Source organism: Prunus persica, chromosome G2 (genome assembly GCF_000346465.2).
Source record: "Prunus persica cultivar Lovell chromosome G2, Prunus_persica_NCBIv2, whole genome shotgun sequence".
NCBI classification, from domain to species: Eukaryota; Viridiplantae; Streptophyta; class Magnoliopsida; order Rosales; family Rosaceae; genus Prunus; species Prunus persica.
In genome coordinates this window covers 19,690,019-19,760,143 of record NC_034010.1, presented here as the reverse complement: position 1 = coordinate 19,760,143, position 70,125 = coordinate 19,690,019, and the positions used below count along the sequence as shown (strand labels likewise).

General features: G+C 35.4%; 10 protein-coding genes across 13 annotated transcripts in view; 4 read left to right on the top strand and 6 right to left on the bottom strand.

Moving 5' to 3' along the window:
• Nucleotides 1–2,062, bottom strand: part of LOC18785604 (methionine aminopeptidase 1A) — a 5,799-nt gene extending 3,737 nt beyond the window's left edge. Inside the window, exons 1-6 of the mRNA XM_007218050.2 lie at nt 1,712–2,062; nt 1,371–1,421; nt 967–1,131; nt 609–684; nt 422–469; nt 242–286 (exon numbers count right to left, since the gene is read on the bottom strand). Of these exons, the coding sequence (XP_007218112.1) occupies nt 242–286; nt 422–469; nt 609–684; nt 967–1,131; nt 1,371–1,421; nt 1,712–1,785 (459 nt within the window). The 5' untranslated portion in view covers nt 1,786–2,062. The remainder of the gene's footprint in view (nt 1–241; nt 287–421; nt 470–608; nt 685–966; nt 1,132–1,370; nt 1,422–1,711) is intronic.
• On the bottom strand, nt 2,774–5,618 carry LOC18785197 (probable pectinesterase/pectinesterase inhibitor 36). Of its 3 annotated transcripts, none has more exons than XM_020556207.1 (3): nt 5,031–5,618; nt 3,791–4,129; nt 2,774–3,660 (listed from the first exon to the last, which is right to left on the bottom strand). In XM_020556207.1, exons 1-3 carry the CDS (start codon nt 5,470–5,472, stop codon nt 2,969–2,971), a joined length of 1,473 nt encoding a protein of 490 aa, XP_020411796.1. In that variant the 5' UTR covers nt 5,473–5,618; the 3' UTR covers nt 2,774–2,968. The 3 variants fall into 3 exon arrangements, with proteins under 3 accessions (XP_020411796.1, XP_007219055.1, XP_020411797.1); XM_007218993.2 differs by having other exon boundaries at nt 5,025–5,509; XM_020556208.1 differs by having other exon boundaries at nt 5,043–5,509.
• On the bottom strand, nt 6,998–8,098 carry LOC18785954 (50S ribosomal protein L18). Its single transcript, XM_007218562.2, has 2 exons — nt 7,892–8,098; nt 6,998–7,570 (listed from the first exon to the last, which is right to left on the bottom strand). The coding sequence occupies exon 2, from the start codon at nt 7,562–7,564 to the stop codon at nt 7,223–7,225; it is 342 nt and encodes a 113-aa protein (XP_007218624.1). The 5' UTR covers nt 7,565–7,570; nt 7,892–8,098; the 3' UTR covers nt 6,998–7,222.
• LOC18785350 (pectinesterase 2) lies at nt 15,702–18,707 on the top strand. Its single transcript, XM_007220599.2, has 2 exons — nt 15,702–16,663; nt 17,823–18,707. Exons 1-2 carry the CDS (start codon nt 15,811–15,813, stop codon nt 18,503–18,505), a joined length of 1,536 nt encoding a protein of 511 aa, XP_007220661.1. The 5' UTR covers nt 15,702–15,810; the 3' UTR covers nt 18,506–18,707.
• Nucleotides 20,052–22,312, bottom strand: LOC18785409 (cysteine-rich repeat secretory protein 15). Its single transcript, XM_020556427.1, has 3 exons — nt 21,296–22,312; nt 20,525–20,632; nt 20,052–20,430 (listed from the first exon to the last, which is right to left on the bottom strand). The coding sequence occupies exons 1-3, from the start codon at nt 22,062–22,064 to the stop codon at nt 20,426–20,428; spliced, it is 882 nt and encodes a 293-aa protein (XP_020412016.1). The 5' UTR covers nt 22,065–22,312; the 3' UTR covers nt 20,052–20,425.
• On the top strand, nt 23,488–25,874 carry LOC18785081. Its single transcript, XM_007218789.2, has 3 exons — nt 23,488–23,652; nt 24,673–25,030; nt 25,102–25,874. The coding sequence occupies exons 2-3, from the start codon at nt 24,743–24,745 to the stop codon at nt 25,567–25,569; spliced, it is 756 nt and encodes a 251-aa protein (XP_007218851.1). The 5' UTR covers nt 23,488–23,652; nt 24,673–24,742; the 3' UTR covers nt 25,570–25,874.
• On the bottom strand, nt 29,807–31,167 carry LOC18787544 (auxin-responsive protein SAUR36). The gene has a single exon (XM_007218439.2). It carries the CDS (start codon nt 30,685–30,687, stop codon nt 30,169–30,171), a length of 519 nt encoding a protein of 172 aa, XP_007218501.1. The 5' UTR covers nt 30,688–31,167; the 3' UTR covers nt 29,807–30,168.
• On the top strand, nt 37,798–42,409 carry LOC18784907 (Golgi SNAP receptor complex member 1-2). The gene is made up of 6 exons (XM_007220947.2): nt 37,798–38,190; nt 39,299–39,495; nt 40,945–41,034; nt 41,142–41,213; nt 41,941–42,070; nt 42,148–42,409. The coding sequence occupies exons 1-6, from the start codon at nt 38,055–38,057 to the stop codon at nt 42,243–42,245; spliced, it is 723 nt and encodes a 240-aa protein (XP_007221009.1). The 5' UTR covers nt 37,798–38,054; the 3' UTR covers nt 42,246–42,409.
• Nucleotides 49,753–52,506, top strand: LOC18785859 (axial regulator YABBY 1). Of its 2 annotated transcripts, none has more exons than XM_020556382.1 (7): nt 49,753–50,223; nt 50,356–50,511; nt 50,752–50,893; nt 51,515–51,563; nt 51,671–51,746; nt 52,013–52,087; nt 52,186–52,506. In XM_020556382.1, exons 1-7 carry the CDS (start codon nt 50,095–50,097, stop codon nt 52,255–52,257), a joined length of 699 nt encoding a protein of 232 aa, XP_020411971.1. In that variant the 5' UTR covers nt 49,753–50,094; the 3' UTR covers nt 52,258–52,506. The 2 variants fall into 2 exon arrangements, with proteins under 2 accessions (XP_020411971.1, XP_007218311.1); XM_007218249.2 differs by having other exon boundaries at nt 49,756–50,223; nt 50,755–50,893.
• Nucleotides 64,324–66,743, bottom strand: LOC18787473. Its single transcript, XM_007219432.2, has one exon. The coding sequence runs from the start codon at nt 66,515–66,517 to the stop codon at nt 64,778–64,780; it is 1,740 nt and encodes a 579-aa protein (XP_007219494.2). The 5' UTR covers nt 66,518–66,743; the 3' UTR covers nt 64,324–64,777.

The following is a 70,125-nucleotide window of genomic DNA, read 5'->3' as shown; positions in this document are numbered from 1 at the left end:
CAAACAGAGAAAATCCTTCTTGAAAGAGTCAAATGGTATTATAACTTCGTCTAGCATTCAGTACTTGTATAGCAACACATTAACAAGTTTTTCAGTTTAAAGGCATACAACAGATGTTTGAAGTGAAAAGATGCCTGCAGCACGTTATGAAAAGAAGTATATATATGATGCAGCAAGCTAATACTGTTTCATTAAAACAAAACTTTAGGGGAACAAAAGGAAATAATTAACTGGCACTTACTAGACAAGTTTCTCGCATTCTCTCAATTTGTTCCGGTTTCTTGATCTGCAAAAAGAATATATCATTCATCATTTAGAAAGAAAGAAAAATGAATAAAATATAAAGGAAAAGGAAAACCAAGAAAGGAAAAAGTCTGACTCATTATGTATGACTTAATGAGGTTTTCAAGTAAATGCTTACCTCGACAACATGCTGCAGATCACTATTGGGCTCAACTTTTGGAGTTCCCTGCAATAGATTTCTTTAATAAGGTCAACAATATAATGACAGGTAGAAATGGCAACAAAATGCAGCACTTCATTTCCATTTAGATCACCAATGAAGCACTATATCTACTCAAATTTTGGTCGTTTGAACTACAACTTACATCAGCTGCCCAATCAGGTAGATCAATATGAGCAGGTACCATACGCTTACTAGATATAGGATACGGCCTCAGTGTCCTGCATAAGACATAGCAACTTCCATGAAGAAATTCAAATGCGCATGTACAAGACATGAAATGAGGTAAAAGGAGTAAACTGATAGCACTTGTGGTTTGTTATAAATAAAAAATTATTAGTTCCATCCAACGCTATCAGCTAGCAATAGCCTAGCTGACACCATATCCATGATACATAAATTTCGAAATATTAAACAAACAATTCCAAGCATCAGAACCATCAAACTTAAATCTCTGACAAAAATTAATATGAAATAAAAGGGAGAAAAACACATAGAAATACCCAGTCCAATCAAAATAGGGAAGCTTTGGTGTTCGAGCCTGTCCTTTCTTCAAGCAATATAGCCAACCTTCATTATCTGGGGTACCTGTCCCAGGTTCGGACGGCTTGGCCTTTAGATGCACTGACTTATGAGAGCTCCAAGAAGCCTTAAAACAATCCTGAGTGCTGTTAAGAGATGCAAAGTTTCATCAACACGAAAAACAAATAAATCACTTTCAAGCTTCTATTAACACATCTAAGGTACATTGTCAAACTCAAGTGCCAATGTGTGAAAACTCCTGAATGAAGTTAAACACTTGAAATGCTCAACTCACTGACAATCACTACACACCACCAAGTTTTGCCAATAAAACTATATGACACTAGAATTTAGCATTAGTACAAAGAAGGAAATTGTTACAAACCAGAAAGCAGCCGTTTCACGAGGAAGCTTCAATTGCACACATTTGGGACACCTGCAAATAAAAGTCAAAGTAACAAAACTAAGTAAAACTAAGAATCGAGCATTTTACAATTAGTAGCACAAAGATTGAAGTTTTAGTAATTGAAATGGGAACCCTCTGCTCCAAAAGGTTTCCAAATGTTTTGAAACAACATATTCACTTTTTCCAAACACAAATAGCTATGAGTCTTCGACCCACCAAAAAAAAAAGTACATAAATTTATCATAATTTTTTTACAGAAATTATCAGATAGAAGGAGAGGCTTGCTGAAATTGAAAAAGCGAAAGTGAAATTTTACATACTGAAGCTGGGCAGGTTTGCCGCAGCTAGCACAGGACAAGCTAGCTGGTTCAGCCACATCTGAACCACCGGCCATAATCGCATTCGATGGTTTTAGCAATGACCTCACGAGAGCCGCCTGATGTGATTACCGGAGAGGTCAATTGCTGGTTATTCAGGATCAGAGTGGTCACAGAGAGGGGCTAGGGTTTGAGTTGAGAGGGAAATAAGTTGGAGTTTTTTGTATTTATACAATTTTTTATCAACTCCTTTTTTTAAGTCTTCTTTTTTTCTTTTAAATATACTAGCAGGATATTTAAACTTGAAATTTATTCTAATATTGTCAGGAAAAATATCACTACATAAAAATTAACTTGTGTATTTATAATTTTATTAGCCTCTCTGCACGCGCTTCCGCGCATGCAAGAGGTTTTTTTTAAAAAAAATTTTAAATTTATTTTAGAATTAAAAAAGATAATGGATATTTGTGTTCCATAAAAATAGGATCCATTATCTGAATTTTCTTTTAATTTTAATTTTTTTAATACGAAAAATTGTGAATTTACCATATTATCCTCATTTAATTAATAATTTCAATTCTTAATGTTTGCATTAACCAAGGGCATTTTCTGGTATTTTGAATGTTTCACCATTCTCTACCTTTTGCTTTATATATATAGATAGATACATTGGTTATTTCTTTAAAACTTTTATCTCGGAAGATAAATTACGGTCTAAAAATAATATGATACTCATTAAAATTAACATAATATTTAAACATGAGTAAATATTCCTAAACACTTGAGCTACAAGTCCCTTACCTTTAAAAAGTATATTTTTGTTATGATACTCGTCAAAATTAACACAATATTTAAATATGAGTAATTATCCTTGAATCCTTGACCTACAAATCCCTTACCTTTAAAAAGTACATTTTTGTGTTGAATACTATGGTTGTGATGATGTGCTTGTGAGGTCTACCAACAAATTGTCCAAAAAAATTCTTAAATAAGAAGGCAAAAAGATAAGAGTTTTAGAAAATAGTTTCTTACTTTTAGCATATTTTTGGCTTTTCAATCCTTTTGTTTTTGTTTTTGTTTTTGCCAAGGCTTTTCAATCCATATTATCTTCATATCATTTTACATCAGAAGTTAAAAAGTTTATTAAGAGTTGATGGAAAATAAACCACATAAATTCTCTTACAAGATCAAACAGCTACTACTCATATATTTTGGCTTGAATATTGTAGGCATACATATATTTTGGTTGTGGTCCTTTAATTATATTCCAGGCCAGAATGGCACACCAGTGGCTGGAAGCCAAAACTGTCCCTGAATGAATTTATTAACTGTGAAAGGGCTAGCCTCCTGAGGACTATTGAGCACATGAAATCCCGGCCACTTAACCCTCTGTTCAGTTGATGCCCCAGTCCCTGTATTCATGTACTCCCCATAGAACAATGTTGAAAGTCCATAGCTGCCCCTCCATTCTGTCCACCCCTTTGGATCAATCAAGCCATCCAGGTCAGTTTTCATAAACACAGTCCTTGAAAACCTCTTCCATGGCCTGCCCAAATAGCTCCTAAATGAGCCCTTGACCCTTGCAAACTCTGGTGCAGGTCTAACGCGACAACCATGGATTACAATCCCTGTGGTCTCCGATTCCTTGTCGCGGCCTTGCGCGGTGATCATGTTCGATTGGGAGTTCATTGGCCTCCTCACAAAAATGTCACAATTTTGTAACACCGCAATGGCGTTACCGAATATGAAATCAATCGTGCCGTATATTTGACAGTCGCGATAAAATTGCCTATTCGCGTGGACATAAAGTGTGTCTTGGTACCCTTTGATGCTGCATCGGTAGAACACTGTGATGTCTGAGCTCACCCTCAGTGCCACTGCCTGGTGCATTTCGGGACCTGCCGTGTTCTCAAATGTTATGTCCCTTGCCCAAAATCCATCCCCTGATACACCTGCCAAATGTATTCATAGCCAACCAAATAATCAAAACTCTTAAACTTATTTATTTGCATTATTGTCCATGAAATTCATGGTCACCAGGATCAAAATCTAACGCCAGCCGTAAACCTCTAAATTACTTACCGAATGTAGCTGAGTTTCGAGTTGTTAAACCTCCGCGATAGCTGTGACTACCGGTGATGATAGTTTTGTCAATGCCAGCACCAACAAGCATTACATTTACTATATTTCTATGAAGCTCCACCTTCTCTTGATACACACCGGGTTTCACATAGATTATGACTCTTGGGGGTCGCCTGTGACCCATGCGAACAAGTGCAGCTACAGCCTCATTGATTGTTCTATGTGTTCCTGAACCATCTTTTGCCACCACAAAATCAGCCCTGGATGTTCCTAGACTCCATGATACTAAAAGACCTTCATTTTGTTTGGGCTTGGGTTCTTGTTCCCTTGGTGGTACTCCTGTAAAGACATCACAAATTATCATCCCTAGCCCAACTTTTTTGCTCTTCAATTCATCATTTATTTATGAAAACCTAGAATTTAATTCAATATGCACAGGTGGAGGAAGCCTAATCAAATTATGTGGAGCTAAATCAAGAACATGGAGTATAAACTAAACTTCTAAGTTCTAACTACAAAATTAAAGATAAACTTACAAAAACCCTGTTGCAAACAACTGTTTTCACCTATTTTAGCAAGCTTTACCTGAAAGTATTAGCCTAAAAGATGGATTTATATAGAGGAATTCCTATTAGATCGATGCAATCAAGATGATACATGATTAATTATGTTTTTTTATCCTCGGAAAATATATATTCATGTTAGACTATATGCTCTAACTCAAATCACATTAATCAGGGTGTCAAAGGATAGAAGTTTTATTCTAATAGTTAAAAATTCTCATCTCTCCACCTATTGTATATTGGTTTTGAGCTAATAATCACATTGTAATATGGTATGAAATATCACATTTTTCACATTTTAGGCTTAATGATTACACGTGCTCAACTTCATTAAATAATATATGTTATTTAAGTATTAGTAAATTTAGGTTTTCACTTTTGAAAAAAGCCAAAACTTTTTCAAAAAAAACAGAAAAACCCCTCAACTTTCAAACCAAAAACATATAAATATAAAAGATTTCTTAAAAAATCTAAAAATAAATAAAGGCATTTTTATCCATTTTAATTTCTTTTAAAAATATTTCTCTCTTCTTTGACTATTTTGGCTTGAGTGACGCTACACATAAAGGACACATTAAATCATGAAAGTGTTGCCTTAGTCTTTATAATATTTCAAGCCGCCATTAGAAAATGGTTATCATTGCCAAATATATTAATTTGATGATACTTACTCCTACCCTCATGCATACCCTTCCCATAGAAAGCAAGAGCTTCACCAAGCACCATAGTCAAGTTTTCTGCCACCACACGATGCTCATCAGTCTTATTGAAACCCTTCTCATCCAAGCCATCCAAACAAGTCCTCTGGTTGGCAAGCAACCCACTGAGCCATGTTCGTGCGTCATCACCACTATAACTCTCATTGTTGGACAGTAACACCATGAGCCTAGCCGCACTCTCATCATATAGTTGAGCACAGTCTCTCAGAGCCACACCACCATCATTTGAAGTATCATCGCTGCCCAATTCATGTAATTTAATTGAACTCTGGACCCAATTTGTGGCTTGAAGAACCCTATCTAGGGCAACCTGAATTGGGTTTGGCTGTTGGAGGCAGAAGGTGGAGGCAGCCATGGCTAATAAGAGGAAGAAGGTGGTGATGACTACAGAAGTGGACATTTTTGCTCAATAGAAAATTACAGAAATTGATTGAAGAAGGGTGATGAAATGCATGAGCTTATTGTTCTGTTGATTAATTTATAGATGGATGAGGAAGCAACCACATGGACTTTTGTAGACAAGTGTCTTTGTGCTGAGGTGAGGTGGACTTTGAGAATAGAGTTTACTCAGTGACTTTGAGGTGTCCTGGAAGAGAGCAGTGACAGTTGTACAAAAGGCCAGAGAAACTAGCTTGAAATGCACTTTCATCCCGAATTTTATGCGATTGTTCACCATCTTATTATAATTATAATTATATATGTCACTAAATGATTTTTTCACAATTTATCAAACGAATTGAGCTTCTTAAAATTTTAAAAAAATTATTTATTATTTTAAATAAACAATGTCAAACAGGCACAAAGTATATTGCCACTTTTTCATATTATGTAATTGGAATAACATACTACGAGATATCTTAAATGCAATCGTTCACACTCGTAAGAGTGTTTAGAAAGCATTAATTGATGTAGGTTTTTATATACTAAGGAATACTACTGTGAGTCATTAATGCATGATCCACGTGCGTAAATACTTTGTATATCATCGACATGCACATATCAATCCTTCGTGCGCATTTTCGTTCAAAAACAAATCCTTTGTTCGCATTGACGACGAATGTAAATATATATTCTTTTTAAATACCATTAGAAGTGTATCGATTGTCAATCATCTAGATGTGCGCGAATCAACAACTATAATTAACATAAAATCTTAATCCATGCCTTTAATCAAAGATAGACTTAGGTTGGGCATTTATGAATCATGATGCTCCTCCTTCTCGGATTCATTTTCTTAGGAAGTTGAGTCGTGTTCGATAGCGAAGAGAAGGAGCCTGAAACGACGTGGTGAGGAAACAAGTGAGTAGAGGTTGATTTGGCAATGTCAGAGAAGAGCTACGTGCCATGCGATAATTAAGTAACGTTTCCATTCATGTTCATGAGTTGCATGCAAAGTTTTATTTCATCCTCTGGTAAATTTGCTGCCTTCTGCTGACGGCAGTTTTAGGTAGAAAACAAATTTCAATCAAAGCAATGAAAGTGATGGATTCATTACACCTTAATTTGGGTTTTCTGAGAACATGCATTCTGGATCAAGCTTGGAAATGTGACTATATATGTAAATATAGAAAATTACAAAAGCGAACGAAAGTACAAGAATGCCCTCAACGGTCAACTTCATCCGGATCTAAATTAAAAGGGCCTTCGGTTTGGACAAAATTACAAAGCTTTTGGGCCTGCTCTGTGGTCCTGTATGGATTCTATTTCTCATTTTTGGCCCGGCCTTCTTATACTATTCAAAATTTACTCCCATTTTTGACAGAAAAAGTCATAGACAATGATCAATGATGTAACTGGATACATAATTGGGACCTCTGTAACTATTTTTGGAGTTACGGGTATTGGAAATTCAAATTGAGGCACCATTGCTACAATTAAGTCAAAAATATAATTCAATCTCTTCAAACATGTTGAGGCTTTCAGCATAAGCATATCAAACCAAGCTGATTATAAATCAATTTTTTGACCATGTTTTATAAAGTGCATTGGCATGGCATGAATGAACAATAACATTCAAATCAAAACCAAAATCCAACCAGAAGATTTCTAAAAGTAGTCTCTAATGCATCAACAATCATAATTTGAATTTCCAATGGTGTTCATGATCACAATTAGAAAAACTAAAACTGAACTGATACTCGCAGTCGAAATCAGAGGAGTTTGACACCGGCTTCCACCACACTGTCAACGACAGCTTTAACCTTACCATGATATTTCTGTTCTTTCTTCAACTGGACGGATACAGCAGGGATGTTCTTGAGCAGGAGGCGCTCCCCTAATATCTTCCCTATCTTTGCAGCAGCAGCAACGTCGCGGCGTATCTCCATGCTTTCTCTCAAGGCCTTTTCCTGGGAGCTTGCAGAAGAGGCTACTGTGGCAGTTGGTGTGTGGATTACTTGGGCAGTTACGAATTTGTTTGTAAAGTGCATTTTCAGAACATAAGGCTTTAGATACTTTATAATGCGCGGTGGCCTCACCGGAGGAATGCCCATCTCTCTCTGCAAATAAGTCACAAGTTTAACCATTAAAAAAAATTAAACAGGGAAGCCCCTAAAAAACTAAAGAAGAAACCAATTATAAAAAAAACAGATTAAGAACAAAATCAATATCAAACAATGTAATTCGATGTGAAAAACACAACAATATAAACAAATCAACAGCAGCTCGAAAACCCAGGTATTAAAATTTCTCAGAAAATAACATCAAAACGGACAGACCCATACACAACAAGAAAGCAAGAATACAGAAACACAAAAATATGACAGATAAGCCGAAACCAGTGCAGCACAACAAGAGGATATTACAGGGGGAGAAATTACCTCAGATTTGGATTTGGATTTTGATGGGGATTTGATTGGCTTGGGTTTGGCGGTGCGGAGAAGATGCTAGGAGGATCGGGAGAGAAGCGCCGGCTCGATAGTGGATAATCGGCGAGAATAGAGGAAGAGGTGGAAATGCAGAGAAGAAAAAGCTATGGAAGTTCAAAAATTATTATTATTATATGAGAGAGGGTGATGATGGACGCCGCACCGAAAAAGAAAGCGTAGGTTTTTCGAAATCTCCTGGATCTTTTAATAACGTACGTTTAAAATTCATATTTATGGAGTCTAGCCGGGCGGCTATACTTGTAAAATTTCTATTTACGGCGTATAGCCAAGCGGCTACAAGTTTAAAATTCTTATTTATGACGTATAGCCGTTCGGCTATACCTGTAAAATTTCTATTTAAAGAGTATAGCCACTCGGCTATACAGTTAAAATTCCTATTTATGGAGTATAGCCGTTCGGCTATACCCAGAGTATAGCCGCGCGGCTATACTGTTAAAATTCCTATTTATGGAGTATAGCCGTGTGGCGATACTTGTAAAATTTATATTTAAAGAGTATAGCCGCGCTGCTATACTGTTAAAATTCCTATTTATGGAGTATAGCCACCGGCTATACCTGTAAAATTTCTATTTAAAGAGTAAAGCCGTCCGGCTACACGTCTAAAATTTCTATTCAAATAGTATAGCCGAGCGGCTATACTGTTAAAGGTTTTATTTATTAAAAAAATTAATATAAACTTAATATCTTTAGGTCAATAATTTTTTTTATTTTTTATTTTTTGTAATTAAATAATGTCTTAGCCTTATTTAATCACTTTTATTTAGTAATTATATTTTAATTAATATTTTTTGGTTAATAATTAATATTAAATATTTCAATTAACTTTATAAATTACATTACTTGATAAATAGGTGGTAACACTCTTTTTATTGCTAATTGAATTTACTTTACCATGTATTGGATGATGCCCGACTGTAGTAGTACAACGGGAACCTAAACGCAGTATGTACACAACGCGATGGGCTATAGATTACGAATTGCAAGCTCGATATAACAAAATATTTAATTGAAAAATATAGTTGCTTCAGAGAGTTCCAAAAAGAGATTGACAAAACTTTGAATGGCAAAACTTCACACACAAAAAACCCTCATAAAAACAAATAATATAAAGACAAAAAACTAAAATCTAAAATCTAAAAGTTTGATGTGCCAGTGTTTTTATCTTTGGTTTAAATTTTGATATACCTGCTAAAATATGAATATGGTTTGAATATCTTAGGTTATTCTTTATTCTTTTCCATAAGGAGATATATATAGGAGTTTACATATGAAGGTTTTACAAGGAATTAGATATAGTAAAGAATTAGGAAAGTATCTCCTAATTGTACAATGATTTATCACTTATATAAAAAAATAGGAAAGTAAATCCCTTAATTAATCAAGGAAGTAAATCTCCTTGATTAATTAGGAGACTCACATCAACACTCCTCCTCAAGTTGGTGCATATATGTCACGAATGCCCAACTTGGTAAATGAGTCATGAAATACTCTTCCACACTCACAGCATATGCAATATCTAATCTTGGAGGACGTATGAAGAGTAGAACCTTTGGTGGTGGTGATAGAAGAAGCAGTCTGGGTTGACCGCATGCTTCTGTGAGTCTGCAATAAGATGGAGAATCGTATGGGTTCTTAACATCGCAGCGGAAGTTAGATGTGATATGAGAAGGTGAGGAAGGTGATGTGAGAAATTTGATGTATGAATTTGATGTAGGAATTGGATTTAAGAGGTATGTGTATAAGATTTGATGGTATGTGTTTAGGAATTTGGATAAGAGGATTTGAGGACTTTAGATTTGAGGGATTTGGATTTGGGGAAAAAAAACGAGGAATTTGATTTAGGGTTTTGGATTTGAATATGAGAAATTTGAGATAAGGGTTTAGAAACAAAACAACTTCTCTTCACTCCCTTCTCCCCTTAAATAGAAGAGGTCGTCAGAGTCAAGAAATAAGCAACATCTTCTTGGGATAAGTCAATAAACATAGCCCTTTCACTTTTTTTTTTGTTGGGTAAAGTTTGCCCCTCCTAGTACCACAACTAATCGTCTTGCTGCTGAGGATGTCCTGTTGTGGCTACAGAGGCAGAGGCAGGAGCTGGTGCCATTGGAACTGCAGGACTAACAGAAGCTGAGTCAGAAGATGTGTCGAGTGATTTGCCCCTATTCTTGCGCGGAGCTTTGGAGTGGTCCCACCAATCCCGGTAACCAATCAATTCGTAACAGTCATCACGAGTATGTTTGCTTCCACCACAGTGAGTGCATTTGAGTTCCGGACGAGAGCTTGTGATTTGAGTTTGAGAAGCACCAGTGGTAGAAGTCGGAGGACCCTGTGGACGTTGGGTGGCTAGGACAGCAGTTTTTGGAGTACTGGTCATGGTCAGTCGTTGTTGAGCTTCGCGACGGACATATGCAAAGGTTTGGTCAAGGTCTAATTTAGGTTCTTTCCGCAAGATTTTTCCCCGGACTTGATCAAACTGAGGGTCGAGCCCGGCAAGAAACAGGTGAACACGAAGACGATCCAGTTCGATTTTATGTTCAGTCACGTCAGCGTCGCAGTGCATGCGATTTGAAGTGCGGTGATCAATCTCTTGGAAGATGGTCTGAAGCTGGCTGTAGTATTTGTGGACAGGTGCACCTGTTTAATGGAGAACGTCCGTTTGTTGAGATCAAAGAGGTAAGTTTCGTCCCCACCATTAAAGTAGGTTTTCTTCACGGCATCCCAGATTTCTTTAGCGGTACTTAAACAAATGAAACGACTCATCAAGTCGGGTGACATGGAGTCGATGAGCCACTTGACCCAAAAGTTCTCCATACACCATTTGGCTTAGGTGGAGGAGAGCTTAGAAGGTTGCGGGGTGTCGCCGGTGAGGTACCCCAATTTTTCGCTGGCAGCAATACGCATCTCCATGACTTGAGACCATAAGGCATAATTGGTTTCAGTCAAGATGACGCTATTTGGGAAAGGAGCGTTGTCACTGTGGATAGTAACAATTTGGGAGGATGGTGGAGTGGTGTCGGTGGTGTTGGAAGAAGAGATGACATCCATGGCAGCGAAAGAATTTTAAGGGTAAAAAAATATGTGTTTTGGAATTTGAAGAAATGAGGGATGTGGATGAAGATCTGAATTTGGTAAAGAGAAATATGAGTTTGGAGAAATATGAGAAATTTGAGGAATATGATTTTAGGGTTTGTGTTTGAAGAAGTTTGATATGAGGATTTAGGGTTTGTGTTTGTGTTTGAAGAAATTTGATATGAGGATTTAGAGACAACTGAGGATCGATTGCTCTGATACCATGCTAAAATATGAATATGGTTTGAATATCTTAGGTTGTTCTTTATTCTTCTCCATAAAGAGGTATATATAAGAGTTTACATATGAAGGTTTTACAAGGAATTAGATATAGTAAAGAATTAGGAAAGTATCTCCTAATTGTACAATGATTTATCACTTATATAAAAAATAAGAAAGTAAATCTCTTAATTAATCAAGGAAGTAAATCTCCTTGATTAATTAGGAGACTCACGTCAACAATACCAGCATACCAATGTGCCATAAAAGTTGCCCAACTTTAGATGCAATACAAAGTCAACAACTTGCAAGGCCAACGTCAATTTAATTAGTTATTTAATATCAAACTATTATGTTCTTATGCAGTTTAAGAAATCATAATGCTATTTGTAGCATACTTACGGACTATATTATTTACTACCTCTCTAAGAGCAAGTTCAGCGCCATAGTCTGGCCCTAGCAAAAGTTCCCCCCAGGCCCGATTTCCACCTCCAGTGCGGAAAACCTAGTCCGGGCAAGGCATGAGACCCACTAGCCCGGGCAAGCTTACAGGCAAAAATGGATAAGGCTGTTGCTCTAAAGCTGCTGACGTTAGCAGCTGATTTTCAAATTTTATAATAAATATTGACACGTGACAACCGAAAATCTTATCCGAAAAGCTTATCAAAATTAATGGTTTAAGTATAAAAAATAGAAAATAAATTAAAGTGAATAGTAATTGCTATTACCCTTGTCTTTTGAGGGTGGAACAAAAAAAAGTAAGGCTGCCACTATTCACGTGAATAGTGGCAGCCATAGCAAAAGGTTGTGGTGTTTCCACCCATTGTCATGGTAATCAATATTCACATGAGATATGAAGAGAGTAATTTGTATAGAGTTTTGGTGTGGGAAGTGAAGAATATGACTAAGTTTTTATTTTAAAAATATTCTAAAATATTTGTAATTTTTTTTGTTGCTGATGTCATCGATGACGTCAACAAACCCAGACTAGAGGTCGGGCTGGTTTGGCTTGCTAGCTGGCCTAGTTGCATGAGTCCCACAGCGGGCAAGCATGGCCCACTAGAAGCACTTCTCTGGACTTGGGCTCTATCCTGCCCGGGCTGCAGTCCATCGTTGGAACTGCTCTAATAAAAATGGGATCCATCCGTGTATATAGGACTCGCTTATAAATTATATTAGAGAAATAGTCAATAATAAGATCCGTAAGCGTGGTCAAAATTGGAACACCGATTGAGAAATGGGAGGAAGTCAAATCCCAATTTGATTACCAGGTTTTAGACAATAGTTCGTTATGGTTCTATCTAATCCAAACCAACGTGAAGAAACTTCATGACCGGGCCAACCAACTATAGAATTATGCCGGCCGTCTCTCATTTATTCCTTTTTATTATTATTGGGGGTCAAAGTCAAGAAATCCGATGTTCGTGATATTCCGTCTGTCCATTGATTTGAGCCTAAAGAGCAACCATTGTTTGAATGACCAAATTCCAAAGCAACTTCTGATGGCAGTAAGTCAAACCTTGGTAACATAGTAAAACAGGAGACTGGAAAATATAAATAAAATATCTATGTATATTCTTTGACAAAATTTTCAAAATATGCTGTGAATATAATATCGACGGATATCTTTCTGTATCTCTGAGAAGTGAACGGAAAACAAAAATATTATTGACAATTTAACTTAATATCATTTATATATATATATATATGATGGCAGTAATGACGATTACATAATAATTTTCATTAACATACAATGTACGATCAAAAATTCCAGTCAAGTTGAAATTAATGACATATATAATCTATGTTTATATATATTTTTTTAATTTCAACTTGACTTGAAGTTTGGTATACAACAAGGTAAGCTTATTTTAATTTATATATAGGATATTAGTCATGATCACCCAATAAACCAACACTAACCGGATAGACACGAATATAATTGATATTAGAGAATTATAGCTTCCAATACAATAATTTCATTTATAATTTGATTGCATTAATTCAAATTAGACCGTAATATTTGTCAATGGGGGGTTGTTTTTCTTGAAAGAATGCATGACGGACTATTATTCTTCAATGAATTAAGCAGGTTGAATTGATATTTGCATGTATATTTTGACTAACTATTTAATATATATATATATATATACATAGGTATCGATAACTGCCTCTACATATTACTAATGATTTTAATATGTAATTGCATTCTAAATTCAGTTTTTCTATGTCAAAATTGGATAAATTGAAGACCAAGACAATTTAACTTAATTATTAATCAATATGAGAGAAGGGCCAACAGAATCTTATCCAGTGAAAAAGAATTTTAACGTACAAACTAATGGTCTTAAATTCGAACTCCCATGACACTTTGATTGTGTGTGTGTCTGGAAATTCCCCCTCATCTTGTAGTTTAGACTATCGCTTATACTCAAAACTAATAACCCAAATGAGCGAGATAGTTATACAGTGTTTATTAAATCTGGACAATTATTCAACAATTTCATTGGGTCCTTGAAAAATTGGCAAAAACCTCATACTATATCACTTTAACATTGTTAACGACCAGCTTGTATCCATCAAGGTAGTTGGACCAACCGTGAACTCCTAGACTCTATCCGTGTGCTTTTAGAATATAGGCTCTTGCAATTGCGTGTGGAACAATATAATACATTCTTAATTGAGTTCAACTATATATAAACAAGAGCAAAGGTAGGACAAAAACTATTTCTTCTTCTTCTTCTTCTTCTTCTTCTTCTTTTTTTTTTTTTTGCCTTTTCGGTAGGAAGAAATCTCATTACTTAAGCAGAAAAATGTTACATCTTCATTTAAAAAGAAAAAGAAAAAAAGAGAGGCATGAAGAGAGCCAAATGTGGTTGATATATTAATGTGAAGTCTACAATGTTTAGTATAAGCTACCTAAACGAAAATTCAAAGTCTCCCTTAACTAGTTTACTAGCCGCTAGGCCCTGCCCTGATCTGACCAATGGCTCAAAGTTATCTTATAATGTTTATATTAAGTTTGTAATTATAAATAAATAAGGGACGCTTGGTCATGTTTTATGTATTTTTTCTATTTTCTTTTAATAAACTATAGAGAAGGACATGACGTTGGGAGCTATATTATTAGCAGTCTCAAACCGTCATCATGTACTTCTTCGTTATAAAAACATAATCGAGAAATAGTAATTGAATGAGTATGTGATGACTTTTTCAAAGTGTCAATAACAGTTTTCATATTAAAAATAATTTCTTTTGACAGGTAATTAATATAGACCCCATTAATATTAATGAAAACATTTTTTTTTTTTTCACATTCAAGAATATGAATGTTGGAAAAAGAATACTCATAAAATAATCACTTCTGGGGTGATCTTATCTTATGCAGGTAAGGGTTTCTAAAAACGAGTATTTTAATTAACTAATTTTGGCTGTCGGAAAAGAATACGAATAATCCTTCTAATATCAACCCACAGATAATTAAGCCAAAGACAGATTGTGAATTTGTGAGCCAAGCACGTTGATATATATATATATATATATATATATATATATATATTCCTATTTTTTACTATCTCTCTCTCTACTTTTTTATTTATTTACAATAAATCTGAATTTCTTTCAAGATTTCCTATATATACACGTGCTATAATCAATATTTGATCAAAGTCTTAAAAAGAAGTTGTGTACGAAAAAGATATCTTTTCCCTGTCAAATCTCAGCCGACTCATTTCATCTTTATTTCCTCCTTCATGCGTAATTGCATGCATGATGCTTATTAGACATATTTCAATAACGCGTTTTTTTCTTGCCTCTGTAAAGAAAAATCCAACAAACTTTTAACTTATCGAGTGGCCTAGCTATTACCAACCATTGTTTTTTTTGTTTTTTGTTTTTCCTCAAAGGACAATTTATTGGTAAAAGGGACAAAAATCATATTTTGAACTCGGAACGTGTCCTGCTGAAGATAAGAATCGACTTCGAGTGCAAACGGACAAACACAATATAATGACCAACTAGCTTAACTTATATTTGCTATATGACAAAATTGATGTTCAATATACAATAATACTAAAGATACCAAATAATTTCCAAACTTATTACTACCAGCTAATCTCATATGACATGGAAGCTCATGTCACTTCAATTTTTAATTCCTCGAACAACCCATATCATTTGCCATGTCATATCGTATATATAAATGGATTTTAATTGGTTGGTGCTCTAAAATTATTGCCACTACTAATTGTAGTGCCGTGTAATACTATTAAGTTCCTCGGCTACCAATTATTGCATTTGTATTCTAATATATCAGTCATCAAAAAATTCCAAAATGATAAACAAATATGTTGGATATTAAATATTCAGAGAAAATAACAACAAAGTTGTTCGCCTTGTAACACGCTTTACATCGACAACCCCCTCGACCGTTTCCCTTCTATATATAGAACCCAATTAAGCTAAGCCATGCACACCATATTCAAACACAAAAGCTCGTATAGCTCTAGTCTCCCAAATCGCCCATATTTCATACACATTTCTTGATCAAAAGCCATCCAAAAATGCCAATTCGATTTCACTCAACACTTTTCTTGGTGCTTTATCTCTCTCAAATCATATTTGGTTACTCTCCAAATGATGTGAAAACATGGTGTAGCCAAACTCCTCACCCAAAACTATGTGAGGATTTTCTGAGCCATAACCCAACTACAACCCCCATCAAAGAAAAATCCCAATTCTTCAAGATATCAACCCAACTAGCCCTAGACCGTGCCATCCATGCTCAAACCAACATGCACTCACTTGGCTCAAAGTTCCAAAATGCACACGAAAAAACTGCATGGGCTGATTGCCTTGAGCTCTTTGATTTCACAATCCAAAAGCTCAACAGAACCGTAAATCCCAGCACCAAGTGCACCCAATATGACAAACAAACATGGCTGAGCACAGCTCTCACAAACCTAGAGACATGTCGAGAAGGGTTTGCAGACCTTGGGGTCTCAAATAATTATATCTTCCCTTCAGTGTCAAATAATGTTTCTAATTTGATTAGCAACACTTTGGCCATAAACAAAGCTCCATATACTCCTCAGCCAAACCACAAAAATGGTTTCCCAACTTGGGTGAAGCCGGGCGATCGAAAGCTCTTGCAGTCGTCTTCGCCGACGGCTGATGTTGTGGTGGCCAAAGATGGGTCTGGGAATTACAAGACCATAAGTGAGGCAGTAAGTGCAGCGTCAAAGAGAAAAGGTAGTGCAAGGTATGTGATATATGTGAAGGCAGGGACATATAAGGAAAATGTTCAAATAAAGTCGAAGAATATTATGTTGAGGGGAGATGGCATAGGGAAGACTATTATCACGGGAAGCAAAAGTGTTGGTGGGGGTTCTACAACCTTCAATTCAGCTACAGTTGGTAAGTAAAATTAGCTATTTTCCAAGTGTTTATTTATTTTTAATCTCTCATTTATATATACATGCTTTAATCTGAAAATATGTATAGCTTAGTTATCTCTCATTAAAGTTGATATTTATATAGCTTTATTCCATTCACTTTTTATATGAATAAATTGTATTGTTCGATCGTAAATTCTATTATGGAGCTGTTATTGGCACGTACTTTAGAAAAATCATCATGCTTTCCTTCGAGTCAAAATTTACCCTACATTTATTCATACATAATATACTAAACTATTTATAACTTTGTTTCGATTTATGAGTCGCACGTAATATGTTGTTTATAATTTTTTTTTTTTTAAAATGCCTATGAGATAAGTTAAAGAATGATTAGAAGCTTTATTACTAGTTAGGCAGGCTTTAAAATCCAGGCGACTTATTAAGTTCATTGACTTGTACACAATCTGTTTGCTTTCACTGGTGTTCGAAAATGATTGACCATGCCATTAGATAATGACAAGGCAAAGTCGACTAATTTAAACGTGTTCATTAATCATTTTGGGACCGAACTGTCTTTATCTAGTTTCTACCAAACTTGGATTGAAGGTCTCTGTTTCTTATAGAGCTGGTCCACTTTGAGAAAGTGGCTAGATTACCTTTTCTTTTTTTGTCATTCGATTAGGCAGGGGGACGAAGGAGTGCTATATTGGGTTGCTTTAAGATTGTCTTTCACATATTCGTAGATATACTTTTCGGGGAGAGGGAGAGTACTGTGGTGCCACCCCATGTGTGGCTAGATTACTTTATTATGTGGAAAATGTTATTCATATAAACACTAATTTTATGAAAATTGTTGAAAATATAAATTGATATAGGGGTTAAGTCATAATGCTGACAATTATTTTGGTCTTAAACTAAGACTTGTGAACCTCAAGTTGCCCACAATATCACTTAATTGTCCACAGTCTAGTGTCCATTGATTTGAACAAACTAATTGTGCCTGAAAATATATTTTGTTTTCCTTTGTTTTCATAATATTGGTCAAAGAATATTTGCAAAGTCAGCAATGCCTCAAATTTAATGTAATTTTAATGTTGTTAATTGTCAACTTGTCTTACAAAGTTAACTCTCTAAATTAAAATTCATGGCATTCTTTTCTTTGTTTTGATTCATTTTAGCTGTGGTTGGAGATGGGTTCATTGCCCAGGACATTACATTCCAAAACACTGCCGGTCCAACAAGTGGCCAAGCCGTGGCACTCCGGTCCGGTTCAGATCTCTCTGTTTTTTACAAATGTGGCTTTGAGGGGAACCAAGACACCCTCTATGTGTACTCTGACAGACAATTCTATAGGGAATGTGACATCTATGGAACTGTTGACTTTATTTTTGGCAATGCTGCTGTGGTTTTCCAAAACTGTAACATTTATGTTCACAACCACAAAACCAACACCATCACTGCCCAGGGTCGGTCTGATCCAAACCAAAATACAGGAATTTCTATTCATAATTGTAGGGTTACAGCTGCTTCGGATTTAAAATCGGTTCAAAGTTCAGTTAAGACATACCTAGGGAGGCCATGGAGAGAGTATTCTCGAACCGTGTTCATGAAGACATACCTTGATAGCTTAATTGACCCAGCTGGTTGGATGGAATGGAGTGGTAACTTTGCCTTGAAGACTTTGTATTATGGTGAGTACATGAACACAGGCCCTGGTTCATCCACTTCAAATAGGGTGAAATGGGCAGGTTACCATGTCATTACAAGTGCCTCGGAGGCTTCCAAATTTACTGTTGGGAACTTCATTGCGGGTAATTCTTGGTTGCCAGCCACCAATGTGCCTTTCACCTCTGGTCTGTGATTATACTGTTATTTTTTGAAACATAAATAAATTGATTGTTGGCCCCCAAAAAATGAGGAATTAATTTAGGGCATTCAATGATTAGGTTACGATTGTGCTTTCTAATTTAATTATTAATATGGAATTGTATCAATCACTCAATTGTCATTCTTTGTGAATTTGTTTTATAAGAATTTATAATTGTTAAGGTTCTTCTCATGCCTGTGCTTCTGCAATTTGGATAATATTGTACATTATGTTGCTTCTTGTTTGGGTGTTATTTTATGGTTATATTATTAGTGACTTAATTGACCAAAAACATATATTTATTAGTGACTTAATTAGTAATCAACAACATCATCAACATATAGAATAATTGTACCCTTAATGCTTGTTTGATCAATTGCCAAATGGAAGGGAAAAAAAACTCCTCGCTTAAAATATTGTACAACTTGCTCAAGGAAACCTAGGGGGAAAGAGATGTTTAACTTTTTTTTAATACAAGTGATGGTCTAAACTACATGGGAGGGGATTTCTCACACACAAACAACCAGGATGACATAGGAATTCGAACTTGAGACCTCTCTAATATGCAAATTAAGACTCTTTTCCACTGAGTTAGACCCCGTTGGCGAGATATTTAACTTAATAAATAACGGAGAGGACATATATCAAACCATACTAAAACAATTTGTCAAACTGATTGAATAAGTTGCTCACTGAGGTGACATCAAAATGACAAGAAGACTTGGTCAAATTGCTTCGATTCAATGCCTGAATCTTTTTCTTATGAAGCTTCTATCTAATGAATAAACTCTGCCTGTTCTAACAGAGAGAAAAGCGACTGAATCTTTTCTTAAATATTTTGTACGAACTCAATTTGAAACAAATGGATCACCACAGATGCTCGTTAATTATACTATCTTAATTATTGAATCAAATTAGTTAGTTTGATTCAACGATCAAGAAATAAGAACTCATTTAAGGATCTTAGATAAAACCCTCACTATTGGTTTGTCATCCATCGTGTTTATAGAGAGATTTGCAGTTAGAGGCATTCTATTTGCTTTGGGTTTGCATTTAGTAGCTAGTTAGTTTCTTCTTCCTTTTTTGGGCTATGGCCTCTATTGTATAGAGAAAAAAGGCCTATTGGACTGTTTCTAGTGGTGCAACTTGTAAAGGAAACCCATGCATATGCTTAGGCAAACCAAAAAGAAAAACACCAACAAAACTATAAAATAAAACAGCATTCAGCTTTGTCCAATCAATTCCCAATAAGGTAATGCTGATAAAAGGTGAGTTTCTTCAGATTCATTCATGTATTAAATCAAGAGTGGTATCACTTTTTAAAGGAGGATTTTGGAATTGATGCCTTGTAGAGAGAGATAATTGAATGGTAATGTAAAAGGGTTCAGATGCTTTGCTTATATATATATTTTTGTGATGATACAGTTTCATGGACACAAGTATTGTTTGAGATTTTCATTTAATTCTCTTTAAATTTTGAATTGAAGCATAAATTGAGGTTAGTCAAAAATAAAAAAGAAAAAGGAAAAGAGAAGAGACATACATAGAGAACTTGACCTCAAAAAGAGAAAAAGCATAGAGATGGGTTTACCAAACAAAGGTTGGTTAACCCAAAGAATGAAGTTGAAAAAGAGATGGGTTTTTGTTGGACAGCATGAAGCTAAGAGAATCAGCAGCCCTTTTGAAGTTGATGGAGATTAGAGTGCTACTTTATGCTATAGGATAACACCACCTTCTATTGTAAAAGAACAAAAAAAAACCCAATTGGTATTAAAATAGACAAAAAGTAGAAAACATAGAGCTTTCACTAGAATATTGAAGCCAACATCAATTTGTGGACTTCTGTCATGATTATGTATCCTCCATATCTTTCAAGAAAGTAGTCTCTCTCTCTCTCTCTCTCTCCACATCTCCTTAACCTGTAAGCATGATTAATTATATCATTTCATCAATAATTGGTTAATTATGTAATATTTATTGAAGTGGAAGGAGGGTATATATTTATTTACTTACCCATGGTTTTCCTGCAAACTGAGAGAATAACAATCAGAATAGCTAGCCCTGCTACTGTCCCAACAATAATGGCCACTGTCTTCCCCACTTGGTCTTGGTTAGAGGAATCTATACAAACACATAAAAGCAAAAGTGAGGGGAATTAGTACTATATTATAATGCATAATTCACAAGCATTTGATTGTGTAGAATTTAAAGATGAAAGTGTAGAATTTTTCAAAGTATGGAGGTTCCCAAAAGTAAGAAGCTAAAGTTACTGGTGCCCTTTATGCTTTGGCCTTTACTTTGTTGACCTTGGGTTTGATGAATTTTAATCCCTTTCTCTTCCAAGAATGGAAGTGTGCATATGTTATTTTAATTCAACAGCACCATTTTGACCCTCAGCTTAGAAATATTTTACTCTTACAAACCACATAACAAAGTTACATAAAAGTTTAGCTCTCTAGGTTAAGTCAAGTGGCGAGAGTGATTAGGGAAATAGGTTCAGATTAGGTTAGGTCTAGGATTCGATTCCTTGCATTTAAAAAAACATTACGCAAAATGTCTTTTAATTAAGAAAATGATGATCTACTCTGTGGATTTCGACCCTCTACGTCTTATTTAACAGTTAAAGACATAATTAATGGCTATAATTTATGGTGAAATGGCCAAATAAAGTCTCTGTTTTGGTGTTGATTAATGCAAAAGCAGAGTAAAAATCTATGTTTTGTGTTGTGGTGTTTCTTTTAAGATGTTAGGATTATATGCAGGGAAATGAGTAGAAATTTTCACCTGAGATATCATAGTAGCCAGATGCCCAATACCGAGCATAACACTGAGCCAAGAACACATCAACAGCTGCTGCTGATCCACACAAACTCTTCAACTTTCCCACAGCATCAGCAATGCAAGAAGAGCAGTCATTTTGGCTCATATCCCCCAAACACTGAGCAAAACCTTCAACCAAACCAGAGCTACTAACCCTAAAGCCATTTGTTCCTTGCAATTCAGCAAGCACATCATCTCTGCGCCTAAAGAATTCAACATCTTCACTCACACTACTTTTACTACATTTTCTGTACCTAAGACTTGTGTCAAGCCTCCCCAAGAAATTAACATGCTCATATCTTATGAGACAACCCTCAAGCTGCAAAGAAGCCCCATAAGAGTAGGGACAAACCAAAGTAATTTGATTTACTGCACTCTCTACGCATTTTGCGCAGTCGAAAATCTTTAAGTCACCTCTGCACTGGTATAAGCCATATATGGTGCCTTCTAGTGTTGTTGAGCTTCCATTTCCAACTCCAAAATTGTTGTAAGAGACTTGAGAGGATGAGCTAACAACTGATGTTAGAAAAGAGTTGAGGTTGGCTTCAAAGGGTGAGCTTGGTTGGTACTTTTCTTGAGAGCAGCCTGCATAGATGAAGATATGGGCTTGGATTGGGTAGCCATGAATGCTAAGTGAAGAAAAGAGAAGGAAAAGCAGAGAAGAGATTATGATTCTCGGGGCTAAGATTGTTTTCTGAGTAGAGTAGTCTAGCTGAAGGTTGCTCATGACCATTTCTTTTTTTCTTCTTGTTTTTTCAACTCGGCATCACTTTCCTTTGTATTGTGGTTTGGTGATGGTAGTGCGAGAAAGGAGAGAGACTGATTGCTTTTTGGTCGTTCTTGAATTCTCATGTGGACTAGGTTCCTATTAGGAAAGTGCCTCTATGTGTTGTTCATGGGCCTACCTGTGTGTTCTTAGTTTAAGCATCTGCTCAAAAATTATACTTTTGACCCCAATAGATAGTCATAAAGATAATTAACCTAAAAAAAGATAATCATAAAGATGGTAGAATTCTGTAGGAAGATGCCCTATTTTTAACCGTTAGATTAAATTGGTAGTTTGATTCAACAGTTACGAAATAGCAACTTAGATAAAACCCTCACTACAGAGTGACTCTATAAAGATGAGCAAGCAAAGCAGACTGCTTCTTTTATTAGTGGACTCACCTTGAGATGGCCTTATATAAAATGACTTGTAACATTGCAGCTACATTTCCTTTATGCATTATGTCTTGTTGGATTGTTTGATTTTTATGATTACGGAGCAAATTTATTCTCCTTTTTTTTAATTATTAAAAAGTACATTTCATGTGAATTACATGACGAAAAAGTGACAAGAAAAAGTATGAACCTTGGTTACAAAATCCAATCCCCGTTGTTTTGCACCAACATGTTCATTATGGCATCATACTCTACGGTTTTATTTTACTATACTTTTTTGATTTGGGGTATTGGAGTAAACTAAGTCTATATTTTTTAAATAAATTCAAATAGATTACCTTGCCTAATCAATTAATTGTAACTCCATTACAGATGCGTTAACTCATATTAGGACAACATGAGTCACAAACATTATCATTCTTTACACCAAATGCATTTAATTATTGGTGGTCATTTATTTGGTGATTTAATGTTAAGCTTTTAAGGTCCCAATAGCAAAGTCTTTCTCATGCCAAGCTATGTGATTGGAAGATTTCGACTATTAAATTCTTTAAGCTACTTTACAATCTCAATAGAAAAATCATCTCTAGGTTACAATCTTCAGTTGTACTAATGTTTCATTGTAAATCAGACTTATTTATCAACAATGTTATATAAGAAGACTTTGTAAGGTTTCAATCATATTTATCAGTAAAAACAATACCGTAATCACTCATTCTTGGAGTGATTTTGTATGTTTCGAGTATACAATATACATAGAACATGTTATATACGAAAATATTTTATTTTAATTTTAAAAAGAAGTGCAGTAAATTGAATACTCCAAACCACATTGTTTAATGTAAATTCACAGAACATACAAAAATTTCTCCCATTATGAAAAGTAAAATGATTGTCTTATTATAAAATACATATAAAAAAGTTATTAATAGCATCGTGCACACTTGATGTAAAAGATTTATAACGGCCATAATTGTCAAAATTCATTAGCTTAGAGAAAAATCTGAATTTTAAGTAATTTGACTCCAAAAATACCCTTGTACTGCTGCTCCTCATTTTCCCACACCCCTCCCTGCCTCTGAAAGACTGGATCTTTTTCTCCCTAACACAACGCCCAGCACTCCCTCTCTCATTTTTCCTGTGGCGCCACCTCTCCTCAGGTCAGTCCGTGAATTATGTCTTAATTTTTTGGAATAAATATCTTAATTCAATTTACTGTTTGGAAATTATATAATTTGGATCAGATTTAGGCATTTCTTTGGTTGTTCGTGGGGCCTGAGATTGATGATGGCTTCCAGTTCTTAGAACATTCACAAATTTCTATTCTTTTTTCAATGTCTATTGAGATGGTATTGGTTTTATTTACTGGGTAATGGCAATTCTTTCTTGTTTTAGATAAATTGGGGAAAATATCATTTGTTGCTTGGATGTGTTTATTGGGCATGCCGTGGATGTGTTTGTTCATTTGCTTCTATGTTCATTTTATGTAGTATATTGTTATGTTTTTATCTTCTTGAACTTGTTGATTTGGTATGCTGCCATATTCCAACAATTTATCAATTTTGGGTAGCACACAGACTTAAACAGTAGTTTTGTCTTCTGAGGATTTCCATTTTTTGCGTCTCTATTCGCTTTATTCGCTTAATGATTCGTGGTCAGTGCTGCCTATAGAAATAGAAAATCTGAAGGAACGCTTCAGTTTTCAAGAATAGTCTGGTTTGTCTATGAATTTATGATTTTTTTTTTTCCTTAGATTTTTGTGTTCTATGATTCTTCTTGGTTGGTATTTCAGATTGTTTATTTTATTTTGTTGTTTGGGGTCAATTTCTGATATCTAATTTAGGGGTAAAGATGACGGTTTAAGTGTGATCAAGCTTTGATGTAAATGACAGTGGCTTTAAATATTTCGTTTTCTTCCTTCTCATGTGCTCATCTTTCTTCCAAGAATACGCACTGGTATGTACTGACTGTAGTTCAAAGATGAAAGGAGAAGAATGTACATTGATCCCGTGTAATGCGTTATTTTAGCTCAGACCAGTCTTCTTCTATGTGGAAGAATTTAGCCCTTGTTATAATTTATCCATATCCTGTTTGCTTTCTTTTTGCATTTCTTATGATTTAAATCACAGTGATGAGTTGAATTTAGTAATGCCACTGACTAAAATGACCCGAATGTGCAGAAAGCCCAATGACAGTGATGGCTTATGAGTAATAAAGTAAGGGGTTGTGCTGTTGAATATCAAATTTTCAATGGAAGAAGAAGAGCCTAAATCACAGAGCTTGAAAGAAGAAGACAATGAATCACAGAGCTTTAAAGAACAGCCTAAATCACAGAGTTTGAAAGAAGAGCCTAAATCACAGAGCTTGGACGAAGAAGACGCTAAGTCACAGAGCTTGAAAGAAGACCTTCAATCACTGAGCTTAGAAGGACGAGATGGTTTTGCATTCCCTGGAATCAATGAAAATTCGTTGCAGTTCCTGGATTCAATAGACGGGTATTTAACCCTATTGGATTCACTGTCTTGGACACTCCGACAGGTAAAATTCGACTATATATTTCTTTTGGTTATATTCTTACACTAACAGGGAATAGGATAACACTAAAACAGGGGTGGCTGCAATTAGCAAGTGCTCGACATTCAATGGGTGAGTCACGTGTGAGCAGTGCTGTGTTGGACCTGAAATCCCACCCTGCAAGCACATTTTTGGAAGTAACCCAGCAATCCAATCCAGGAGTTGGGCAAATTCATCATTTTACATTGCACAAATGGGCATCCTCTGACAATGACAATGGAGCTCCACTTATGGATACGAGTCCACAGATACGACAACGAAAGGATAAGGATGGAGCTCCACCTCCAGTTAAAGCTGAAGCTGATCACCAACATCAACTTCAAAAGGAGCGGTCTAAGTCACTGTTGATGTTTGGCGGTTTGGTTTCGCCAAAGCTACGGGCAGCACAACTCTCATTCGAATCTGCACTTGATGCCCTTGTAGAGATTGCCAACATGCGTTCTTTGATGCTTTCCACTTTCCATAAGGTCAGGGAAGAAGTGGAGGCTGCCAAAGCCAAATGATGGATGCTATTTCCATGGCACGATAGACGACGTATTTTTACACCCATAGAGTATGAGCACCACTTGCGTGTATTTCAATCCATCGAATTTTATTTCCATTCTATTTTGCTATAATTGCCTGATTTTGATCTTTACTACAGTTTAAGTGTATTCTCATGGTTATCCAGTTAAGTGTGTGTCGGATTTGGAGGTAGTTAACTAAAGCCCTTAATTTTCTTTCATTCATGAACTTGAAATTTTCCCCTTTATACAAAATTAAATAAAATTCGGTTTGGTAAGGTACCGGCCGAATTATTTTGTGTGGATGGTTTGTTTTCACCAACGCGACCACAACCATGTTCAAAGCTTTGATGCTTAGCTATCTTTCTATGTTTCTAAATCCAACGGCTCTAATTTGTGTTTAAATTTGAATGGCTTTATTAAATGGACGGCCCATTAAATATCAAACAACTCAGTTCAAATCAAATGCAACCTAAACAATGAAGTAAAAACGAGGCACACCTACCGTTCGATCAAATAACGTGTAGTTTGAACGGTTGGATGGAATTTAGAAATTTTAAGTTGATTTGCTTTTATAAAATTGGGCTAATTGGACTGGTTCTGTAGTGCAATTCCAAATTGGGCTCCTCTTATACATGGGCTGGTTTCTTCTTTCACGCTTTCTTGGTTCGCCCCAATTCCTACTTCAATTCCATTCAGAAAAGAAAATATTCATAGCTAAAAGAATTGAAAGCGCCAATCTTTAATTGTTATAAACATTTGAGCTTTTATCTATTATTAATTGAATAAAATATTAATTAATGATTCACTGGAAAATGAAGAGAAAATCACTAATCAGCAATTTAGAATTAACATGTTTTACATTTCAACTCATGAGATTGAGATGATGTTAACTCATGATTCATGTTTTACCCACTCCCTGTCCATTTTTTTTTGTTGAAGGTAACATCTCTCATGTGAATTACATGTTAAAGAAGTCATCCAATCTTTCCAGGTTTTACAATTTAAATGGTTGCTAGTCTCCATTAACATATATAAGTTTGTTATGTTTTACAGTTTTATTTCATCATTTCCTTGATTTTATTTGTGGGATATTGGGGTAAACTAATCATGATTTGCTTAATGATGGTCTTGGTGGTAGTGGATGGTATTAAATTAATCCGGTCTTAAAATTTAATATTGTTTGTCAGTTTAGAAGCTTATGGTTGTTTTGGTCGATATAATTAGTCTGGTATAAATACCAGTATCCATTGTAGTGGCAAGTAATGCAATTCATTTCAATAAATAACAAATCTTCTTTGTTCTTCCTTAGCTCGTGTTTTCTTGCCTATGTATGAATTAGATCACTTTTATTGTCATATGACATCTTTATAATAGATTGGTAATAATTCAACCCCACATCATCTTTGATTCGATTGAGTGAAAGTCAAGAGAAATAATTGTCTAAGTGTGCGCCTTGAGTGGCTTTGAGAGAAGGCAGATATTCCCAAGCTGACCTGCTCTAGTAGTCGCGAGCCGCGCCATCTGGTCTCCCAAGGACTACTAAAGATGTTATTTGATCGCTTTTAAATTTCCACCAGCATGTAGTATTTTCTATTACAAACATTTGATTTATTGGTAAGGAAAAATAAGAGAAACATTTGTAAATGATTTATCTCAAAATATTTGCAATTTTCAATAATATGATGGATTAGATTTGTAAATCGTTCTGAAGAATACTTTATACATTGACCAAAGAAAAAAGAAAGAAAACACCTCTGAACCACCTTATGTTCTTGTTTTGATGGCTTGTTGCGCAATTCCTTATAATTAGTTTTTTTTTTTTCGCTTTATAAAAAGAAAAAACAAACAACTGCGAATGGATGTGTTTTCCATTTAGTTCGGTATGCATTTACATCTAAGGTGTCCCATATTTGTTTCTTTCTTAGTTTGTTCTTAATCTGTCGCTTTCTTCCTTTCTCATTCTTACTTCAATTCAATTGAGAAAATAAAATATAAATATGTTGGCTGGAGAAAAGGAAAAACCACCAAAAGCACGAATTTGTATGATGACGAAACTTTGAGCTTTGATCATGGATTGGGAAAAAAAAAAATTACTGAATTCACTGTGCAAAGAAAATGAACCATGCTATATATTGAATTTGAACATGAATGTGATCATTCATTTCCAGTAAGATGATGAATGTGTTCTGTAAATTGTTACGCGTAGGATATCGATGAGTCTTGTACAAATAAATGGATTTGAAAATTTTATGACAAAATAACATTTATAATTATGATCACAAACCCAAGGAATATAACAGAAATAAAAATTTGACTAGGAGAAAGAAATTATGTATAATTTCGTGATGAACATGACAATACGTATAAAATAAAAAATCCTAACAAGCTAGGCAGCAGTAGGAGAACCCATGCATCGCCCAAAGAAAGAAGCAAGAAAACACCTTTGAGCCACCTTATTTTCTTGCTTAGAAGGTGAAGGTGAACCTCGTGCGTAATTTGAATCAACAAACTCTCGTTCCTGAAATTTTTTGTCGAAATTTGGATGGTGTTCTAAACTTTTGACGCCAGAGAAGGGAGGGCGAATTGGACCAGAGAAGGTAGGGCAAATGGGACCAGAAAAGGAAGTCGGCTTTTGATCGAATACTGGAACCCTATCCTCCCAAATGCGGCCGGAGGAGCCTTGCCTCCTAAATGACATAGATGATCTTTGCAATGAACCCATAGTTCATCAATTTCTTATTTTCTGTCTCTGTCTTTGTCTTTGTCTCTCCCTCACGTTTAGTATGATAGGTCAAAACCCTTTCCCTTAAACTAACATAACCGTTTTTGGTTTTTTTGGGTTATTTTGATATTTTAGGTTGTGGTAATTTCCTTATCAATTATGCCACGACTTTGTTGGGGAGCTATTGTTAAATCCCATCTAGGCCATATAAATTTAGGGTCATTTGACAGATAATGGTTTCTCAAGTGGTTAAAATGATTCTAGAAAAAGTTCCCGTTACAAATAAGTCAATACATTTGTTTTGAGCGTTTATTGGTTACATACCACAAAAGCCTACAAAGATAATAGTCGGATGTTGGTAAAATTAATTATCCATAAAATAAATAAAAAATTTGACTTGTCTTAAGATGACAACAAATATTATGGTATACTTTTATAAAAGAAACCACCATAATTTTACTTAATAATTACTACTACCATAAATAAGGACCTCTTTTTAGGTAATTGTGAGCGACAACTTATCACAACCATCAAGTTGATCAAACAATTGAAATCTCAATAACTTATTCTAACTCATTAAACCCCTTTTTTCATTACAAAATCTATATTATAAATGTCATTTTATTGAGTTATAAAATCCACACACACCATTTAACCAGAACAGTGAGTGCGCCCCATCAAATTCGAGTCCCACAAAGACAATTCACCATGCCATGCCTCCAGCAAATCCGATACATATTCATGATCTTTCTCAACGACAACAAAATGGGATACAGAGCAACATGGACTGGAACCTTGAAGGTGCCTTGCCTGCATTCAAATGCTTCATAGACCTTTTGGGGCTTCTGTGTGGCACATAATAAATCAACAATAATAAAAATAAAGGATAATTGCACTGGCCATATAGCAAAATGGAATAAAAAGACCAACGTATGGTGGTGGAGCTGCGGGAGGTGGGAAACTGCCTTCATCAATTGATTCTAATTTCATTAGATTCCCCACTATGCCACTAGGACCATGCTTGACTAGGACACGTCTATGGTGTCAAACAAAGATGATTTTTTTTCTTCTAGAAAACTCTAGTGCTGCGACCGACCAAAAGCCTTTTTAGGGGAAATTGGATTCTCTAACATTTTCCAATCAAATTGGACATTAATAATTAATTCATTAAGCAAAACCTGTGATATATGGAAGTGGATTGAGAAAATTGGACAAAATTCCCTAAGCATAAAATCTCACAACTAATCTTCAAACATTAGTTCTATTAGCTTTAGCTTAACCACTTGTTTGTGGCTATTATTATTGAAAATCTTATAAAAATCGTTCTCTGGATAAGTACTTGCTAAAAACACTCAACCGTTTAATAAAAAATTCGAGCATTAATACCAAGTCAACTTCATCAATTGCCCCTCAACAACGCATTTCTCCTAACTTTCTTACGTTTCCAATTAAGAACCAATAACAACAACAACAAAAGAAACAAAAAAGAAACTCCCCACAACAAAATATTGAAGTAGTCAAAGTCTTGACATCATTATCATTTTTATTACCATTTGATGCATTTCACATCAAAACCCAAGAAATAATCACTGTCATTATCACCTCATGATCATTATCAACCACATTAAATCCCCACTTGCAAGAATTAAAAGAGAAAAAGTTCATCCATATTCTTTGTATAAATATACATCTAAAAAGCTACCACACATGTACCAAAAAGTACAAAAAGAAAATTCCAAAAATTTAAAAAGGGTAAAAAAGTAAAAACAAAGTGAGACCACTAAACTCCACAAAAATTTCTAACGACATCACTATCAATTTGGAATATTATCGTCATCATCATCATCATCATCATCATCCTTCATTGTCCTGCCTTAATGGGAGGCGCTGCGCTTCCACGTCAGCCTGCGCTGAGTCGACCCGGCGGCGATCCGGGTCTTGACGCTCTCGAAGTCCGAGATCGGGCAGGGTATGGTGATCCCTCCCTCGTGCTGAAACCCGTACTCTTTTTCGGCCTCTCTCAGAAGCCGGCTGAAGAGGGGATGGTTAAAGTAAATGACGGGCACCAAAACTCGGTGAAAGTCGCCGTCGTTTTGGCCCACGTACAGAGCCAGGTGTCCCTTTGGAACCGTCACAGGCTTGCTTGTCTCAACCGGGTTCTGACCCAACTGTTTGTAGCCCGACCCAGATTTGCGGCAGCACAGAGATTTGGCTCCGGCGGACAACTTCCGGCCCCAAGTGAGCAGCTTGCACATGGGTTTGTTGCTGCAAGGAGGGGGAGAAGCCGGGTTGAGCATGGAGTATCCAGTTCGGGTTCGGGTATTACGGAATAAGAACCACCGGGTGACCCGGCAAAGGCGCTTTCCGAGCTTGAATCCTCTAATCTTAGCCATTGATTGGCAAAAAAAAGAGGGAAATTGGCTTGTGGGTTTTGAAGTTTGGGTTGAGATTTGATTTGGGTTTTTTGCTAGAGAGAGAGAGAGAGAGCTGGGTTCAGGAAAAAGGCCAAGGGTCTGGCTCAGACATGGTGAGCCGAGAAAGAGTTAAGCAGATTTCAGAGAGAGAGGTGGGTATATTGGACATGGCCTGGATTTGAAGTCCGAGAATAGCAGTGAGGGTATTTCATCAAAGATCTGAAATACCCAAAGTGTTAATTTAGCTAAATTTTCAGTCTTTGGTGTTGAATTGAATTCGATATGGGTTTTGTTGGTGGGTTCAAGACTATCTGGTGGTGGTAGAGGGAGGTGGGTGATGAAAAAGAATTAAGTGTTTGGGAGGTGAAGAGAGGGCTATATATATAAAGGGGAAACTGAGGACAGGTGTATTTTTATAAAAGTCAAAATTGTACGAAGGGAAGGAAGAGCGCAAGTGCAAGTGGAGAAAGGAGTTTGATTTGGTCGGCACGCGAATATGGGAAGAATAAAATGTAGTTAAATGGGGGCACTGGGATGAGATGGGAAGTCAAAAGTCAGATGAAAGAAGGGTCCGATGAGAAGTGGCTGCGGCGAAAGTTGCACGGCGATTGTGATTAAAATGGGGGCGTACAAGTCAGCGAGTTTTTATCAAGTATTTACGGTCATATCTTTTTATACAAGATGTTTGAAAATGGAAAAAGAAACGAAGAAAAGAAATAAGAATATAATCAATGATATACATCATCAGGGGGTGGGTAGGAGATGTAAATGTAACTTCTTTTGCATAATTCTAATCTGTCAATGTCTCGCAAAGTGAAATATCCATACATATACGAGCAACTTTAAATGTAATAAGTGAAAAAACTGAAAATGATCACATTTTTAAATCATACGACACAAAAAATGTTATTTCGAAGAAAAGTCATAAAACATTCACTTCATCGGTAAGTGAATATGAAAGAGCGTAGGAAGTACCGTATAGTCTTCGTAATAGACTCGGATGTTTCCTGTGAAATTGGTGTTTTAAGTGAAGCAACGTGTAATCTCTCATAATTTACGTAGGTCTCACTTTGATGAAGGATTGTCAATCACCAGCTACGCGTGAGTAGAGTAGTACAATATGAAGACTTGACCCTGAAGCGTCGCGTTTCGATTGGGCAGCTACACAAGATATTTATGAAGTTGAGTAAAAACAAAATATATATTTAAAAAATAAAAAAGAATTTAAGATCAACACGTTGGTTTCCAAGAAACTGTTGTATTTGACACGTGGCTCCCTTGACAAAACGGCACGCTCCTAGAAAAGCAGACCAAGTCAGTCCTCTAGTACCTCAAGGTACAGCCTGCACTGCACGGTTTCAAATTTCAATTTAATATTCTGTGCCCTAGTGGTATGAGACTAAACCAAACTAAATCAAAATTTCAATTTGTTATTAAGAGTACGTGGTTCTATTAGAATGGAATTTCTTGCTTAATGAATTTAAATTGGAAAGTGATTTGATAAGGGATTTTTTTTAAAGGTTAATACTTTTCACTAACATGAGAACTGGGATTGTTTTGCAATCATATTGAAAAAATTACGTGTGGCTTGATTCATTGTTAAGGATATGTAGGCAACCTAGAGTTATTAGGTGCAGCCGTGAGACCAAATGATTGAAAAGCTGTTCAGTTAAGTTATTTTGAAATTTGTTAACGTACTTATGTTGTTTTAAAGGTTGGGATCAATTTCAGTTGGTAGAACGATTTATCTGGTTTAAAGAGGCCTGATGTCATGATAGGGTTGCAAAGTTCGTTTCACGCCAATGAGATTATGAAATTTATATATTTATTATTTCAAAATTTATATTAGTAACTGAGGTCTTTCTTTTATGCTCGAAATCTTGTTTAGGTTGTTAGTGTTTGATTGAGAAGTTCAAAATTTGAGGAAAGTTTATAAATTCTTTATTGTCATTCTCACTTCTGAGCCTAATATGATATTATTTGCATTAAGTGGGGGCTATGGTGTATATATCAGCCCAGCTTATTTGTACACCTCCTTTTCTTCTTAGCATATCATGAATGTTATCATGTCAGTATCTTTGGACTTTGGTATGTGACTTATGTATGGTTGTATGAATTTCATTTTTGTACATGCTGAACGAATGAGGATATTTAAATTGCTTGTTGTACATGTGAAAATTTTGGGAAACAAACGAATTACAGGGAGACTCTACCGCATTTTCGGCAGAAGTCAAACTTGAAGAAAAAAAATTTAGGAAACTTAGAAGGGTATTTTGGTCAAGAGTGCCCAGCACCTGCCAAGTGTCAAACACGCACAGGATTTGACTCAGATTCCAAAGTAGAATTTGGATCGGCTTGTGTCAAATAGAGAATCAAAATGGGGTCGCGCCTCCACCCCGTCGAGAATGGGTGGGTTTGGGATGAGACAGGTTGGAGAAGGGAAGAGGGCTATGACAAGTTGGAGCAAAGAATAAGGCCTAGGTTTGTTGGTGGGGTTAGTTGGGTGTGGGTGCGGTGGGTGTGTGTGGCTAAGGTGGTAAGAGGGTGGGTGTGGGGTGGATTTGGTTTGGGGTTGGGTGCGAAGAGGGCGGTTGATGATTAAAGTGGGAGGGAGTTGACGGGGAAGGAGGCAAACATAGACTTAATGTATTATGTGTAATTAACTATATTATTATTTTATTAATACATTTAATAAGGGTAAATTTGGAAAATAAAAACTAAATTTTCTGGTGCATTAAAGATATTGTTTTAATGGTAAGTAAGTGACACATGTCATGCTAAAAAGGGAGAAAGTTAGAGAAAATGTTGCTAGTATTCCCCAAATTTGTATTTATCTTGTTCAACTTTTTGTATAAGAAATTTATACAAGAAATTAGTTTTGGCTTAGGGTTGGAGAAAGGTGATGATGATGATGATGATGATTTGGGTTAGGAGATGAGGGCTGGGTTTTGGGTTTGCCAGAGAGGAAAAGAGAGGAGTGGGAAGGGATAATGGGGTTGGAGGAGGGGAATTGGGGATTTTTTGGTTTTAAAGTATTATTTTTATTTTTAATAGTTAAATTAAATTTTTTTTAAAGACAATTTTTATAATTTTTTTTCTTCACACATGGCACTTAGTTTAGCAAAATAGTGGATCCTATTAGTGCCACGTTATCATTTTTAACAGACTTGACAGTGAAGGACAAAGTGAGACACAAAACATCAGTTAATGAGGCAAAGTGAGTCATTTTAATTTTTAGAGAGTTTAGTAAAAATTGACCAATATTTCAGATGTCAGTCTAGCACTTAAGCTTAATAATAATATGTTTATAGCCATCTTATTTTTGTCTATTTGTATGTTTTTCAATTGTTTGGTCAGTTTTGTTTGGTTGTTCATTTTTTGGCCATAAAATAATGAGAGTCCCACCTATTTAATTAACTTGTTAACTTTAATCCGTGTGTTTATTAACGACAATCTAATCTACCCACAGTCCCAAGTACGATGTAACCAATGCACAACCACAGAGCAGGAAGCTGCCCTTGTCAGACTACCGTACAGTACGTGGTACCTTATCGTATCCAACGTGTGCTGCTTATTCAAATCAAGCGGGGGCCCACCTCGGTGCCAATCGGATTTGACCCCTCCTGCCACGCGTCCTCATTAAGCCTAGGACGTGGACTTTGCCAGAATCGTGGGCCGGGGTTAGGAAGAATAATCCAATACAGCCGAAGTGGCGGAATAGTGGGCCCGGTCCCTTTCTCTATCCGTAAATCAGGCTCCCCTATATAATCGTAATCGAGAATCTCTGATTTTTCAATAGATTTTGGCTACGTATTTCCATGTGAGGTAGCTATCTACCTTCTAGAGAATTCCACTTCCAATATTTAACCTAAATATAATAATAACCAGCGTCCAACAAGACAAAAACAAAGGCCACACGCCAACAGCTCCCTTTCATTTTCTTTCATTTCTTAACGGCTTGTATATGGAAGATATTTTTGTTCATTATTTTAATTCAATGTGTATTTTTATCGTTCTTTTTCATACTTGACACGTGTCTATAGACTTAATCATAATTAACTTTTTACTTTGTATGTATAGAATCATGGTTGTATTCATGAACACATGTCAAATGTTGAGAAGAATGATGAAGATACACATTGAGTTAAAGTGATGAGCAAAAAAAAAGCTCTCTTTTATATGTACACTATAAGTACAATTGTAAAGACAAGAAAATTATTACTAGCTTCCAAATTCACATTCTACCTTCACTTTCTTCATTCTCATCTCACACTGCGATATACGATCATAACCATCTAGTTTGAAGTTATACTTAATTGCATAAAAATCAACTTAAGTCTTGTAACCATTGACTATCATCACAACTATTTCAACATTTATTAATTGAAATAATGTGTTTGCCTGTTTATCTAAATCTAATTGTTACGATTTCTTTTGTTGGTTTTGTTTTGTTTTGTTTTGTTTTTTTGCAAGGTTGATTTATAAACAGTTTAATTGTTTCTAATAAAAGCCTCTAGTGGTTCTCTAACAAAGCAAATTAATTATACGGCTAAATAACTAATAAACTGCAGAAGCTTAAGCTATTAAGAACCAAAAGAAAAACAAAAGTGTAATTTCACTCGTATTTTACAGACAAATTATCAAATCTCTGCTAAGAAAAAACAAATTGTGTTAAAAAATAATGTCAAATCAAGTTAATACTATTCTTTCTTACATGCGTAAAATGCTTAATAATTATGCAAAGAGGACAAAAAAATGTTTCGGATTCAAGATCTTCGAGAGCTGTGATGTGACACATATATTGTGTTAAAAAATAATTAAAGATTAAGCTTAAGCAAACAAAATGCATGGATTGGCTGAGATCAATTATTTGAAACAATCATTTTGATCATATCTTCTTATATATCATCAACCTCTTTTCACAAAACAACTTGGCTTGGCATGAAAACACCATATAGATATTGTTGTCGGGGCATACCGACTGTTCATCATCAAAAGAAAACTACGATTCTGCTGTGTGCAACTGTCTTCTTCTATGTGTCTCTAATGCCTGTTTTGAGACATATAAGACAATGTTAAGCAAATGAATTGAATCTAATGCAATTTGCAGGTTTCCCTAATCTAATGGAAACCTAAACAAATGTTGGATCTCACAAGTTCAATTGTCGTCATTTAAATTTCATAATGCAAAGGTCTCTTAGAATAATAAGGCAAAGCCATTAGCTAACTCTTATGCTTACAGACTATAGTCAATTGTTTAATCCATGTATGTTTTTGCATACAGTTTGAGAAATAAATTAATCTTGATTATTCGACAATATTAATCTCTTTTTACCTAAGGGTGGTAATTGAAAATAATGTACGGAAACAAGTCTAAAATAAAAATTTAATCACAACAGATTTGTAGCTCAAGCGGCTAAGAGTGATTACCCTACTCGAGGTCCAATATTTGAATAGGCCAACCACACTGTTCTATAAAAACTACATTCCAAAAAACCTGTGCACTGAATCTAGTCCTTGGTGGAAGATTGAAATTAACAAATGATGTTTAATTAGCTTCAAATTTAATGATTGTAAGCTCTCTAGAAGACTTGTTAGTCTCGCGTGTTCTGTCAAGATAGACTTGTCAACCCCATACGAAAAATTATATAGGATATGATTACTTGGTTGATTGAATGGGTAATCATATTTACAAATTTAAACAAAAAAAAAACAAATGCAATGAATGTGTTTAGATTATTTGAAAACAAGATTTTCCATTCGACTTCATTTTTCTACGTCAATGACAAGACACAATTTCAAATTTCGGTTTGTAATTTGTTTTGGTAGTCAAAGAAAAAAATAATAATCCTATGAAATTGTTTAGGTTGAGCAAAGTTTATATGTTTCTGCTATAAAAGAATTCCAAGCCCAAATGTGAACACGACTTTTAAAAATTGGTGCATTACTAGTCATATGGCCCTTTCACCTGACTTGTCAAGAATTCTATGGTGAGGACTTTATATATGAACCTATGACTTGTTGTGTATAATTGACATTTTAAAATTGAGACATTGTAGTGTAGTTCACACTCTTTGTCAATCATAAATGACGAGTCATTCTATAGTGAGGGTCTTATTTAAGGCCATGAGATGAGGTTCTATCTCTTAATCGTTAGATCAAACTAACAAATTTGATCCAATGGCTAAGCAATTTGATACTATTAAGAGATAGGACCTCATCTAAGAGCCTAAGATAAGGCTTTCACTATAGAATTCTTCCATAAAATGATACAATAATTGAACTCCATTCGCTTATTCAATCTGCTTGAAGACTGCAAGATGTTTCCCCAAAAGCTTTTATTGTTGAATGTCTAAGATTATACGCAACCACGTGGTTCCATCTTATTGAGGATCATGATTAACAATCTTGACAAGAAAACAATGTCTTTTTTTTTTTAAACAAGGGATATTAGGGGGAGAGGGAATCGAACCTAAGACCTCAGGTGCATGACTAAATGCTCTTAACCACTTAAACTATAAGTCTCCTGCGAAAACATTACCCTTAACTATATTGTTGGTGATGAGTCAAAATTGTACCAAACCCTAACTCTCCCTGAATCCAACTCCACTAGGTTAGCACACCAATGTTTCTAACTTAAGAGTATTTCCACCCATTTGTCATGGCAAAGGGCAATGACAAGAGTTTTAATGTGGGAAGTGAAGAATATGACTAAGTATTTATTTTAAAAAAATTCTGAATTTTTTTTTATTTTTAAATTTTTTTTTTGTTGTTGACGACATTGATGATGTCAGCAAATCCAGACTAGAGATCAGGTTGGTTTGGCCTGAAGTTGGCCCAGTCTCGTAGGACCCGCGTCTTGCCAGGACAAGCTTGGCCCGTTAGAAGCTGTTGTTTGGGCTCGGGCCCTGTCCTCCCAGGGCTGGGGGCTATGGGTGGCCTTGCTCTAAGAGAAACTACGCATCATCAGCCTATGGTCTGTTAAGCAGCCCAACTTGAAGCCCATAAACGTTGGTCCCACAACATATCCCGTTTACCAACTGCCACGTTTCCCCAGTCTAGTCGACATGGACCCCACGTCATCAATTCAATGTGGGACAGTGCATAGAACTCTACGACATAGACGACCCAGATTCAACCGATTTCGAGCAAAGCACTGAACGTACGACATCTATCTCCCGGGAAGAAAAAAGAGAATGCAAAGCTAAGTGTGAAGAACTGAAAACCTGAAAATGGTTTTTAACTGTAAATAACGGAACCTGTACTAACAATTGGATCAACAGTCACAGAAGATAAATTAGTAAAAAGGGTTGTTGTTGAATCCGGATCAGGAATTGGGAGATCCAATGACGACAGATTCGAATCTGGAGTTGCAGGAATCGGGTTGGGAGGAGCTGAGGAGAGAGGCCAGGAAGATCGAGGGAGATCTTGATGTGAAGCTCTCTTCTTATGCTAAGCTCGGTGCTAGGTTCACACAAGGAGGTTCGTTTTCTTTTAACTTTTCTTCAATGAAAGTTCTTAATTGCTTAATTATGTTTTGTGGGTTTCGTTAATTCTGTGATTAGGGCATTGCATTTTGGTCATGGAAGGTGCAGGATTGGGATTGGTGGGTTGTGATAGTGTAGGACTGGGAAAGAGGTAGAGTTGATAGGAAGCTTTGTTTGTTGTGCCATGAGGAGAAAATGGGGGTTGCCCAGTTGCTAAAATTTGGAGGAAAGGGAGATAATGTATGATTTTCATTTTCTGTTGTGCTGAAGATAAAACTTGTGTAACCAGTTTCTCAATTGTGAGGTTCTTGACTTTTTTGAGTGAGAGATTTCTTCAGTTTCCGTTTTGAGCAAACTGAGATCTTTTGTTATAGATTTAACTATTTTAGAGGGTAAGTTTTGTGGTAATCATTTGAGGGTGTCCGAGTTTCAATTCTGTTGACATGTGTTCTTCTTCAGAATATTTTCTGATCTTACTTGAAGTTACATATATAATTGCTTCATTTTTGTTTCCTCTTATGAATTAAATTGCATTGCATTATTGTTTCCAATGCTGTTTCTTTGGTATTTTGTTAACGACAAATGAATTGTATGACAAACGGGATTTTTGAAGACCAAATAGATATACTTTTTATACGGGAGGGATTGTATTATTTGGTTAATATTAAGGATGGTTAAGCTTTAAGGTAGGTTACTGTTTGCGTCTATGGCCTTCATTAATTTATATATCAAAGGCCATCTTCTTTTGAGCTTACAGTTTCAGTTTTGTTATCAAAGGACCCTTCTCAAAGGTTTTCTCTGTTTAACCTTCTGGCTTTGAAAAATTAAATAAACTAATACTAAAGGAAATATTTGGATTTCCTTCTAGTTGCATGATGTGAAAGTAAGTTCTGCAAAATGCAGACAAGCTCAAAAATGACGACATGCACCCAATAAAGTTTCCTTCCACTGTTATAACTTTTATCTTCTGCTAAATAATATGGAACTTTTATGTGTTTTTGTAGTTGAAACTATACTATTATTGATGGACTAATTTAACATTAATATGCTTGATAGATTTGTCAGGATGTCTACCTTTATGATGATATAAATTTTGGAATTAGGTTACGTGGAATCTGGGTCACCTTCTGTCGGGTCCAGTAGGTCATGGAAGTCCATGGAAATGGAAATCCAATCTTTGCTCGAGAAGCTCTTGGACATAAATGATTCAATGAGTCGATGTGCTGCTTCTGCTACACCAGCTACGTCTGTGACTCAGAAGCTAGCAAGGCACAGAGACATACTTCATGAGTTTACCCAGGTTTCCTTTCCTTTACCTTTTACTTATAAGTTTCATATTTCTATAATTTCATCGTTCTTTTTCGCCCCTGCTGTCTTATAGCTAGCTTTGCACAGTTCATGCTATTTGGTGCACAATTATTGATGGAGATTAGTAATCTTTGCTTTACTTTGGATAGGATATACAAGATCGTTTATAACTATTATATATAACTACATGAATTTGATAAACTAGGGAAGAAGTATACATGACCAAAATCACTCAAGTCCTTAAACACAGAAGATTAGAAAAATGAAGACTGGTGTTAAGTATCACCATATTCTAAATGATTTTGCATGTCATCCATGGTCCCCAACCTACCTGAGGTTGGTATTTGATTATTAAAAGAAAAATAGCACAGCCTGTCAACTGGTGGTTTGATATGATACTTGAAGCACAGATGGTTTTGAAGTTTATATCCTTAATCTGGCATGACCTGGATTGTGTAACTCCTGTACCAATATCATTTTGAATGGACAAGGTGTCTCCTTGGAGCATCCCTTCTTAATCCCAAAGTTATCTTAGGCTCATCCTAAATATTATCAAGCTGTGAAACCTAGTCCTAAGCTTCACCAGGTCCAGACCCCAGTCTATAGACATCTAAAGAAAATCTTACTTTTGGACTGGATGAGCGCTCTGTGAGTTGAGCTAGCCCCATTTGCAACTGAGAGAATTGTACACATCATCTGATCTCTGGTGAGTGAAGTGATAATGACTGCCATTTGCCTGGAAGTCTAGCTCAGAGGATGTTCTTGAGGGCTTGGTTTGGTTGAATCTTACGTTTAGCCATAACTAAACTAGGTTTGACAAGTTGGCAGTGTGGATGGGGATTTAATACCCTGGCTTTGGGAAGACATTTGAGTTGATATTCTCATCACTCATTTGGATTCCTTTTTCTATGACATGTGGCGTATGCAAGTCTTTTTCCTACTATTGTGTGACAATAACAATAACCTTGCGGTCTAGAAGTAAGAAATGTAGAATGCACAGAAAACAATATTAGATCTTTACCAAAAAAAGAACAATATTACATGTGTTGCTCAAGCGTTCTACCCCCCTCTTTATATTTGTTGCATCACTGAGATGCGACTCAAAACAGATTTGGATCTGTAGAAGGATTACTATTACATAATTTTTTTTGAAACATACGTGCAACAGTTTTTAATTATTACAGAATACCAGTTATCTTATGTATTTTGTTTTCTGTGTGCTTTTTTTCGCACCAGAGCACACACATGCACATATGCAGGTCAGGTTGTAATATGGTATTTATTTTCTTAGAATCGGCTGGTGCATTTTTTATAATATTTGCCTAGTCTGGTGCTTTCTACTTACACTTTAATCTGTTACTGCTGTCATGAGTGTTTTACCCTTTGAGTGATAAATGATTATTGAATTTTTTGCATTGTGCAATGATGCATGTCTCTTTAGGAGTTCAGAAGAATCAAGGGGAACATAAATTCATTGAGGGAACATGCAGAGCTTCTGACTTCAGTCAGAGATGATATCAGTGAGTACAAGGTGAGCATGGTTCAAACTCTGATTTATCATTGTTTTTTTTCTCATTCTTCTTTTATCTTGTGTGTGTTCTTTCTAAAATAATGTTTGTTTTACCTGTCTTCTTGCAGGCATCTGGGAGTATGTCACCAAGAATGCAGATACTACGGGAGAGAGCTGCAATCCATGGAAGCGTATCTCATGTAAGTCTAAGTGCTATTTGGTTATCATCAAATGTCAGATTATGAATCAAGGAAGTTCCATTTTGCATTTTTCATGGACAATTTAGTTAATTTTTTAATTTTTTGAATTTGGGTTCAATTGAGGCTTAAACAATCTATGGGCTGCACATTTTGGGGTAGCTCAGTGACGTTTGATTCATAAGCCCTCCCAAACGTCAGTGAAGACTGCATGGTTCAGGCCCGAAAAAGATAAAAAGAAAGAAAAGACAACATGGTTCAGTAGCCATCTTTTATATTTAAATTGTAATGATATAAAAAGATGAACTTTCCCGTCATCCAGTTTTGGTTTAGGACATTATAATTTGCTAGCTAGTCATCAACTGTTGTAGGTCCTTAATAACTCTTAAGAAGGTGGAAGTTTATTTTTAGTATTATCATCACTTTTATGGAAGTTTATACTTGGTGGAGGATTGTACCACATACCATAAAAGTGATTCTTTAAGCTCGCCCAGGTTCGGCATGATGCTGTCCTTGCCTCAGAGCCATGCACAGCACAGAAAACTTGAAGCACTCTCTATTTCTATGTTTTGATTTCTTGAACTTTGGTTTTAATATTTCAATGAGGCGAATAATGAACTCATATTTTTCCTTTAACTAGAAGTCAGTCGTGGGAAATCTAGTGTTAGTTTCTTTTTTCAAACCCTTAATAGTAAAATCTTCTGTGATCCATATGTTCACGTCCTTGCAGATAGATGAGGTGATTAGTCAGGCTCAAACGACAAGGGCAGTGTTGGGCTCTCAAAGGGCTTTGTTTGGAGATGTTCAAGGGAAAGTGAAAAATCTAAGTGACAAGTTCCCTATTATCCGTGGCCTACTTGGTAGGAAACAATCTATGCTGTGCATTTTCATTTTCTGATGTGACCTATTATTCATCTTCTATTCACTTTTTTTGCAGGTTCAATTAGAAGGCGGCGATCAAGAGACACCCTTATTCTCGCTGCAGTCATTGCAGCTTGTACCTTGTTTCTTATTATCTATTGGCTTTCAAAATAAATATACAAATGAGTTGTTGAATTGATACAAGAAAGTTATAAATTATGATGCCTCTCTAGGGAATTTTGATTATGTAATTTCTTGGGGGACAAATAGTTATATGTTTCAAAAGTTTTTGTGGTACTTTTCTTGTGGCGCCATTCCAATTAATTGTCTTTCGGGTCCCAAAATCTTGAGTAAATCAAATCCATAGCTGCAAATGCACTGGCGTTTTGTTTCTTCTCCTGCCTAATTTCTGTCCTAACATGAGACTTGGTGTGGTGCAAATGAGTGATGAGGCACTGTACTTACTTTTATGAATGGTCCAAAGTGGTGGGAAACAATCCAAATCAAAACTGATCCACTGTCAAATCTTCTTTTCATGAAGCAATTTACAACATGCAAAACATGCAAGAATATATTCGAAATGTTGAAATGGCTCTGGCACATGTTTTTGTTTAGAAAGTTGGTCAATAGTATAATTTTGAAACACTGATTGTGATAAGGCGTGGTATTAATTTTTGTGGGAATTGATTGGCTTTTGTGAAGGGAAAAATCACGAAAACAAAATTAATCCTCCAAACCCCACATGCAAAAACCTGTTTGGATGCTGGGCAGGTAATTTGGTCGAGTTTGAATTTTAGTCACCAAGATGAGGAACAATGGTAGCCCATGTGTTCATCTACAAGAATGTTGGAGTCTGGTGGTAAAGGTATTATGACCAACCAACAAATCGAATTTAGGGCAAATTGAAGGGACGTGGGTCATTTAGGCCAACACTTCCAACAGGCCAAACTCTGTCAACATACATACTGTATCTCCACGGACGTAGGTCATTTACAGACAATTTTGCAACGTTATTAAAGTCGTTCCTTGTATAATATGACTCGACGTAACATATTATGTTATCAGAATTTCAATTAAAATCGTACATTTTAAAACACGATTCTTACTTGCACTGGTAAAACCACTTCTAAGATTTCATCTCATTGCCTTACAAACTGCACTGGAAAATGATGGACTGCAATTGTTTTTCCAGAAATTAACTAGAACTCGGCCTTTTGTACTTTCTTTGTTTTTCTTCTCAAAGAACAACAGAGAGCGATTGTACAAAATTATAGAAGAAAAAAAAAAAGAAAAAAGTTTCCCATTGCTTTCGAGATTATTGAGATTTTATAATTATTATTAAATTGAGAATGCAGTCAGAGATGTAATTAAATTAAACCTAAAACTTGGACAATTAAACCAACAGAAGAATCCTGGTAACCCTAAAAACAAATTAACTAAGGGCTAACCCTTTCAATTTGAGTTTTTAGTTTTCATTTTTTATGTTAGAGTATAGAGGAAAAAGAGGGAGAATGAAAGTGAGAATGAGAGTAAAGATGAGATTGAGAGGGAAGATGAGAGGGGAGGAGAGAGAAAGGACTAACAAAAGGGAAAACAAAAACTAAAAACTGAAATCTATTTGAAATTGTTTTCACTTTCAAGTTTTTGTTTTCACTTTTGTTACTCTTCCTTCACATCCTCTCCTCTCATCCTCTCATCCTCTCATTCTCTCATTCTCTCACTCAATCTCATCCTCACTCCCATTCTCACTCTCATATTTCTCTATACTCTATCATAAAAAATAAAAACTAAAACCTAAAATTAAATTGATTATCAAACGGGACTAAAAAAACTGGTTTAGGCTCATTGATGTCTCCGGAAAGATGGGTATAGGGTAGAAAGAAGAATTAATAAAGAAAGAGCCAAAACTGGTAAAAGATATTAATGAAGTGATATTATTTGTCCATATATTGTTGTTTTGATGCGTGCTAGCTAAAAGCACTGGGGGGCTAAAGGCTATAGCTTAGCTCTGTGGAACCTGGAAATGAACCAAAGAAGAGGCTAGAGCTCGATACCATTTTAGGTGGGTAGAGACAGTGCACGCGGCCGAGAACTGTGCACAAGCCAACAAGAAAAGGATCTTATTTTCGTGTCTTTTGCAACAAGCTTAGAGGTCACAGCAAGCAGTAGGAGAGAGAGAGAGAGAGAGAGAGAGAGAGAGAGAGAGAGAGAGAGAGAGAGAGAGAGAGGGAGTATTGAAAAAGTGGGATTTATGGCTTATTATTTAACTCATCCTCCTCCTCCACAGATCAAAGTCAAGTACGGAGTTTATATAACTGTGCTGGGCACACCTATAGCTGCCACAAACTGCTCTCTCTGCCTTGCCTCAGAGTCTCTGCTAATTGACATGCCAAAATATAACTACAGCTGTACATAAATATCATCTTTATTGGATTTCTACACCATCTCACCACACACAAAGCTGAGAGAGAATTGAATTATTCTGGATTTTAATTGAAAGGAGCCACTTACTTGCATTGTGCGACAGTGTGCATGTACTTGTGCTGTTGGGCTTGTTTTTCTGACCGCAAAAAAATAAAATAAATAAATAAATGGAATGACACCAAGATTGTGACTATTTGAAAATGTGGAGGTGGTGTATGAGTTTTGCTTGATATAATTATGGAAAAGTACCATGAGATGAGATTGATTATTTCTTACATATGCAAGAGGTTCGAATTCTTACCACAATACTTAAACCTTAGTGATTTGCCCCATGAATTTGTACATAACATTCGATTTATCCTCTATTTTTTATTATTATAGAAAATTAAAGATATGAACTTTTTATTTTTGTCAATTTCCCCCGTACTATCTACATCCTCAACATTTCATCCTATTTTCTGTTAAATCATTACAAAAAAAATTAAGAAAAAGATAACACAAATAAAAACTTCATCTCCTCCGTTTTTTTTCTTCCCCCTCCTCCTCTGCCAGATGCTTCTCCCGAGGCCAAACAGCCCCACCCCTGACGCACCTCCCCCGACCTCCTTCTCTCTCTCGTCGCCCCATTCCCTTAGGCTTTACGGTTTTGATCTTTTTTTTTTTTTTCTTCCTTTTGTTCTCTCTAAAGTGCGTCTCCCTCTCTAAAGGGCATCTCCCTCTCTCTCTTCTCTCTCTTCACAGACATTAGAACCGCCCACCCTTCACCCGCCCCCTCCTCCTTCTGTCTCCTCTCTTCGACATCCACAACCATCACCTCCCAGAAAACCTAAATAGCCACCCAAAAAAAATTATTCAAGATCAAAACCCTAAATAGCCTCCCAAAAAATTTCAAGATCTTCATTATTAACCTCACCTTACTCCCCAGGAAACCCAAACAGCCACCCAAAAAATCTCAAGATATTTATTATTAAATTTTGTTTTCCTCTGTGCAACCTTGGCAGGGGGAGAGAGAGAGAGACGGTAAAAGAGAGAAAGTGGGAGGGAGAAGGAGGAGGGGGTGGGCACATGGGGGGAGAAGAGACAGAGGGTGGAGGATGGTGATGTTGGTGGATGTTGAAGAGAAGAAGGGGGAAAGAGATTGAGGAGAGGGTGGTGATGTTAGTGGTTGTCAAACAGAGGGTGAATTTATCATTATTATTTCAAAATTTAATTTTTTTAATTTTAATTTATATATTTATTATTTTTAATGTATGAAATGACCAATATGCCCTCATATTTAATGTCAAATTAATGAAATGTTGAGGATTTAGACGGTAAAAGGGAAATTAGTCACAAAAAAAAAAGTTCATATCCTTTTTTTTATTTTTTATTTTTAAAGGATATGAGGTGAATCAAAATATAGGTGCAAGTATAAGGGCCAAATCACGAGTTAACTCTTAAAATTACAACAATATCTTCATGCTTTACTATATGAAATTTAATTTGTGTACAAAAATATAAATGTCTGAACTTGGCAAATGAATTGTAAACACTCTATGATAAGAATATCAACCAATTGATTTTCAATCGTCTTCGCAAATGGGAAATCAACTATTTCAGCCCTTAGCTTATTCTTGGTGAAATGTCGGTCAATCTTCACGTGTTTAATATGGTCATGGCCACAATGCCTCTATATTCAGCCTCAGCACTCAGCACTGGACGTTACAAGAACCTTTTATTTAGTTACTGAGCCTCAATATTATTAACATTGGGAGCTGGTGATAGTCTAATGCATCACAATGAGTAAACGAAGAAGGAAACAAATTTGGGTGTCATAGGTGGCGGTCCCATAACCAAATATACTGCTTCAGATTCTCACTCTAAACTTTACAATTAACTCGCTTGTACATCAGTTTGTAGGAAATGTCAAGTAGTACAGTCCGCTCTTCTGTTTGTCATTTTCAATTATCTCTTGAGATATCCCAAAAAACATTGTGTAAGGGTTGCCAGTAACCGATAATCGTATACCATTTTTAGAGGAAACAAAACTCCTAAATAATATACACAACTCACATCACCATTACTTAGATATACCACTTACATCACTATTACTTAGATGTATCACGATTGATATATACTACATACCCAAAACTTAAAACCAAAAACATATTCCATTAAATTCAAATATTATTACCTTCAGTTACATATTCCATTAACAATGGGGGATCAAATTACAACAGCTAGTGACTTAATTTCTATAATTTTTTGTTGATCAAGGTCATCTTAATATGCATGAAACAAAAGGATTTGGATCCTCTACACACTCCGCTCGACATTATTTAACTTTTAACTTGAATTCGCATTTTAAACCAATGACTATTACGACTCACAATTACATGTCAATTGAAGCTCTTTTATAGATGTTTATGTTTATGTTTAGAAGATGTGTGTAAATTTATGGGCAAAAATAGTTCTGAAGAAATAAAACATGCCTTGTACATTCAAATTGTATAGGTTTGTAAGCTAATGTCACCTACTCTAGAAACCTAGTTAATTAGATGTATAGCTGCCAAGGAATTTGGTGGAAGTGGAACCACTGGCATCTAAAGCAATCCTGAACACTTTTGAAGAGGTAGCCAGTCTTGATTCTTGAAATGAGCAAACCACATTGATGCTATTTGTGGTGGCCAAAAGCCATTTTATTGATTGCGCGTGGTTACCAAACAGAGTCTTAATTAATCCCTAGTACTATGTACATAACCTTGAGGACAGACAGAGATGCATGGGAGGTTGGTTGGTGGTAAAAGGCCTAGAGGTGATTTGTAAGTTAACTATATGCCCGGAGATTTTACCCTTTTAAGTGCAAATTTCGAAATGAAGGTGGATAGTGATAGATTTCAAAAATGTAAGAGAAATGACAGCCATCTTTTTCAGCAACGTTAAGTTTTTATTTATTTATTTTTTACTTTTTCTGAAAAGGTAAACCCTCTGCTTAGGGGCTACAATGTAGGAAAAGGCCTAACTAAATTGTCAAACAATGCCCCCCAAAAAACCATTTTTTATTTTATTTTTCAGTTCTTTTGATGTAAAAAAGGTCCTACGGAAAAGGTGAAATGAAGTGGTTTAAAATAAAAAGGGTCAATAAAATGAAAAGGGGAGCTCTCTGTGTTCTGTGACATTGTCACTGACAACTACGTATCCCTGTGCACATATGTATGAGAGAGAAACAGATGGGACTGAGTGGTCAAATCGGAAATGTAAAAGCTTTAATGCCTTTTGTGTGATTGTGTTATTATTGCGATAATAATTTGGTGGTGAATTTCCATCCAAGGATTGGTGACAAAGTCACAGAGGTGGATATGTGTTCCTATCTATCCTATGAATATGTGTTTGTCTTAGTTCCCGTTACTACCAGGTCATCTGGTAACCCAACTACCAAGTCATCTTCAATTAATTTGTTCCAGTTTTGCTTGAGGAATAATTAAGTCACCCTAATAGAGCAAGCTAGTGTGTGTGTTTGAGATTAGAAGAGAAGATCTGTTAAATTTTCTTTCTTTTTTTTATAGTCATTTCCATATGTTCACCATAACTTTAATGAAACTAACAGGCTATTAATTATATTTGTGGATAGGAGTGCTTCTTATAACTAGTGGCGGAACTCAGAATTTTCAGGGAATGAGCACTATTTATAATGTTAAAAGCTTAAAAAAACACAATTTAGACAACCAAATACCCTTAGAATATCAAAGTCTCTCTAAGGCATTTAGTTGAACATATGGTGGGCACCAGCACCAATAGAAGGGTGTATTTCGGTATCTTTCAAGAATTTTTCAGCCAAAGAAAGTGCAATTGCATCTCCTTGCACCTCTATGACTCCGCCACCACTTATAAATATATGACGTCTTTTTTTATTATGGCCAACAAAACGTGGATTTTCAATTTTTGTGTTCAGCATTTAAGATTGATTTTGAAAGGATTACATAGTTTTGGACTCAACTTAAATTACTTGACTTCACCACTTGAGACAAAACCCATGGCTTTCTTTCATTGTTTAAGTAAGCTCATTAGCTTTAACTCAAGTGACATACATGGTGAGATAATAGATTTGATTCCTCTTATGGAAAAAGAAATTTGAGCAACTCATTATAATTTCTAAAATTTTAATCTATCGGTCACTCCTAATTGAACATATGATCGGTCGAGAGTCATCGCAATACGCGGCCGATCATATTCTTTTGAAAACTAATTAAACGAATGATGACTTTTTTATTTCTTTGCTTAAAAAAATAATTAATTAATTACTTACAACTTTCTCAATAATTTCCTCACACACGTTCTTATGTGCCACTTGAATTAAAGTTTTTGAACTTTAATTACGTACAGCATTAATTTGGTAATTAAAAAGAGATACTACACACATAAGTTTAATTTGTAAGTCTTAAAATTGACATAATTATATACACGGGATATATTTATATAGATTGAAGAAAAGGGACGCGGTTTCTTAGTAAGAAATTCTTATATATAATAGAATTCTACCCAGTGAACCGAATAAAATTCCATCATTATCAAAGACAAGACAGCAATCCCAAAGAAGTCTGATGTGGCAAATTGAGATTGGACCTTCAATGGGAAACCCAGAAACAAAGCCAATGAAAATAGTCGCCTGGCTAACTAAAGACTTAACACAACATGTACACTTTTATCAGCAAAATATATGAGATTTGATTTGATAGATAGAATGGAAATCCGGTATGGAATTGTAGAGAACCGAGGAATATGAGAGAAAACAAAAGGCTCTAAATTCATCTCTCTCTCTCTCTCTCTCTCTCTCTCTTAAATATTTACGACTAAATATTGAAGTGTGAAAACAACAGGTGAATGAGCCAAAGCTAATCACTCCCATGCACACGTCCCTTTCCCTCTTCCTCTCCCCCACCTCTGCCGCTTCTGCACACCTCTCTCTCTCTCTCTCTCTCTCTCTCATACACATCCTTTGGGAATTATAACCATACATTTCCCTTCTCTTATTTATTTCTTTTTTATTTTAAAATTTGATTATGAAAAAGAAAAAGAACTTGGTACAGCGGCCTACTTGCTTATGATACATCACCAACTTGTACGAACCAAATACATGTACATGATCAGCTAGTTGCTATATCTATATCTGTATCTATCTAGCCAATATATATATATATATATATAATAGGGAAAATTTTAACAAGAATTCCCCTATAATTCATTGAATTGAAGAGAGCAAGAAATTAAAATAAAAAAGAAACACTTTCTGGGTCTGAACATGTTCCATCATATCCGATCCCCAGCCCAACTATATAATTAGTGCAATCTCTCTTTTTCTTTTCTCTCTCTTTCACACACACACACACTCTCTCTCTCTCTCTCTCTCTCTCTCTCTCTCTCTCTCTCTCTCTCTCTCTCTCTCTCTCCTTGTTTCTTAATAGTAACTCATCATCAACAACAACAATACTCAAGCAGAGAGATCAGATCCAAAATCTGTCCACTACCTTTCATCAAAATCCGACTGATAGATCGATCAGTCAAAATCCCATCAATCAAATCACCAAATCAATATCATCATCACTAAAATTAGAAAGAAAGAATGTCTTCAGCTGCAGCCTCATCCACTGCCTTTAATTCACCGGACCAGCAACAACAACAACAACACCTCCTCTCTCCCTCCGATCAGCTCTGTTATGTCCATTGCAACTTCTGTGACACTGTCCTCGCTGTACTTATCTCACTACTCTTGCCTTGCATTAAAATCTATAATTAATTTTTTGGTTTTAATTATTATTAATTTATGTGCAGATATATATGTATAAGTTGCTTGGTTAACATATATTAGTGTTGCTATTATTAGGTGAGTGTTCCTTGCAGCAGTTTGTTCAAGACTGTGACTGTTCGATGTGGCCACTGCAGCAACCTTCTCTCAGTCAACATGCGTGCCCTTCTTCTTCCTCCCCCAAATAACCAACACCTTCCACATCCTTTCTTCAATACTCCTCACAATCTCCTAGTAGGTTTTCTTTTCTGGGTGATTAAATGTATGTACAAATAGTGTATCATTCATGCTCACATTTAGTTTGTATGAATTTGTTTGGAATCTGCTATTCAAACTCTCAAGTATCGTCATTCTGCACTTCAAAATCAATGTACTAACTAAATAAGTACATAAATGATGAACTGAGAGTGCGAATAACCTTGCGCATTTATTATCTATTGATGATCTGATGGGATCGTGTGTAATTATACATAGCAGGAGGACATGAGAAATGCCCCGTCATCAAACACATTGATGAATCAACAGCCTAATTACACAAATGAATCAATCATGGCGATTCGGGGAGGAGGCCTTGATCATCAGGAGATACCTAAGCCTCCTGCTGCTGTCAATAGACGTGAGTCTTTTTCTTTTGTACTATAAGCACACCACAACCCAGCTGAGGAAATGGCTTTCTTGGTTTACACTACTTTTTTCATGTTTGCTTTAGTTTATATCTCTTTTGGCGTAGTGGATTCTTTTTTTTTTTTCTTTCTGAATCCGTTCACTTTATTTGGCCTTTTTGGTAAACAGCAGTCTCTTTGCCAATCCAGAAAAAAGTTTGAAAAGAGAAGCCATGCTAACTTTTGAATATTTGAGCTTACTCTTGAACAGTTCCCAAGGTTTCTAGCTATAGCTTGGTGTTTATAAGATCGAGAGAGAGAGACAATAATCTTTAGCACACATTTATTTCATGTGCAGCTTTCTTCTTTCATGTTCTTCCAGATTTAGTTCTCAGTCTAATGGCAAGAATTCAAGCCCACTTTAGATCTACAACCATACATTTCTCTTCTTTCCGCTATTCTTCAACAGTAGTATTCAAATCATGGTTCTGATCAAGAAAAGATATACTAATTAAGAACATTGCCACACAGACACATTAATATTTTTGACAAGAAAAAAAAAATCCAGCGAATTGATTATAATGTATATCTGTCTGTTTTTGTCTGTCTGTGAAATGTCTATGTCCGATGGCCAGCTCCGGAGAAGAGACAGAGAGTGCCATCTGCCTACAACCGATTTATCAAGTAAGTGACAAATTAAACTAATTAACATGATTAAATTTACCTTTATACTTTCTTAATTCTCTACAAATATGCATGACCATGAGATTATAAACATAATTAACCTGCAGGGATGAGATTCAACGTATTAAAGCTGGAAATCCTGATATAAGCCACAGGGAGGCCTTTAGTGCTGCTGCAAAGAATGTAATCCCTTTTATAATTAAGCTTTCTTCTACTTTAGCTAGCTAGGGTTTCATTTCCGTACCAGTACATACATACATACATACAGATAACCAGCTAGATAGCTAGTTAGGGTTCTGTTTAAAAAAATTGGATTCATATGCATATATATTTATATGATTATTTTATGAGGAGCTATTGTTTGACTTTTATAGGTTTTGGATTTTTTTTATATCTTAAATTACTTGTTAATTTTGTGGGTGCGTTGCATTTGCTTTGTTTTCTCTCAGTGGGCCCACTTCCCTCACATCCACTTCGGCCTTATGCCTGATCAGCCCGTGAAGAAAACAAACATGCGCCAGCAGGTACTAAATCGATCTGAGTTTCTTAGATGGAAACCCTAGCTAGCTAGTTATCTCTTTGATTGGCTTATTTATGAATTTTTGTGATTGGATTTGTGCAGGAAGGAGAGGACATGCTCATGAAAGATGGATTTTTCAGCACTCCTGCAAATGTGGGTGTCTCCCCCTACTAAGGATTAGGGTTTCTCTTATTTCTCAACATTAAGTAGTACAAGGGAATCCTATAATCTTATTACTATCCTAAGTTTTCTTAATTAATATTAGATTCTAAAAACTTTGGGTTGCATGGTTATTTACTAGATAGTCATTGTTTATTGAAGGGGAACATTTTGGAATCTAAAACATGCTAATGGTGAAGAACCCATATGAAAATGGACGGGTTTTAGTTATGAAGATATATCTATATATATCTCAAGAGTCAATCGTGTTCAAAGACCTATGGTAGCATTTTAACTTAATTAACATGCTAAACCATCTAACCAAAATCCCATAGTTAATAAATAAAAGCTTGTGCATATTTTTAAGGGTTGTGTTTTTTTGGGGTACACATATGAAGTGTTGATCAATTTTCATCCAACAAGATAAGTAACTTATTAAGTATGTGAATATCATTAGTTAATTCTTGGTCTAGTGATATTTCTTTTTGTGACGATCTTTCTGAGTGAAAAAATTGAACACTAACCAGTACTTTCACCCAAGATCAGAGTGGAATTAGGGACTAATTTATGTTGGGGGCTATATGGGCTATAGCCCATATGGATTTTTTCTTTAATTTTAAAAAATATGATGTAATATTTACACTCGATAAAAAAAATTAGTTCTTATTTTTATTTTTTATAATTACATTGGAGGAAAGAAACCCCATTGAGGTTCGATCTTGGGTGTCATGGGGGAAGGGGAAATCCACCACCTCTGTGGTGGGAACACATTGGCATAAAATAAAAAAGAGTTGATAATATCAATAATTAATGATTTTAATTTAAAGACTCTGAAACTTATTTTTTTTAATTTTTTTTTGGTATTTGCATTGCATGTTTATTTATTATTTTCTTTTTTTACTAGCTTCTATCTTATGTATTCCCTAACTAGGTATATCATTTTTTGTTATCAATAAAATTCACTTGTACCATCGAATTTCTTTGTAAGGTAAATCCAGCCCAGTCCATTTTAAAATCCTCGATTCGTCCCCGATTGGAATCCCTTTTACTTGAAAAAAAGAAAAAAAAAATACAAGTACACTTGAAAGATTTGTCTTTGTAACTCAACTCCACCAAAAAAACTTAAGGGTGGGCATCAAGACTGGAAAACCAAACTACCGAGCAGCACCGGATGAAAAAAAGGGGAAAAAAACCTTGTTGAACAAACTAGCACCGAACTGGATCGGACCGGTTCAACCCAATTTCGGTGTCGGTTTCACATCTTACAAAACCACACCGGACTGGCTACATATTTTTTTTTAAAATTATTTAAGTCCAATGCTAAATTTATAATCCCATAACTAATATTTCCTCAAGTCCAACTTCAAAGCACCTTTCTTTTCCAGGCCAAATCATCTCTCTTTGCATGAAATTGGATTATTTGTGAATTTTTAAGCCCAAAAAATAAAATTTTAGTTGGAATTTGTAAAAAAAAAAAATTGAAAAAATATATATTTATCCGGTCAAAATCAGAAAAACCGAAAGCCGCATCGAACCAGTTTAAATCAGACAGACTAGTTCCATACATTTTTTTCACCAAAATCAGACCGAGTCGCACCGGTTGAATATTACCGATTCCAATTTCAATGTGAATTGGAAACCAGACTGAACTGGACTGCGCTCACTCCTAGAAAAACTTATGAAATTCAGCTTCTTCTTCCTTTTTTTTATACATATATGTCGTGAAGCTAGCTCTTTTTTACATATGCATATGCTTCCCCAATCTATCCAGCGCCCCAATGTTTCTGAATTTCTTTTCAGTAGTTTCTTTCAAGTTTTGATTTGAAGTCTGCTATATTAGGCCAAGACACTCTATATCATCTATATTGTTGTACCTTGTACATAAATATTGGCTTTTGTCCCAAGGGCATAGGGCCATGGGCACGTAAACTGAGTGCTCAAACTCATAGAGCTTAGGCCTTGGGCATGCCAATTGCTAGCTGAAGATGCTATATAGGCTTCACCTACGTAGTCTGATCAATATAACAGCAAAGCCCAGAACATCTTCTCACCAGTCACTACACACATATCACTAGTAATGATCAAGTACTTTCCAATTTCAACTTCCCAGTGAAATGTTCACATCTTGCACATGGTTCCAAAAGATTAAAAGAAGGGCTTCTTAGATTTAGGTTCAAAATGATTAGCTGTTGTTGGATTTAGTCCACACATTTTTGGTTTTAGATGTCGATTCTTTGATATTTGTTACTTTTTTTTGTTGTGTCAATTTTACCTTTTGATGTAAATAAGGAAAACACATTGAAAATCTAAATTTAATGCATTATTTCCATTTTGAATTCTTTCCTTGATAAATCATGTTACCTATAAGTTAAGAACATAAATTACAAGACTACCAATAAATTAGAAACATAAATTAGAATACTACCTATAAGTCAAATACAAAATAAACAAATAAAATTTTATGTTAACTATAAATTTTTATACATAAAATACTATTACACATTGCCGACTCTCCCTGTTTACCTTTTCTTAGATGAGGAAATCTGGAGATATGTTTTAAGATGAGGAAAAAGCTGACTTGATGATTGGTACGATTGCTGGGGATGCCTTGGATCTGCATCTTCCTCTTATTCTACTCCCTGTTTTTCATTCTCTACAGATTTCAATTGAAATTATTATCGGGCCCCAATTCTTTCCTTGTGTACTAGTACTTCAATAAAGAAAACCATGGATTAATTTTCTTATTCTTTTCGGAGAGAGGGGTCTTATTCTTTTCGGAGAGAGGGGTCTTATTCTTTTCGGAGAGGGGGGTGGGGTGGGGTGGGGTGGGGTGGGGGTGGGGGGTGGTGGTGGTTAATTTGAGGACATTGCTTCTTATTCTGATCATGCTCCCATGGCTACGGATATAAAAAAAACACCAATGGCTACGCGTAGAATAGACGATCATGGCTTCTCAGATTTTTCTTGGTTAACGTTCATTAATATAGAGTGATGCTAAACGAACCCTAAGATTAACTGAGTACACCCTATGATCTAAGTACACCCTAATATTTAAATCAAAATGTAAAATTAACTAAGTACACCCTATTTAACTACCAAAAATACCCTTGATATACCCTAATACACTATATCACATCTAATTTGCCACATCATATTTTAATTTCTTCTAAAGCTTTTGTTCTTCACATTAAAATGTGTCAATTTGAACAAATTTGGGTTTTTATTTGTTCTGCAAATTGCTTCTTTTTATTATTTTTTATTTTTTCTCATCATAATGGGGTTTTTTTTTTTTATTCTTCAAATAATGAAATTGTTCAAACTGGTTCGACAACACGCCATATGGGTCTAATAGCTACTACAAACTTGATTCAAATGAAAACTTGAAAACTAATTCCCAAATGCCTTCTTATATTTGAACTTTAGATCCAACTAATATCTTCAATGATTGTTATGAATAGTTAGATGGTCTTCCACTTTCAGATTTCGTCTCTTAATAATTTCTTTAACCTTCATGTCTAATGGAGGAGTTGTTGGGCAGCAATGGAGGGCTGTTGGTTGGCAAAGGAAGGGGCAAGCAAACAAACATTCAATGACACCTCTTTGCACTACCGTCAATGCTCATTGCGTTGTTTGCCGTCGACATCGAGCAAAAATGAAAACTTCTCTACGTTTGGTAATAGGGTGCACTCAGTTAATTTTAGGGTTCATTTAGCAGCACTCTTAATATAACCTAGTTCTTCCCTTCTCATTAATTGATGTGCATGTGTCGTTTTATTATTCGTCCGTACTACCACATGGCAAATGCCACTTGGTAATACGGTACTACCTAATGATTTCTCCAAAGTCAACCAAATTCGAGAATTAAACCCAACTGCTTAATGGGAATTTGAATCTATATCAACTTTTCTACTAAAAGAAAACTTGTTTAGATAATTTATGTCTCCTCTCTCTCTCTCTCTCTCTCTCTCATTTTTTTCTTCTTTTACCTTGATCAAAGGTTAATATTTGGGTTGTCTACTTTTTTATTAGCAATTAAGGTCAATATTACAGTGTTATTTTTGATAAAAAAAATTTTCAAAACTTTTGCATCATGACTGCTTAGGGTAAAAATCCTGGATCCGTCATTGGCTAACACGTTTGTCACCAATAGGAAACTGATTTTCCCACTCCCCTTTTCTCCAGTTATACTCCCTTTTTCTTTTTAATACTTTTTAATCAATTTTGCTCTTTCTCTTTCCTATTCTACTCTTATCCTATAAAATCTCATGAAATCCCTCTTGCCCCATATCTCTCTTCGACTTACCCAAAGAAACAAATTAATAACCATGAACAACAAGAGCAATCATTCAATGATCCTGATACAAGTGATAACATAGCCAAGGTAGAAGAAGTTGAAAGCCTAAGCAAGCCCAGATCATGAAAATTCAATTAAGTTAAAATCATTAACCTTAAATGTTGAGAATTTTCCAATTCTCCCCCCTTTTGTTCTCTCCCATTAATGTATTCATGAAGGTTATATAATAAACTAGAAAACATATTATTCAATCTCGTGGACGCCGGTGAGATTAGAACCCAGAAAACCCACAACCCCATGGACTATCATAAGGCGAGATTGCACGCTGGGTTGATTAGGTTTTCGATCTCATGGATGTATTTGTGGGAGAAGAAGTGGAGTGAAACAATGTCGCATTGGAAGTGCGACATTTTCTTGTTTTGTCGTCGAATTTGGGAAATCGACAAAACAACCCACCAGTCGTGAAGGAGAGCCCAGGGTTCGGGAAATTGAAGTCACCTTCGGCCCATGGAGCAGGCGGCAGCAAGGGTGGTAATTCTGAGAACTATGGGGGTTGGGACGATGGTTTGAAATCATCGAACGATTTGAGGAGGAGCTAGTGACTTTAGAGGCAGAGGTGGGTGGTGCTGGATGGAGGAGGCATGTCGGCCAAGGTCCACATATTCAAATATGATGCAAAATGGGGCTCTTGGCTCACTATCGAAATAGAGAGAGTGGAGAAGAAAGAGAAACAGCAAATAGGGTAAGGGTAGAATAGGAAAGAGAAAGAATAAAAAAGAATAAAATTGATTAAAATTATTAAAAAGCAAAAGGGAGTGGGAAAATCAGCTCCCTACCAATATTATATACTTTTTTCTCAATCTACAACATCATTATCAATCACATTATACCGTGATACCATGAATAATAAATATTATACTTATAATAGATACCCATAGATACACTTAAAAACTTTTGTAACTTATTCCGATTATTCGACTATGTATATGAAAGATGTTTGGCAAAAACAAAAACTGCATATATTGAGATGGGCCCCAAATCAGACATAATAAGACACGTGCAAGTCACGGGTTAGATCCAAATGAGTTACGTATGCAAAAGCCCAATGCAAAAGCTTAATAAGGCCCAAGCAGTATGGACTGGGCTGATACCTTTGCTCTTCTTTGCTTCATGACCTGCCATGCGAAATTCTATAATGAGGGTGCCATATCTTTGATTTAGAGTTGAAGTCTTGGTGGCCTTGCGTTTGCATTTTTTTTTTTTAATCATGTAGTTTGCACTTCTTAATTAGAAAGCATAAACTTCTTAAAACATGCATTGTTTACTGTTCAAATTTTCTTTTACTTAAAATCCCACAATCCCAAAATGAGAATTGGTGATTTCAAATTAGGAGATTTAGATGATATTATAAGGTTAAATCATTTATGTTAACTACTACAATCAATACATGCTAAATTTGAATAAGAATGAAATGAAGAAAATAAATTAATTTCAAATGACTCATTACAAGGAGTCATTTGGGATTTGAAATTTATTCCACATGTACTGTGTCCATTTTCCGCCATAGCCTAATAAATTAAATAAAATAATGTCCAGTTATTTCAAATTCATACAATCAATGTTTTCTAGTTTGTTTTAACAAATTTAACTTCGATGTCAAATCCAAATATTTTCTTTCAAATATCTTTGGCTAGAGAGGAATTATTCTTTTCTCTATATTATAGATATTTGTTTTTTTTTTTTTTTTTTTGGGAATGAGGAAATTAATCTACTTTGGAAAATCCTCCTAATATTAATTTTATTATACTTGCACAAGTTTTGTTCTATACATTCAAGCATTTGTATGACTAATCTCTTGTGACTTCAGCATGGTTGAAAGGATTGTATTTATTAATATATGAAACTGAAACATTGTTGAGGTGTTTTGGATGATCTCCAACGCTAAGACCCAAATCTTAGATGAATTGGGTCAAAGTACTAGAGAAATTCAGTATTCAACACTATCTCTAACACTATTCTTGAGCTTGCCAATCAAAATCCCCCATTATCTAAATCCCGATTGAATTGGGTCACTTTCTTTATATTTCATTTTCCCATTTTTTAAATATAATTTTCTCACATTCCTCGCCAACTAAACAAATCTCAGGAACCAAATACCAACTAGGAATATTCTTGAGACAGGATTTCCATCATTCACAAGGCTGAAATGCCATTGCATTAAGGTTTCAGAGATTCTCTATTGTGATCGTTCAAATTCTCCTCGATTGCATGCTATAATAATTGATGAATCACTCTTACTCTTGTCAACAACATCATATTTCTTTCTGTTTGAAAACAGTGTCTAATTGCTATATTTAATGCGTACAAAATTCAGAAATAATTTTTACGAATTCTTGCTAAAAAAACCATGCATGCTTACAAACATACACAGTGCTAACTTAACATGATATGGATTAGAAAAATTTGGAAATAATGGTCGAGGCAAGTGCTAGACATTTTGTTTTTAAGACAATTTACGCCCCATTAGGGTGCTCATGGTTGATAGACGCTTGTCTCCTTAGATACAATGACCCCGTCCTTACAATAGTAGCGATTCCAATCATAAGGCCCAAGCGAACCACGATGGTGTTGAACTCTCTCATATGAGCTCATATATGAGACTCTACAAAGATCTCTATACTGCACTATGTAATGAATATATATGTATATGTAAAAGTTATATCTTAGTCTATCTAATACATGTAGGTCTTGCCTACTTATATATGTTGATGAGTCTTCCCAAAATATGTTACTTTATTTGAAAAGTCAAGTGATGCATCTGTTAACTTAGAAGATGCATTACTTCAAACTTGAAGAGGTACATATCTCTTCAATTTTAATTTTCATTTAATTTTAGAAAACTCTAATAAATTTTGAGTTATGCTAAACGAACTCTAAAATTAACTGAATACACCCTATGATCTAAGTACACCCTAACATTTAAATCAAAATATAAAATTAACTAAGTACACCCTATTTAACTACTAAAAATACCCTTGGTACACCCTAATACACTATATCACATCTAATTTGCCACGTCATATTTTAATTTCTTCTAAAGCTTTTGTTCTTCACATTAAAATGTGTCAATTTGAACAAATTTGGGTTTTTATTTCTGCAAATTCCTTCTTCTTTTTTATCTTTTTTTTTTAAAAAAAGAAAAATCATCTTAATGGGGATTTTTGATTTAGTCTTCAAATAATGAATTTGTTCAAACTGGTTCGACAATACACGCCATATGGGTCTAATAGCTATTGCAAACTTGATTCAAATGAAAACTTGAAAACTAATTCCCAAATGCCTTCTTATATTTGAACTTTAGATCCAACTAATATCTTCAATGATTGTTATGAATAGTTAGATGGTCTTCCACTTTCAGATTTGGTCTCTTAATAATTTCTTTAACCTTCATGTCTAATGGAGGAGTTGTTGGGCAGCAATGGAGGGCTGTTGGTTGGCAAAGGAAGGGGCAAGCGAACAAACATTCAATGACACCTCTTTGCACTACCGTCAATGCTCATTACGTTGTTTGCCGTTGGCATCAAGCAAAAACAAAAACTTCTCTACGTTTGATTAGGGTTGGATATGGTGAGTAGGATGTACTTATTAAAATTATATTTGTTTCACAATTCAATATATCTTTTTTGGTCATTTTATATTAGGGTAGATTAGTAATTCAATAAATAGTTTGGTAGGGTGCACTCAGTTAATTTTAGGGTTCATTTAGTAGCACTCTAAATTTTCTAACACTTTCTCAATCGATGCACGTTTGATTCTTTCACAAAAGAAGAAACCCAAGCTTGGGTCTCTGCTTCTCCAAATTAGGAAGAAAACTTAATAATGAATGAATTGAAGGAGAACATGCTTTATATGTGTGTGTGTGTGTGTGAGAGAGAGAGAGAGAGAGAGAGAGAGAGAGAGAGAGAGAGAGAGAGAGAGAGAGAGAGAGAGAGAGAGAGAGAGAGAGAGAGCACGCCCATGCCCATGCCCATGCCCATGCCCATCAGATTCACATGGGAGTAAATGAGGTAAGTAGAAGGAGGACAAGCTTTATATGATTTTCAAGTACAATAATTGCCCCTAACTTCATCTGCATCTGCCTTGTTTATTTATTTCTTCAGCTAGGAGCCTAGAGTTTTAAGATTTCTTTGTTGGGGTGGGGTTCTCTGCCACAAGAGTTATGATCCATCAAATAAAAATGTTATTCGAAGAGGACAATTGCAAGAGCACAAATATTTTGTCATTCCGAACCGAAGTTGTCAAAATTAGCATAAGAATTATTAATGCCAAAATGAAGGTTTTTTTATTGTTTATTTTTTTTTTAATAAAGGTAAATACCACGAGGTGTCCCCACATTCGAAGGTTGGAATTAAATCCTGTTCAGAGTTCGGCTCGTCTCTAGCCACAAAGTGCTTCCAACGGGTTTCAAACCCCTGCCCTTGAGACACCAGGTAGCTCGCCAACTAAATGAAGGGTTTCATTACATAACAAATATGACTTCAAAATAAGATTGACCAAAAAATAATGACTTTCGAACATGATCGATCCAAACATGGATCCACTATAAGCTCAAAACTAAAACACAAGCTCTTGTGCTTTTACTTTTACTTTTTTACTTTTTTTCTTTTTTTATGAGGAAAAAGGAAAATTACACAAACTTAGACGCACAGGGGAACGCAGGCCCGAAAAGGTCAAGGTAAAAGGAATTAACAACAGAAAGAGGGAGACTATCGACCCAAAGCTTGTAAGGGGTCATAGAGTGACTCAAGGAAGCTAAAGCATCAGCAACTGAGTTAGCCTCTCTGAAAGCATGCTTTAATTTAATCAAATTACAAAAAGAGGCCAAGTGTGAGACATCTTGGAGATGTTGCAGAATACTCCAGGGGTAGAGCATTTCTTGTTCACAACATCAATGACCACTTTAGAGTCACCTTCAATTATGATATTACGCCAGCCATGATGAACTACATGAGCTAGACCATCTCTCAGAGCAAGGCATTCAACCACAGTAATGGAATTGACTCCAATATTTTTAGCTCCAGCGAGAAGAGTGTGGGTGTTGTCATTTCTAATAACAAATGGTAGCAACACCATTTTTGACTAATCCATCGAAGTTGAGCTTGATCCAACCAAAGGGAGGAGGCTTCCATTTGATATAGGGAACAACCTGCTTGGGTTTCTTGAGCTTGTGATTCGCCTTCCAGTAGTCCAGGTGAATGAGATTGGCAATACTCGCGCAGGATAGGGTGCTATATCCTTAAAAATGAGGTTGTTGCGAGCTTCCCATATCTGCCGGCAAATAAGGAGACCTTTGCAAAAATCATTAAGACCATGTTGGTTATCAGTAGTATTTAAAGAAGATAACCAAGCAATGTGAGCAATAAATAAGATAATTAGTCCTAGACCCAAGGTCAGATTTGGACTCTCATCCTCCCTTTTTCCAGGCCTTACCTCCTTTTCAACAAATTTCACAAAAGCAAGTTCATCCTTTTTGTTTTCCCTATTAAGAATGTAAGAGCATCTATTGGGGAGTTTACATAAATTGTCAAAATATTGTCTTATATTTAGGATTTTAACTTAGGATAATGCTCGATAGTTAAAATAATTGTTTCATAAAGTAGGAAGCACTCACTCACAAAGTGCTTCTCATCTCCAACTCTAACAGTCACAATCACTTTACAAAAAATCACTTGAATCCGATATCATTTGATCACTCAATAGAATTATTGAAATTTTAGTACTTTCTTGAAGCACCTTATTCATTAATTTTGTATGGCAAAATTAGATATCTAAATGGTTTCCGATTTGTCTAATTATTTGCAGGAATGATCTATGAATGAAGACTTAAAAAATAGATGGTTTGGATTGTTGAAAAAAAATTTCGTAAGGTACCCTAAAGGGTATCCCTCAAATAAAATTATTTAGGATTTAGAGTACCTAAAAGGTGTCCCTCGAATCGAAACCGTTTCAACATCCAATTGCATCCTACAAAATCAATGAACAAGATGCTTTAAAAGTACAAAAATTTCAATATTTCAATTGAGTGGTCAAATGATATCGGATTCAAGTGATTTTGTTGTAGATGTTATCTTTGAATGAATATCTACAAAATAGACGATTTGGATTAGTGAAATACAATATATAGTGGGCCCTACAAGAGTGTCCCTCAAATAGTTTATTTGAGGAATCCTTCAACTAAACCTTCCTACAGTCCCCTTATATTAAGGGATCTCTAAAATAATTTTATTTGAGGGACACCATTTAGGGTCCCCTATGAATTTTTTTTCAACGATCCAAACCATCTATTTTTAAGTCTACATTTATAGATCATCCTAAGTAAAAAATTATATACGTTTCAACATCCAATTGTGTCATACAAAATCAATGAACACGGTACTTCAAGAAAGTACTAAAATTTCAATATTTTAATTGAGTGGTCAAATGATATCAGATTCAATTGTTTTTTTTTTTTGTACAGATGATCTTTGAATATCTACAAAATAGATGATTTAGATTAGTGAAATACAGTAGAATGGGTCCTACAAGGGTGTCCCTAAAATAAGGTTATTAAGGAATCCCTCAACTGAAGCTTCCTATATATATACAGTCCCCTTCTATTAAGGGATCCCTCAAATAAATTATTTGAGGGACACCATTTAGGGTCCCCTATGAATTTTTTCAACGATCCAAACCATATATTTTTAATTCTACATTCATAGATCATCCTAGCAAAAAAATTAGACAAATTGGAAATTGTTTCGACATTCAATTGTGTCCTACAAAATCAATTAACACGGTGCTTCAAGAAAGTACTAAAATTTCAATATTTCAATTGAGTGGTCAAATAATATCGGATTCAAGTTTTTTTTTTCTGTAGAGATGATATTTGAATGAATATCTACAAAATAGACAGTTTGGATTAGTGAAATACAATACATAGTGAACCCTACAAAGGTATCTCTCAAATAAACTTATTTTTTAAATGTTAAGAAAAAAAAATATAACTGCTAGCTAACGTCAGCACACCTTTAATAACAGCCCTTGAATCTGTCCGTTAGTTTCCAGTTGCACAAAATGATCCACTAAGAAAAATATTTGACCTGAGCTACAGTTAGGCTACATGTGGCCCTGAAGAAGGACTAAAGAGCTAAATATTTCCTCTTTTTTTTTTGGCCCATGCTGGCGATAGCCTAATACTAATACAAAATAACCATGCAGTCTAATGATGGGTTTTGGACCAAACTTGAGAAGTTCCCGGATGGTGTAGCAGCTTTAGTTGACTGAAAAGTAAAAGTTGAGAAGTGCTTGAAAAAAGTTACATCCTGGACCCAAGTGTATTTTATTTTGTTATTTTATCTCTGCAAAATGGTTTCTCAAGAGTCAGTGGACCGGACAATGGAGGCAAAAAAGCCCAAAGCCTAGCATTCTCTTTCAGAACAAAAAAATTCAAATGGTTCTAATGGAGATTCTCTATTCAGGTAGCAACTTTCTCAGGCCTGACCAGAATTTAAATCAATCAAAAGAGACTTTCTTTGCAACACCCATTTGGCGGCTGAGCCAAACCTAGACTGTTTGGGACAAGTACCTCACCAGTTGTATATAAGGGGATGTTTTTCCTACCCAACAGACCAGACAACACAAGGTATAGAGTTTAACATCCATTTACTAGTAAAACCACTAAAAGATAGATCTGTTGGGCTTTGTTACTAGGTGAGGGTGGATCTACAACATTCATTAGACCATGTACATGAAAAGAAAAAAATGTCAATTGTTAGTATCCATTAGTGGCTTTTTTCAAAGTCCATACAAACAAACTAGGCTACACAACTTGGCAAGTGTATTGTGTCAGATAAACACCGAAAAATGGAAGAGAAAGGGTTCTATACAGTTCAGTCTACATAGGTCTCAACAGAAAACCATATACAAAGAAAAACCAAAGTCACAAACCAGGTAGCATGTATCTGTCAAAAGAGGTTCAGCAGCATCTCTTTGAGTGCATATTACAGAGCTTCCTTCTTGAGCATAGTAATTGATGCATCCTTTAACTTACATATTCCAACTCACATACGCTGAATTCCATCTGACATTGAACAAGAAACCAAGCATTTAAGATCAAAAGATCAACAGCCTAATCTTGATCACCTCCTGTCTTTGCCTATGTCATTGCCACTAACATGTTAACCAGCAGAATATGACTTGCCACTACTCTGTACATTTCAGGCCACTTAAATAAACCTGGGATTGAATTACTGTCCTTCCAATCTTAAAACCCGGAACCACTGTAAACCCAACTTTCATCCTGGTTGTACTTGGCAACATTAATCTCCTAGTGACATCTTCCATATACACGATTGAAAAATCTATGCCTCTTTCCACTTGGAATATCTCAACCGCTGGATCAAAGGAGTAGGCCAACTTTTGGAGCATCCATATTGAGCTAGCCATGCTAACGAATGAATCATAGAATACACTCAAAGACCTCCATGAACTCAACACAACTTGGTTTCTATCCAAATTACTAAAAATTGAAGATTCCACGGTGGGGTGGATAATCTCTTGATACTTGCTCTCACAAAATCTTGAAAATTCACAGTTTTGATTTCTACTTAACAACTCCATTGGATTGCTTGACGCGTGCTCAAGTAATTGCTTCAAAGAAGCCTTATTCTTATCCAACTCCGGACCATGCCCATTACACAACATATCACTCTCATCTAAACCAAAACCTTTTGAATCAAAACCTTTGAACATTCCCAAACAAACATATGACAAGAAAGCATACCGGTTATGCGCTTTTTTAACATACTCAATATCAGGATGAACTAAATTAGCAGCCAAATCTAAATCCCACCCAGCTTTCTCCATCAAAGTTATCAAAATTTTAGTAAATCTGTGTGTTAATCTACAAGCATCATGTAGAACCGAATCAAAGACTCTAACGGACAACAAAACTTCACAAGGAGAATTCAAAGTAGCAGATAACCTCTTAGATAGTTTCAAATTAGACTTTTGAATCTCACCCAATTTTTTCCTCAGAGCCATAACTTCATTGTCTTTTTGATCAATCTCTGTCTGTAACCTGTTGGACATGGTTCCCAAAGTCCTAAGCTTGCTCTGATTCTCTTGCACCTGAGCTTCCAAGCAAGACCCAATTGGAATATCAGAACCAAAATTAGAACTTGTACAAAAATCTCTATAAAAATGCTTGAATTCTGAGAGCCTCTGAAGGTGAGAGATCAGAGCTCGATCAGCTGCCTTGAGATTTTCTTCAACAAAAGGCACATGGGCAGTCTGTAATTGAAGGTACGAAGCTTCAAACGACGAAACCGTAGCAAAAATCGACGAAAGCAGAGTCTGGGTCATCTGGGTATTGATAGGTCTGATCTGGGTTCTGCTCAAAGACCTTGTAACCGCCGAAAGCTCTGGTTTCTTCACTTGGGTTTCGCTCAAATTAGGCTTCTTCGGTGTAATTTGTAGCTGTGAGTCCTTGTGGTCCGCCGCTGCTCCGTCTGGTTTGATGACGACGACCTTCTGGTCTGTGATGACCTCTTCAGCAGAGTCGAGAAGTGCTAAGCTATCGGAGTCCTCAGCTTCCTCTTCAGCAAAGAACTCGAAAGTTTTGGTCTTGAAAGCGAGAGCGAATTTCTGAAACATTTCAGAGATTTGTGGAGGTCTCGAAGAGCCATCATCCATTTCTGTCATTTTCTTTTCTTTCTCACCTTCAGCCTTGAGTTTGCTTTGAAATGGAATTGAATTGAAAGTTTCAATCTTTCTTTTCCTTTCTCTCCGTACAAAGAAGCGAGAATTCTTGAGCTCTACTCTTTTTCTCGCGGAGGTGCTTTGAATGTCTTGGAAGGAAGGTATATTATTGTGTGTGGGTTTGGCTTGCTGGTGCTGGAAGCCTGCGCTTCTCTTTTTCTTTCTTTGTATTTTTATTTTCATTTTTCTATTCAATTTATCTGTATATCAATCACATTTTTTTATTTTTTACTTTTTATTTCCTCACAAGAAGAACAAATTTCTCTCCTCCCTAGACTCTTAGTTATGCTGACTTTTTCCAGATTTAGGTAACGGTAATAAGTATGACGACTAGAATAATATGATGGGTACCTTTGGTCAGTGACAGACCAATTGCTAATTTTGTTTAGCTGGAAATGTTGGAGACTATAGGCTCTTTGGTGAGATGCATTTTCTGTATGTGATTTTTTCGTTTTTATGCAAGCGAGAGATTAAGAGGGGGATTCGAACACAGAATCTCGAATATAAGGATAACTGTTTTTAATCATTTAAACTATAAATTACTTACTTTCTTTAAGTTTTATCACCAGAAAATAGAATGATTTTACAAAATAATGAACATATTACATTATGAGATTTTCAAAACTATTGATATATTTACGTTTGATTTTCTAACCATCACTAACAATGACAGCTACAGTTGAACCAAAGAGGACGCAGTGTTTATTATTTTTCTATTGGATTAAATGGTGCACTTAATTTCTGCGCAGTCAGTTGATACAGTGTGACTTATAGCAGGAATTTATGAATGTTATGCGAGCCATTTGCTGCCTGTCCTTCACTGTCGCTATTCTAACTAAACTGAAAGAATATCAAATTCTGAGCAAGTAAAATAACTGTAGGAAAAATCTTCTGATTCACAGCGTGTGTTGATAGGGTTTGAAAGAGAAGATTGAGTTCATAGATTTGTGGGGTGTGGAGTGAGTTGGAAATTTATTTCTTACCTGTCTTAAATATAAAAGAGAAAAGAAAATGAAATGCAATCTTGGATCTTCCTTGCTATGCGACATGACCCCATCATTGATAAAGATTAGGCAGCAGAAATTCTGGCTTCCATGTTTTGGGTCTTTCACTTTACTCTCTCAGCATCTAGGTGAATGCTTTATTATATTAAAAGAAGAAAGAAAGAAAAAAAGTAGTATTCTGGCTTTAGTCTTGCTGTCATTGTGTTGGTATCTTGTACAATGTAGAGGACCAAAACTTTCACTGGTGTGATGATGAACAAGAGTGAACTAAACTACAAAAGTGGCTTTGCATGTCTTGCAAGTTTCCCTCTCCTCCGAGTCTCTCTTCAGGAAAGCAATCATTATAGCTTTATGGACCCTTAATGTGTCTGCTGTTCTTTAGGCAGACACTTTGTAGTGGGCTTCACCTTCCCAAACTCAGGTACAAAATGGATTATAGTATAGATTTGGAATATATAGATTCATAATTCAGTTGTCAAAATGAAAAAGAAAATCCCCATAAACCCTAATTCAAGTGAGAAGTTGGATTTGGTCCTACCCAATTAGCCTAACCAATGAATGAGTGGAAGCTCAAAGTTATAGAACAAGCATAAATAAATAGTTTTTTTTAGTACAAGCGATAGTATAAACTAGAGAGAATGAGAGTTTCTCACTCACACACTGCTATGATGTCATAAAGGTTCGAATCTAAGACCACTAGACTATACCCGACTGGTATAAATATAGAATTTCCCATTGTATATGAGATGTGAGTTTGATCAATTTTGTGCAACCCTGCAAATACCATCCAAGAGATCCCTTTAGTAGAGTAGTAGTAGGTCAACAAGCCTTTGACTTAACCAAAATGGGATCCCTTTTTTTTTTTTTTTTTGGTGAACAAAATGGGATCCCTTTTGTTTGGTGAAAACTTGGGCAATGTATGGTAGGGTAGGTAATGGGTTGTTAAACTTGGTCAAAGTGAGCCCTAATTAAAAACCTGAGAAATAGCAAAGCACTGAAGACTTGCTTTTCCACTACAATGATTACCATCCTTGATCTTCTTGCTCTGTCGGCCTTGCTTTGAAAACAAAAACAAAAACAAAAAACAAAAAAACAAATTTAGTTCTTATATATTAAGAAAAAGAAAATCAACATATATGCAAAGTGATGGAAATCATTAAGCATCAAAATCCACCACTAGACTTTAGTAATATTACAGAAAATGACAACCATATTCAAACAAAATAAATAGGATTATTTTGTTCTTTTCCTAATTGTCATGTTTTATAGTTGATGGATTCCTTAAATTCTATCTAAAACATGATTAACCAGACAATTAGAAAAGAATAGGTGGTGCCTGCTTGCTCCTGCATGACCCATAAAACAGTTAGCTGGTGCTAAACATTCCACCACTTCTGGTCAAACAGACAAGAACCCCAACAACAAGATTTTTATGTTTTTTTTTTTTAATCTATAATTTGTGATTATGACAGTCATTGCATTAAGTCAATGTCAGAGGAAAAATTTACTTATCACCCTCCCTAACAAGGTTTTCTAATTATTTTAGCAATTTTCTCACATTTAATAATAAAAAATTATCTTAATCCTGTCTAAATCCTTGCAGTTAGAAAGTAGTAGAGTGTTTGACATTTTGGTGTTAATACAATAGTTTAAAGTTTTATTAAACTAAAAGTCGTGATTAATATTAGCAGCACTTAGCATGCGACCGAGATTTTGTTCAACTTGTCTCAACAGATAATGATGCTCTCTCTCTCCCTCTCCACTTGTTTGTTTGCATGCGGGGCAGTCTGCCTGTCTCCGTCTGTCCTAATATTATAATGGCCAAATGGTGTGCAAGGACTCTCATCTCATGCTTTTTCATATAATAATAACAATTTGACCATTATAATATTTGGACAATTTTATTAATCATGGCGAAATTGAAGAGAAAAACTCAAAATAACCAATGGTTATTTTTTAATTAGTTATTAGTGTTCGTTTGACATTACTTATTTAGGGTGATAAGTGATTTTAAAAAAAATTTGGGAAACCCAGCTCATTTGATAAACTATGAGAAAATAACTTATTATTAAAAATTGCCGTGAGAGAAAACTATAAGGAAAAACACCTAATAAGGTACTTTCATTTTCTGATTATGTGAGAATCAATTTCGAAGAGGTATTGGGTTTAATGAAATTTACGAACTTCTAAAAATACCTCAATCTATTTCACCCAATCTCTTCTTTTTGCTCGTTTTCTCCTTCACATCCCTTTACCTCTTCATGTCATCTCTTTCACAGAGTTCTCCTTTTTTTGAATCTCTTTTATTCTTCCTATTATTTTTTCTTGTTGAATCAATTGAAGCACACTCCTGAGAAGCCACAAGACTTAAGTAAGAGGCATATTACGTTTATTTCTTCTCAATTTCTTTCTTCCCTCTTTCTCTTTAATTTCTAGGATTAACTTCAATAGCTGCTGTTGTTGTTTTTTATTTGTTTTTTTTTTCTTCTGTTCTTGTTTTTGTTTCTTTGTTACTTTGACATAATATTTATTTTCAATGGAATATATTGGATTTAACTTGGAACATTAGTTTAGAGCGTTTGGATACAAATATTTAATTTTCAACTTAATACTTTATTTATTTTATAATTAAAATAATTTTTAGGGTATGATGGAAACATATTTAATACAATATATATATATATATATATATATAAAACGGAAAGTGAAAGTGAAAATGTAAGTGTTTTTCCCTTTATCAAACACTTTAACAAAAACGTCATTTCAACATAATGCCATTTTTAATCA

Coding starts and splice junctions, on each gene's coding strand:
- LOC18785197 (XM_007218993.2), bottom strand. CDS start 5,472: ATGTCCACTTCTGTAGTCATCACCACCTTCTTCCTCTTATTAGCCATG. Junction 4,130..5,024: donor GGGTATGCATGAGGGTAGGA/GTAAGTATCATC, acceptor ATGTCTTTACAG/GAGTACCACCAAGGGAACAA. Junction 3,661..3,790: donor TCGAAACTCAGCTACATTCG/GTAAGTAATTTA, acceptor TACATTTGGCAG/GTGTATCAGGGGATGGATTT.
- LOC18785954 (XM_007218562.2), bottom strand. CDS start 7,564: ATGGGCATTCCTCCGGTGAGGCCACCGCGCATTATAAAGTATCTAAAG.
- LOC18785350 (XM_007220599.2), top strand. CDS start 15,811: ATGCCAATTCGATTTCACTCAACACTTTTCTTGGTGCTTTATCTCTCT. Junction 16,664..17,822: donor CTTCAATTCAGCTACAGTTG/GTAAGTAAAATT, acceptor GATTCATTTTAG/CTGTGGTTGGAGATGGGTTC.
- LOC18785409 (XM_020556427.1), bottom strand. CDS start 22,064: ATGGTCATGAGCAACCTTCAGCTAGACTACTCTACTCAGAAAACAATC. Junction 20,633..21,295: donor TGGCTACTATGATATCTCAG/GTGAAAATTTCT, acceptor GTGTTTGTATAG/ATTCCTCTAACCAAGACCAA.
- LOC18785081 (XM_007218789.2), top strand. CDS start 24,743: ATGGAAGAAGAAGAGCCTAAATCACAGAGCTTGAAAGAAGAAGACAAT. Junction 25,031..25,101: donor TGTCTTGGACACTCCGACAG/GTAAAATTCGAC, acceptor ACACTAAAACAG/GGGTGGCTGCAATTAGCAAG.
- LOC18787544 (XM_007218439.2), bottom strand. CDS start 30,687: ATGGCTAAGATTAGAGGATTCAAGCTCGGAAAGCGCCTTTGCCGGGTC.
- LOC18784907 (XM_007220947.2), top strand. CDS start 38,055: ATGACGACAGATTCGAATCTGGAGTTGCAGGAATCGGGTTGGGAGGAG. Junction 38,191..39,298: donor TGCTAGGTTCACACAAGGAG/GTTCGTTTTCTT, acceptor TTTTGGAATTAG/GTTACGTGGAATCTGGGTCA. Junction 41,214..41,940: donor TCCATGGAAGCGTATCTCAT/GTAAGTCTAAGT, acceptor ACGTCCTTGCAG/ATAGATGAGGTGATTAGTCA.
- LOC18785859 (XM_020556382.1), top strand. CDS start 50,095: ATGTCTTCAGCTGCAGCCTCATCCACTGCCTTTAATTCACCGGACCAG. Junction 50,224..50,355: donor TCTGTGACACTGTCCTCGCT/GTACTTATCTCA, acceptor TGCTATTATTAG/GTGAGTGTTCCTTGCAGCAG. Junction 50,894..51,514: donor TCCTGCTGCTGTCAATAGAC/GTGAGTCTTTTT, acceptor TCCGATGGCCAG/CTCCGGAGAAGAGACAGAGA.
- LOC18787473 (XM_007219432.2), bottom strand. CDS start 66,517: ATGAAAATAAAAATACAAAGAAAGAAAAAGAGAAGCGCAGGCTTCCAG.